Source organism: Mirounga angustirostris, unplaced genomic scaffold (genome assembly GCF_029215605.1).
Source record: "Mirounga angustirostris isolate CCGP_5_RB_7025 unplaced genomic scaffold, mMirAng1.0.hap1 SCAF_3, whole genome shotgun sequence".
NCBI classification, from domain to species: domain Eukaryota; kingdom Metazoa; phylum Chordata; class Mammalia; order Carnivora; family Phocidae; genus Mirounga; species Mirounga angustirostris.
The window spans coordinates 8,798,087-8,870,175 of NW_026991711.1; the positions used below are offsets into that span (position 1 = coordinate 8,798,087).

The 72,089-nt window shown below is 39.9% G+C and overlaps 1 protein-coding gene across 1 annotated transcript; it reads left to right on the top strand.

Annotated features, from left to right (window-relative positions):
* The first annotated feature begins 25,748 nt into the window (after nt 1–25,748).
* Nucleotides 25,749–43,663, top strand: SLC10A2 (solute carrier family 10 member 2). Its single transcript, XM_045867855.1, has 6 exons — nt 25,749–26,125; nt 32,489–32,607; nt 36,601–36,689; nt 38,002–38,177; nt 40,705–40,862; nt 43,536–43,663. The coding sequence occupies exons 1-6, from the start codon at nt 25,749–25,751 to the stop codon at nt 43,661–43,663; spliced, it is 1,047 nt and encodes a 348-aa protein (XP_045723811.1).
* Nucleotides 43,664–72,089: the final 28,426 nt, after the last annotated feature.

Below are 72,089 nucleotides of genomic sequence, written 5' to 3' on the forward strand. Positions count from 1 at the left end.
TGAAAAATAATCAGTTAACCTTTTAACTGATCAATTAATTGTTGATCACAGCTAGAACTTTAGATGGATTATTAATAGTATTATTATTATTTAAAATGAATATTTTACATGCAAGCAAGGTAAGCCTTGTGAGTAGACATTCACTAAAAATGTTTCTGTCTTATTAAGTTCCTATGTATAGCCGACTTAATTATTTGTGATGATAGGTAATAACATAACTGAAATTAATGATCTAATAACTCCATCCTATTTTCCAAAACCCTTTCATTTTCTCTTTACCACAGTATCTACCACACTTAAATAACTTAAGTTTGATCCCTTTCTATTTCTACTACCCATGTTTATAGATGAAATGCTAATAAACAATCATCAAAATAGGTCAACTAGAAGAAGAAAAGAGATTAGTGTACCCAAAAATGAATATTCATTCCCTCAATAAATAAGAATGAACTGCACTTCCTGTTATAACAAAGAAAACAGGGAGACCTGCCACAGTGATAATGATAAGTGACATGCCATCAGATCAAGAAACAATGTTGTTCACTAAGCCAATCATTTTCAGCTCATGTCTCAACTGCAACCTAAGGTACATGATGCTACAGCATTGCACTGGAAAGGTTTCCAGAACCAAGGATATGCATGGAGGCAGGGGGGTGGCACATCTTACTCTGTCTAGGCTTTTGAGAACAGCCTTATTCATAAGAAATTGATTAAACCATTTCATATCCATCATGCTCACTTCATTTATATAAGCCTCACCTTTGGGTCAACCATACCTTCCATTTCTGGGATGTAGGTTAGTGTTTAACATTCACTTCCTGCACCCCACCTCCACTAAGCCAACTGCCCCTGTGGATTCTTTTTTTTTTTTGAGACAGAGAGAACGAGAGAGAGAGCACATGAGAGGGGGGAGGGTCAGAGGGAGAAGCAGGTTCCTTGCTGAGCAGGGAGCCCGATGCGGGACTCGATCCAGGGACTCCAGGATCATGACCTGAGCCGAAGGCAGTCGCTTAACCAACTGAGCCACCCAGGCGCCCACCCCCTGTGGATTCTTCATGAATGTCATTCACTCCCGAAGGAGGATGGCAGCAGTGAGAGAAGTTACATGGGAAGTTCCAGTGGGAGAAGGAAGTAGAGAAGAAAAGACAGCCATGCTCCATGAGAACAGTCAGAGATTACCACAGCTTTGGAAGGGACTTGTAATTCTTAAGGGGAAAGAAATAATGCAAGTTTGATGTCCCTGGAAATTTGCCTGGTAATTCACTGTCTTAAGGATGGTCCCAGCTTGCCTTAAGGGTCTCTACTCACGTGCTAGAGAAGAGGGCAAACGGGCTTCCACAGCCGCCTTAGAGCCAGGCTCCACCTGTCAGTTCTGGAAGACATTTCTTTATACAAAGCAGTAGCTTTTCTATAAAAGGTCAACGTTAAATGAGCAGGCATTCAACAAGCATGTTTACCCAGTGCCTAGTTTATGAAGGAACACTGTAGATGTATCATCATCATGTACAGTTATCTCTACCAGATGACACTCTGGCATCTACCAGATGACACTCCTGGGCCCTTTGGAGGTTAGCGCAAAGTACCAGTCTGGTTTATCAGGGAGAGAGTCCAACTCTTTCAAAGAACCAGGAAACTACCGCAGTTACTTCTCTCAGACACGAGGATCCCTTTATAGTCACAGAGGAGCAGTTTCCCTCCCCTGGCTCAGCACCCCTCCCAAAGCCCAGTTATGCCCCAGCTGTCTTTGGCACCTGTTTCTTTAATGAGCGCTTCGCCCTTGTAGAGCTGACTCAGACAGATGCACAAGGGCCCCGTGCTTGATGTGCCTTACATCCTGAATGTCCTTCCAAACAAATGCCCAGTAGCCAAGAGCCCATTTTTTGAAGAGACAAATGTATTTGTTCCTGTTACAGAGCTGCAGGCAAAGTCTAGCTGTCTGGAAACAGGAAGAGGAAAAAAATATCTTTATACTGTTATGGCCTAAGCATGACTTCAATCAAAGTAGCAAGGCCAACAAAATCACAGGGTCAAACCCATTTACACGAAAAACCCCCTACACCAATTTTAACATGCTCATGCATCTAGTTTGATTAAAAGAAAATCTGTTTCCAAGACTGAATCTTAATCTTGCAAATTCCTAAGTAACTACTCATTTATGATAATACAATGGGTCCTTGATGAGATCCATGTGCAATTTTCACCTGCATTTCTATGACTTTAATATTGAAATGTTGGCTTTGTTATTTTTTTTTTTTAAGATTTTATTTATTTATTTGAGAGAGAGAGCATGAGAGGGAGGAGGGTCAGAGGGAGAAGCAGACTCCCCGCCGAGCAGGGAGCCCGATGCGGGACTTGATCCCGGGACTCCAGGATCATGACCTGAGCCGAAGGCAGTCGCTTAACCAACTGAGCCACCCAGGCACCCCGGCTTTGTTATTTTTTAAACTTCCTAGACTACTTACCTACATAATTGCCTTTTTTCCTATAGAGTTCTTCTTTGTAAGCTGAATTCCAACTTGACCACTTCCAGGCTATGACCTTGAGCAAGTTACTTCACCTCCTTCTGCCTCAATCTCTTCACCTATGGAGTGAGGATATAATAGGAGGACTGAAGGAACTTAAGTGTCGATACATTGAAAAGCACAGAGAACCGAGGCAGGCATAGACCCATGCCATTTTCAGGTTGAAGACGGCCTCAGAGAGAGAGAAAAATTCAGGTTACAATATGTGAGACTTCAATATTGCATAGTGAATATTAAATAAGTCTCAGTTATTATTATTAGCCAAAGGTCCAGCACCCAGTAGGACCATGTACCAGGTGTCCTGATGCTGGACATTCTTTTTTTTTTTTTGGTGGTTAATTTTATTTATTATGTTATGTTAATCACCATACACTACATCATTAGGTTTTGATGTAGTGTTCCATGATTCATTGTGTATAACACCCATTGCTCCATGCAATTCCTTCCCCACTTTAATACCCATCACCAGACTAGATCCTGGACATTCTTATCTCATTACATCATGTTTCATCAGTATCGTCCCCACCATTAGCTGACTCCTGACTTTTTAGACACTTTCCATCTTCTCTGGTACCCAGGCGTGATGACAAGTTTGACTTCCATGGTCCCACTTCTCAAACTCTCCGTAGATATGGTTTTGTACTTATCCTCTGGCTCAGATCTCTTCTAACTGTCTTGAGTAACTTCATGCGATACCCGTCCTCCAATGCCTCCCTGATAACACCTTTCCCAAAGTCAACTAAACAAAGATGCTCAGGTACCTGAGCATGGGAGGTACCTACTCCAGTGCATCCTGGGAGGGCATCCTGGCCAGGCACGAGGCAAATCAGCACAGATACATCTTTGGAGCCTGTTTGAACTCAGTCTTTCTTCCATCACTTTGCAGTTTAAAGAATGACAAATAATATTTTTGAATGTTGCGGTCATGACATTCAAGTAGAAAGAAAATTTGCCACCAACTAGATGTGCCACCAACTAGAGCAGCCTTGGTATGTGCTCTACTCCTGTTCCACTTTCTTGCTTCCCAGAAAGCCCAGAACAGAGAAGGCATTTGGAAGAGAAATGATCATACCCCTAAATCAGAAGCAGCGATGAGTTGACTGGCTGAGTCTAGCCAGGCTTCCTTGAAAGCCAGCAGCAGGCTCCCACACGGCGAACGCTCTTGGCTCTCCATGGCTACTACCACCAGCCTCCTTTTGGAAAGCCTTCAGAGATTAGCCTCAACCTACCTTTCTGGCCTGATCTCCTTTGATGACCCACGCACATAACACACTCCAGCAAGGTTGGAGTATTTGATGTTCCCCAGGGATCTTTCTCAATGACTTGTGATCTTATTTCCACCAGAAAGTTCTTTCCCAATCTCTCCCCTAGCCTTGTTCCTTTTCCATATCAGATTATACTTCCTCCCTCAGCACAACTGCTGTGTCCTCCAACTCTTGCAACAAGATGTAATCTCTCTCCACCTAACGTCTCCTAGCACTGTGGGTGTACCTGTCCTTGGGCCCTTATTCCATTCTGCTCTATATTATAATCATTCACATATTGAATTGTTTCATTTGCCACCATCAAGCTGTATTCATCTTGAGGGTAGAGACTGTGTCATTGTATCCCCTGCCAGGCCTAAAACAGAGCTTGGCATGCCGAATGCACTGAGTAAATATTTTTCATGTTGAATTGAAGATTATATTGTGGATAAATACCCTTTGATTTACTTTATATTTATTTAAATTTATTTTGTTTTATTTTGCAAATATTACTGACTGTATCAACTTAATATTTCCTTTCCCCTGGTTTTGTTCCTGTTACTGGCAATGAACAGTATTCTCAATACACTATGTATGTGCCGAAAGCCAAAAAAGCAGAAAGAGCAACAAAAAATGGAGAACCAGGCCTTGTATTTAATCTTCATGTTTTTTACATTTTCAGGGGAACGTCCAAAAGCATTTCATGTTCTCAGATAACCTGCATACTGCACGAGGCTATGGCTCCATAAGAATAAAATGAAATATTAAAAGCCAGGTTATATTATTAGACTTTGAGACCATAATTCTCAATTATCCTTTGGTTTATCTCTAGTCTTTCATCCCCACAAAATTCAGCGTTCTCTCCCTTTTTTCACTGTAAACAATTCACTTCACGAATGTAGAATAATAAAATTAGGCTTCATACGAAGAAGTTCTGGATGCTTATAGAAAATAAATCCTATCTCTTTGTCCTCCCTGAGCCTGGCTTCTCAGTCTCTGTGGTTTCTTCTCTCTGGATCTGTGCCTCTTAAATGCCTTAAGGTCAAAAAGCAGGAAGGTGGATAGGCACCTGGCTCAGTTGATTTAGCATCTGACTCTTGATTTCTGCTCAGGTCATGATCTCAGGGTTGTGGTATGGAGCTCAGCCTTCGGCTCAGCGGGTCATCTGCTGGAATCCTCTCTCTCCCTCTCCCCCTACCCTCACCCTGCTTGTGCATGCATGCGCTCTCTCTCTCCCTTTCTCTCTCAAATAAATAATCTTTTTTAAAAAGTGGGAAGGTGAAAAGATGAGAAGAATGACTTTAATGAGGCCATTGGGTACCGTGACTTTGTAGTCACTTTGTAAAGTACAAAGCAAAGGAATGTTCATTTGAGACCCATCTCAAAGGTGTCATCTTGTTTCTCAACAGGAGCACCCAGAAGGATGTGCTATTTTTATTTAAATGGATTTTTATAAGGTTCATCAGAGCCCAGCATATTATAATAAACAGATGATAACATAGTGTGATAAAGACAAAAACTGTCAATATTTTTTGTTTCCTGATTCTTGAAAAGACATTGAATCACTGAACTAGTTGGAAAGAAAGAAAAAAAGAAAGGATAAAGGCAAGAAGAGAGGGTAGGAGGGAGGGAGGGAGAAATGCTGACCTTGGGAGAGTGAGCTCAAGCTGTCTCCTATAATAAGTAAATTGAAAAAGCAAAGGGAAGACTTCCATCTGACTTACACAGCACCTGTCAAAATCCAGAGTTGAGTCTATCTAAAGAAAACAATATGGTCGGTTTCTACATTAAAGAGCTCCAATAAAGCCATCTGAAATGTCTAAATGGATGTTTATTGTAACTTACTTATTTCCTGAACTCATAGCCATGTACCTATCTGTGATACAGTCGGTGACATTTAAGGTATCCTTCCAGGTTCAATGACCAAAGAGCTAAGTGTCTTAGAAACCCTTTGTCCTTTACCTTATATAGCACTTCCATGCTGGCGGAGGGGGTGTGTGGAGGGGCGTGCATGGAGAACAAGGTTAGGTGAAGGGTGTTCAGAAATTGGAATATACATTTTTAAAGAAAATCAGCAAGGAAAAGGGACTATTTTAGACACCGTCCTCTATCACAATTCCCCATTCAGATATTCCTACTCGAAGACTCAAATTTTCTTTTTTTTTTTTTTAAAGCATGGCATTTCTGTTTGATTTCTTTTTTTTTTTTTAAAGATTTTATTTATTTATTTGAGAGAGAGAATGAGAGAGCACATGAGAGGGGGGAGGGTCAGAGGGAGAAGCAGGCTCCCCGCCGAGCAGGGAGCCCGATGCGGGACTCGATCCCGGGACTCCAGGACCATGACCTGAGCCGAAGGCAGTCGCTTAACCAACTGAGCCACCCAGGCGCCCTCAAATTTTCTTAAAAGCAAAATGCCTCCCTCTTTTTCTCTTGCCATTTCCTTAACTTAAAATTCCTTCTATTCTCTATTCCTCTTACTAGGATTGCCAGATTTTGCAAATAAAAATACAGGGCATCCAGTTCAGTTTGAATTTCAGATAAATAACAGTTTTTTTTAGTAATAAGTATATTCCATGCAACATTGGGAAATATGTACTAAAAAAGACTCATTGTTTATCTGAAATTCAAATTTAAACAATAAATCATTTTTCAGTATAAGTACATCCCAAATATTGCATGGGACATACTTACACTTGAAATGTTATCTGTGGTTTATCTGAAGTTCAAACTGAACTGGACCTGCTGTATTTTATCTGGCAGCTCTGCTCTTAGGTAAATTCTCCTATCATTCAAGCCCAGATTAAATCCCATTTCTTCAGTGAATGCTATCCTATCCATCTTATTTTGAAAGGATTCATGCATTTATTCATTACTCCCCAATCAAATATGTATTGAACACCTATTTTTCCTCCAGGAACTGTGTTAGGTACTGGAGATAAAACAAAACAAACCAAACAAACAAACAAGGTCCATAGCTCACAGGCAGAGGACGACCTTGAAGGCAGGTAATAATGACCCAAGGAATAAGTGTCATGAGAGAGAGATGCACAGGGTGCCACGGAAAATCCATAAATAAGCCTCCTTGTAGGACTGCAGGCTATCTGTCCCTTTCATCTCCTATCTCACTCTATCTTATATTAATCAACATTTGGAACTATATCTAGTACTTCTCAGCCTCTGCCTGGTGTCAGACTTTGCTTATAGTAGGTACTTTTATTTGTTTTGTGTAATGAAGCCCTTTTATTTTCCATTCACTTGCTCTTCATTGGAGTTTTTAGAAAGATAACCACAAGACTGAGTTTGGTTTGTTTCACTTTAACCACAGTGAGAAATCATGCATTTTCCAGTGTGCTACATGTGTCAGTCGTCATTTTGTGTGCCTTACATAGTCACTGAATCCTCCTCACACCGTCTCAGTGAGCTACGTGCTCTTTATATCCCATTTTATGGAAGAGGAAACAAAGACACAAAACATTAACTTTCCCTAAACCACACAAATAATAAAGGTGAAGCTGAGATTCAGACCCCGCTGACCAGCTTCAGAATGCTGTGGTGCCACTATGATGGAGGTGATTTTAAAAGTTAAAGTTAAATAAGCTCCTGGAATTTTCTGTGGACACTTTATTTGTTCTTTTTTTTTATTTTTATTTTTAAAAAGAGTAATCCTGTTTATGTTTCTAAAGAGCCACAAATGAACCACTTAGCCTCGAATACAATTCAAGAGAAGAAATTTCAAGAAAGAAGCTAAAACAGTGCCAATTCACATCATGAAAGCATAAGGTAGTTCATGACCTTTCCTGTCATCATTATCTACCCCAATCCTGGTCTGTGCTACATTATCTACATCCCCAGTTACTACTGGACAACAGCAGGTCTGATTGATGTAAGAAAGCAGAGTCATGAAAGCCTGTTCAAGGAACTGTTTAACTGAAGGTTAGTTACCATGTGGTTAGAAAAAGTAAAATCATTCTTCAACAGGTGGTAGAATATTTAGAGAAAATCAAACATGGTGCCAAGAGATGTACTTAGGATGGAGTATTGTAACCTTATTACCTGACTTGTAAAAATACAAACCTTATTACCTGACTTGTAAAAATACAAACTTAAGTGTACTGAATGTTCTAAATCTTATGACTTCCAAAATGTGACCTGGAGAAGTCCACTTGATGAATGTTAAAAATATATTTTTTTCTGTTTGCATAAAATGAGGATACTTAAAACATGAGATTAATTTGGAAGCGCACAAACCCCACTCTCTAAAAAGGAGACTGTCCTTTACCTCTTCTTGATGACTGGGACTTCTAGCAAATATGTCCTGCTTTAAATTTCAGCTACATGCGATACAAAGAGATTTCAGTCTTCAGGAAATCACCTCCCTCTACAAATAACAGAGGCTGTTGTGACCTGGTCTTGGTGTTTATGTCCCACTTAGTATGGTGCAGTACATCAGGGGAAGGATAGCTCCGTGTAATTGTTGCTAATAAATTATGGTGTTAAAATAAGTAAAATTATTGAGAAGAGCTGTTTGTCCCTACATGGCATTCTGATGCCAAAGCTGAGACTTCATTAATATTTTTTTAAGGCTGTGAACTAAAATATCGTCTATGGCCTCTTTCACTTTCTGAGTCAGTAGTGCAGAAATGGGAAGTTATCATAGTAAATTATATTTAATACTTCATATAAATCCAAAAATTCAAAATCTCAAAAATATATGAAATTCTCTTACTTTGGGCAAATTTTCCACCATATAAATTAATGGGAGCTTCATATATAATTGATAATAGTGTGACATTTGGAAAAATATAAAATGTCAGACAGAGACATCTTGAGTAAACATGTCACAAAAGTCTGTGTTTATAACAATAAAAGATAAATCGGTTTGGGGGAATAATAGAATCTCAGAGGTTGAAAGAACTTTAAAGGTTATTGAGTTTACTACCCCAAGTTTTAATATACTCTTCAGCATCTTCTCCCACATCTAGGCAGTGCTGGCCCAAGTACAGGAGACTATATAATTATCACCCCGGAGTTTGTACCTACATTTCCATCAAAAACCATCACTGAGATTGTCTTACTGACAACAAGAGAACAGGGCCAAGATTGGGCAGGGACTTTGAAAGGGACCTGTTTCCACCTGTCCCACAACAAACAACCCTTTTCATCTTTCTGTTAACTTCCAGCCATTTTGTCCTCCAAGCGTTGGACAGAATTTGGGCCACCGAGGAAGCCCATGTGGGTGAACTGAGAACCACAAGCAGGAACACTGGTATGAAAGGAGAGCAAGGTCAACAACAAGTGTGTGTGAGGGTCAGTGGCAACCATGCAGAGTTCTCAAGAGTAGCAGGTGTCTTCACCACCATCTGGAGCTGAGAAAACGCCATGTGATCAGAGACTTCTTTTTTTTTCAGTCATGGTAAAAAACACACGACGTGATATTTACCATCTTTTCCAGCTTTTAAATGAACAGTGCATTCGTGTTAACTACAGATCTCTAGAAGCTTTTCATTTTGCAAAACTGAAACCCTACACTCATTGAACATCAACTCCCCTCTTCCTTTTTCCTGAGCCTCTGGCAATCCCCATTCAATTTTCCCTTTACAAGGGTTGACTACTTCAGATACCTCGTGTAAGGGGAATCATCATGCATGGCTTATCTCACTTACCCAAATGTCCTCAAGCCTCCTCCATGTTGTAGCATGTGACAGAATTTCTTCCTTTTTTGAGGCTGAGTAATATTGCATTGTACGCATATGTCATCATTTCTCTATCTGTTCATTCACTGATGGACATTTAGCTTGATTTCACTTCTCAGCTATTGAGAATAATGCTGTAATGAGCATGAGGGTGCAAATATCTTTTTGAGATCCCGTTTTCAATTCTTGTGGATATATGCGCAGAAGTGGGATTGCTGAATTATACGTGGCTCTTCTTTGAATTTTTTGGAAATCTCAAGGCTTCCCTTTTTTAACCATTTGCTCTGTGTTCTTGTCAATTGCCAGTTCTTCCAACTCTGGCTCCTGGGAAGACACTCGGGACACTATGCCGGGACATCTGGAGACAAACTTCTTCTGACTCTGCCTACTCAGATTAGTGCCAATACTGAGAGCAAGCCTTTCTGCACGGCTCTACACAGTCCTCCAAAGGTAAAACCCAGCCCGGTTATTCTTTACTTACTCCTTCAGGATGGGGAATATGCAGATTCCTCTAATAATTGTTTCCCAGGTTTATTGCAAGAAAGCCTATCAGGGACACAAACACAATATCTATTTCAAAGTAATGATCTCTTTCCCCTCTTCTTTAGAGAAAGTAACTTAGATATTTTTAGTGAAAAAAAAGTATTCTTTGGGAATATTTGATATGAAATGTGTATAAATATGTTATTTATGTAGTATAGTAATTTATGAATGTAACTTATAGAATTAGGTAAAGCCCACCTAAAATCTCAAATTCAGGTATCCCCTGTGAATTACATTACTGAATAAACACATCAGGGAAAAAGCAAGTTTTGGTGTTTCTAGGTACAACTCTGAAAAACCAGGGCCTACCAGCCCAATAAAGACTTGATTTGTGTATTAGTCAGGATGTTCCAGAAAAACAAAATCAGGACAGAGAGAAGTTATAAGGAATTAGCTCATGTGATTACAAAGACCAAAAAGTCCCAAGATCTGCCATCCACAAGCGGGAGACCCGGGAAAGCCAGTGGTGTAATTCAGTCTGAGTCCAAAGACCTGAGAACCAAGGAAGCCAATGGTACTAATCCCAGTTTAAGAGGAGGAGAAAATGAGATGAGATGGACCCAGCTTAATTGCGGGAGGCAGAGAAAAAAAGGATGAATTCCTGCTTCATCTGCCTTTTGTTCTATTCAGGCCCTCAAACAATTAGGGGATGCCCTCCCACACTGGGTGTCAATAGTCCATCTATTCAAATATGAATCCCATCCAGAAACACCTCCACAGATACAGCCGAGACAACACTTAATCTGGGTATCCAAGTCCCACTCAAACTGACACATAAAATTAACCATCACAACTGGGTGTCAAGAAAATTTTGCTTAATTGACGTAATCGTTATTCTGCAGGAGAACTGTGAACATCAAGGAGCCAAAGAAGAACAAGTGCAAAGCAGAGAAATTTTCCAGTGTTTGTCGAGAATGATTCAGAAAAAAAGCAATACTGAACCCGAGGTAGAGACATGCTGCTCTTTCTAGAGCTGGAAAATCTGAAAAGCAGGGAGGGCTCCCTGGATTTTCCAGAGCCTGGAAAAAACAGCCCTCAAGGTGATCTCTTTCTCTCTGTTCAATATCAACTAGCAGAATTCTGAGTACCCTTAAGGTACCCTGATAGTGCAAAGGAGGCATCAGACTGAGGTCCCTGGAAATAAATTTTCTCCATTGTCAATAACGGTTTGTCATTATGGTCATACATCACCCTCTTGTGAGTTGGTTTAAGGTGTCAGTCTCTGGAACGTTGATAAACTCCAGCCACTCTGCACCAGCAAACCAGAAGACAAGACCCACTTGCAGGGGCCTCTCCAAAATTCTCCCCTAAAGGCATATTCCATGAGCAGCTGAGAGCTAGCATAGGTTTATCTTCGATTCCTAACTTCCATGCGGAGGCAAAGGATAGCTACCTATCTGTCTATCTGTCTGTCTAACTATCTATCCAACCACTATAAAGAAAGAAGCTGAGTGGGAAGATCTACTACGGGCTGTAAAGATGAAATTTGTCTCAGTCTGAGATAAAGGATAGAAACCAGAACGGTACAGAATAAAAGCTTAAGTTGGGAAATGAGCACAATAATTAAACCCAGGACACCCAATAAAAATGAAGAAATAATTTCAACAGTCCCAAGCCCCGACAGACAGGGCTGGACAGCACCAATCAGGACAGACATGACTTTGACACCCTTCAGCCCTCCCCATTTGGGGAAAGAATCCTGTCTACCATCCCCATCCATTATTCCTGAATGAGAATCTCTCTTCCTCTCCCTTTTTAGGGGCAACTCTCAGGAATATATACAAAATCAGTCATTTACACCTTAACATGAATTTAATTCTGCTTAGGGGTTCCCAGAGTGACTCGTAACTTAAGCCTCAACTTCTTTTTTTTTTTTTAGGATTTTATTTATTTGACAGAGAGAGAGAGAGAGACAGCGAGAGAGGGAACACAAGCAGGGGGAGTGGGAGCGGGAGAAGCAGGCTTCCTGTGGAGCAGAGAGCCCGATGTGGGGCTCGATCCCAGGACCCTGGGATCATGACCTGAGCCAAAGGCGGACGCTTAACAACTGAGCCACCCAGGCACCCCTTAAACCTCAACTTCTTATTAGGCACCAAGGTAAATTGAGCCTACGGTAGAGGTGTTGGAGTGACCAACTGGCAAGGAAACAGATGAGGTATCAGTAGGTATGCTCAACCAAGGTAGGCTAGGTAAAGTTCAGAATCAAAAACCCAGGCATGTCAGAAGCTCAGATTATAAATAGTTCTGACCTCTCTGGCTGGATTTTGTAACAGACATCTGTCACTGACTCCAGCTTTTATTTCATTTTCTGGGGTTTTGTTAGTTTGCAAATTTTTGTTTGTCCAGTATCTCAGTGGTCACTGATGGGGAGGGGCAGAGGAAGAGGGTGTGGTATTCACTCTCTGAGATGAACATAGATAGGAAGGACCAGGATTCTAAATTCTAGTTTTGACCAGGTATCAAGAACATCTACAAGCAACTCCGAAAAGGCCGGAGGGACTCATACACACACAAAACACAAGGACACACAAAATTACCTTGTATTTCTTTAACATTTTGGCCCATAACCCTTAATCTAAACAACTCAGCCCCATTCTGATTTGCACCTGATCTAACCTTTGCCCTCTTGTTTCTTCAAAAAACCACAGAAGGATGAGCCCAAGGGAAAAGCAAGCCAAAAGAAAGAAACAGTATAGTCCAAACACCTGCTTTGAGAAAATGAAGTAAAAGGCAAGATCCATAAACAAAAATTGGCCCACAGTTTGTTTCTCAGAGTTCATAGTCTCTCATGGTTTTAGAGGGGAGGGGGGTGGGGGGATGGGTTAGCCCGGTGATGGGTATTAAGGAGGGCACGTATTGAATGGAGCACTGGGTGTTATACGCAAATAATGAATCATGGAACACTACATCAAAAACTAATGGTGTAATGTATGATGACTAACATAATAAAATAAAATTTAAAAAATAATAAATTAATTTAAAAAAAAAATTGGCCCAGGCCATTTATTTTACCTTTCTCTTGCCGTGGCTCTCACCCTTGTTTTTACTTAGCATTGCAAGTTCTCTACCACTTCCTGACATATAGAAACCCAAAAAAGTGACCAACTGCTTGGAACAAAGATGGAATTCTTACAGCAAAAAGTAATATCTCAAAAATTATCCTGCTACACATGCAATAAGAATTCAAAATGCTCTCCTCAATAATTATCAAATGTTGAGATAATCCTCAGTGAAACAGATGGAATAAATTATAGTCAAATATTTAAACATGTGTTGTTGCTGCAACAACTTTCCAGACAGTCCAAAATTCCAGAGAAATATTCTTCAAGATGTGGCACAGATTTCTGGAGTCCTTACCACATGTGAGAAGCTCTGCTCTTTCTGTTAGGTCCTCAGGAACGGGGAAGGGCATTCTGATGGACGACTTCCAAATCGATGAGATTTTCTGCTTGTGGAAACAAGATATGCCGCAGGAAAATCAAGCCCATGTGTGAGTAAACTGTGGTGCCTCCACAACTCTTTATGGGAATTGACATCCATTGATTTTTGAAAGTATACATTTTACCAAAACTCAACAATGTTTTTTAACAAGGCCTTCTTATACCGTATCATCAGCTTCAGTCACTCTGTAATTAGATTGAATTAACATGTCCCAAATGCCAGAGGGGTAGCAACAGTGACAACACTGAGTACAGTTAATGCATAAAAATTAAAATGTTTGCTCTCCATAGCATTCAATTACATATTATATTCCTCTTTGCTTCTCTAATGTTTCTCTGTAGGAACCTTGAGAATTATGGTTTCTCGCGGTGGGTCATTCATACCAACATATTTTATAGATGAGTTTACTGGTGGATTACATAGTAAGAAGACAAGACAGTCAACTCCTAATAAAAGTGAGAAGTTTCCAGTCCCAACCTCTCTTTCCTGTCAATTGCAGGGCTGAAAATAGGCTTCCTGTATGAGCTCATTTTTGAGGATGAGAGAGGGTAGTTTGAAAAGATAAAATGTAATCTTCCTCAAGATATGCACTAGCCACCTCCAATTCTGTCAAATAAGGAGGATATGATAAAATAAAATCTAAATACAGTCATGCCTGTAATATTTAGTGACTACATGAGCATGAAGCAAAATACAGTGATAAGATTGGAAGACAGCTGACAGCGATAACGATAAATCATAGGTCTGAGGTGGGACTTACTAGTACAACAGAATGCCACAGTATTTTTTTCTAAAGATTTTATTTATTTATTTGACAGAGAGAGACACAGCAAGAGAGGGAACACAAGCAGGGGGAGTGGGAGAGGGAGAAGCAGGCTTCCTGCGGAGCAGGGAGCCCGATGCAGGGCTCGATCCCAGGACCCTGGGACCATGACCTGAGCCGAAGGCAGACGCTTAACGACTGAGCCACCCAGACACCCCCAGACTGCCACAGTATTTTAAAAACAAGGTTTGCACATGAATTCCAATTCCAGATTGACGAATTCATTGACAGAAATAAATTCACATATAAATATCAACCAATAAAAAAGAACAAAAAGGAAGACTAAAGCATTATTTACTAATTTATCAACATAAAAGTACCACAGTTACCACAGAGTAAGCAACTTCAACCAACATTCCAGTGAGATTAAAATAGGTGTAAACACCTTTTTAAAAACTGCTTAATAATATAAAAGCTAATTAGAGAGGAAATATAGAGGTAAAAGAGGTTAAGCAAGTGTGGGGGGGGGCGGACAATTTTACCCAAGGTCCTTACAATTCTGGAGGAGAGTCAAAGGGATTAGCTGCACGATTAACAGCTTTTGAGGGAGGGAACACAGACTGGAGTCCGGCACGTACTAAAAACCAAGAACTCAAGGATGCAGGACAACTAAATGAAATCCAGTAGGAGGGGGGAGAAAAGGCAACAGAATCAGATCCATGGTGGCTCCAGGTATTAGAGAGTCTATATTTAAAAAAAAAAAAAAAAAAGTACTACTACTGTTTTCAATAAGATGCAAACAAAATTGATAGTTATCATCAGAAAACTAGACAATCTCAAAATAATGAAAATTCCAGAAATAAAAGGTATGATGACTGAAATTAGAAAGATATGAATGAGTTTAGCCGAATTAAGACAACTAAATGTAAAGAGTATTGGTGAACTGGTAGATAGGCCAGAAGAAAAGATCCAAAATAGAAGATAAAGAAAATATTATGGAAAAAAACATGAGAGAGTGAGCAAGTCAGAAGTCACAGTGAGAAGCCTACAGTACATGTAATTTGTGTCTGAGGAAAAAGATGGGACAGAAGTAATAGTCACCAAAACCATGGCTGATAGTTTGCCAAAATTGAAGAAAGATATGGAACGTATTTAAAAGTACTATGCAATACTTCTAAATGAATCTTGTTCTCAAAGAAGAAATTAAAGCAAAAATTAGAAAAAATGTTTAACTCATTGATATTAGAAATGCAACATATCAGAACTTGTGGAATGGAACTAAAGATGTAAAAATGTGTATGTTAGAAGAGAAGGGTTATATATCCATCTCAAGAGATGAGGAAAAAGCACAGAAGTTAAATGGAGAACCTGACAAAAAATTTACAAAATAAGAAAAGCACAGCCACTTTCATTCTTGCCTCATAAAATGTATTTGGAGAGCATTTCTGTAAGTATTTAAAATAATTCATCAGTGAAACCATTTGGGACTGGAGTTTTCTCTGTGAGAAGATTTTAATTACAAATGCAAATTCTTTAGTAGCTATGGAACTATTAGTATTTTCTATTTTTTCCTGAGTTAGTTTTGGTAAGTAGTGTCGTTTAAGGAATGTGTCCACTTCATCTAAGTTGTCTAATTTATTGGCATGAAATTTTTCATATTTGCTTATTATTATCACTGTAATGTCCATAGTATTAGTAGTAATATTGTATCTTTCATTCCTGATCTTTATCATCAAGTTTTTTTCTAACTTGATCAGACATTCTAGCCATTTATCAACTTTACTGATCTTTTCAAAACACTAATTTAGCTTTCCCTAACGTTTTATTCTCTTTCATAAATATCTTGTTAGTACTTATAGCATTTTGCTTTTTCATCTTCTTAAGATTAAAATTTGGATCATTAATCTTAAACTTTTCCTCTTTATTGCAAACATTTGAAGCTAGTAATGCCACTGTTATGTGGAGTTTGATATTGTGTGTTTTCAACTGCATACATTTCAAAATGCTTTAAATATTTCCTCTAGTTTCTTCTTTGACCCATGGATAATTTAGAATTTTTTTTAACTTCTAAATTTTTGAAATGTTTCCAGTTCTCTTATTGGTAGTTACTTATAATTAATATCCTGTGGTTAGATCACATACTACAGAAGGTTTGATCTTCTTACATTTATCAACACATTTTTTTTGTCCTGTTACCTGATCTATCTTGTGACTGTTCCGTGTGTACTAGGAAATAAAAACGTGTATTCTATCGTTATTGGGTACAGGGTTTTTAAAATGCCAAGTAGGTGAATGTGGTTGATAGCATTATTCAAATCTTCTACAACCTTACTTAATTTTTGGCTACATGTACTATCAATTAATTACTGAGAGAGATGTTAAAAATCACCAAGTTTTTATGGATTTCTTCCTTTAGTTCCATATTTATTTCATACATTCTGAAGTTCTTTTAGGAGGTGTATACACATTCAGGATTGTTACATCTCCAGAATAAATAGAATCTTTATGATTATGAAATAGTTCCTTTATTGATAATATTGCTCCTTTTGAGTTGTTTAAATGATATTAATAGAGCCAATGAGCTTTCTTACACTAGGTAGTCTGATACATCTTCCATCCTTCTACTTTCACCAATCTATGCCTTTGTATTATCATGGACTGAAAGTTTTTGTCCCCCCAAAATTCATGTGTTGATGCCCTAACCCCCAGTGCGATGGTATTTGGAGGGGGTCCTTTGGGAGGTAAGTAAGTGTAGATGAGTTCCTAGGGGGAGGGTGGGCTCTCATAACAGAATTAGTACACATTCCACCACAATTCAGTGGTGAACATTCATAAACTACTGTTCAGGTTAAGAAATACAATATCACCAGCACCCAGGCGCCTGTTTGTGGACCCTCCCAACCACTACTCCCTACCTCTCTGCAAAGCAGAACTTCACTTTCAAGGTAATCACATCCTTGTTTCTCTTTAATCTTTTGCCACCCAAGCAAACCTCCCTAAAGACTATAGTATGGTTTGTTTTTGTTTTTAAATAAATGGACTCACAGACTACTGTTTCTGGTAATGACACAGGGGCTTATGGTGAATTCATCCTCTTACAGATATCAATTATAAATTCTGGCAAAAATATTAAAAAGAACTACTTGAAGGTAATGAATAGCCACCAAAGGCAGAACAAAACTGGAAGGTATTTGATCCTTGATAAAAGAGAACAGCTCTGAGTGAGATCTATAATTACAAAGCTCTTCCCCTCAAGGCAGCCATCAGTCCATGCAGTGTGGTGTGGTAGAATTAAAGCAGAAAGCCACACAAGCTTGAGATGTCAGAGAAAAAAGCCTGCAATTGCCAGAGAATCTAAAAATCAAGGGAGAAATCCCAGGAAGAAGGAAGATATGAGGACATTCCCCAATTTTGCATCTAATTTTCCCTAAATCCTTGGCTGACCCCTGAGCAGCTTGTGTACAAGGGAGACTCCAAAGAGTAAAGCAGAAAGAAAGAGCTGAGATCTGAAAGAGTTGATCATAGATTTCAGCTCCCGCCTACCAGAGAAGACACAACATTGGACGTGTATTCCTATAAATTAGAGACGTATTGTAAACACCTCAGGCTTTTCATGAAAGAAGGGCCATGCCTCGAGAATAAAATCTATGTCTCAAGGCTAAGAATCTAACCATAAGACTAGACTAAGTGCAAAACCAAAAGGCTCATCCTTACAGAGTGAAAAACCCATACAAGTTCAATGTAATAAGCCGGTAATTTAACCGCCCACTGAGTCAGCTGCCATTTGGGTCAACTGCATGAACTACCACTCTTCAGAGGAAAATTCCTTAATTAGGGTCTCTGCAACACACCGTGTACAATGTCTGGCATATACCAAAGAAAACAAAACCTAGACACATAGAGAAGCAAGACAATGTGATCCATACTCAAGGGGAAAAGTAATGATGCCTAGGAGTAGACCTCAAAATGCCCCATTTTGCCTCAAAAAATAGTAATGTCCAGCTCTCCCCCATGGAAAAAAAAATATATCATCTGGAAGCAAAGAAGTGGAGATACATAACCCAAAGCTAAGATTTCAACATGTAGGACCCAAGGTAAGGAAAAAAGACTCTAGATTCTGTTGCAGCAGGGCTCCTAAAACTGTTTCCCAACAGCGATCCATTCTCTGGTAATGAGGAGGCAATATCCTAAAACTGGTCACTAATATCCCAACATATGGAACCAAGCAAGCTGAAGTTGATAGCCTTACATTTTTTACCTTCGGATTTTTTTTAAAGATTTTATTTATTTGAGAGATTGAGAGTGAGCAGGAGTGGGAAAGGAGCAGAGGGAGAGGGAGAAGCAGACTCCACGCTGAGCAGGGAGCCCGACACGGGGCTCAATCCTAGGACCACAGGATCATGACCTGAGCAGAAGGCAGACGCTTAACGACTGAGACACCCAGGTGCCCCCTTTTTAAGATTTTTAATTTATTCATTTGAGAGCACAAGTAGGGGGAGAGGCAGAGGGAGAGGGAGAAGCAGACTCCCCACTGAGCTGGGAGCCCAACAAGGGGCTCAATCCTAGGACCACAGGATCATGACCTGAGCAGAAGGCAGACGCTTAACTGACTGAGCCACCCAGGTGCCCCCAGACTTTTTTAATCAAGAGAAAGAAGTGAATATGAGGATGTGAACCACTTGGGGCTGTGTCAGTATGTGCATTTTAGTATATATACTCTAAATATGCTGGAGAACAATCCACAGTTCAAGGGTAGAATACACTTTCCTCAGTAGGTGGAATAAATTCTGGCAAAGATATTTAGCAAAATCTGAAAAGTAAACAGAATTTATTGCACATGAAAATGTTAAGAGTGTTGATGAGAGGAAGAAAGAAGACCAGAAAGTATAGGAGAAAAGGAAAAGAAAAGAAGAGAAAGGAGAAGAACAGTGCATGCAAGACATACATAAAGAATCTAATCTGGAAGAAAATCTAACTCAAAGAACAGAAGAACGTTCAGTGTGAGCACTTCCCACTTTAGAATAACTAAAAATAAATTCAATGAAATAAAATTTAACAGATTAAACGTTAAAAATGCAGACCATGATGACAATGGACCTTCCAGAACTAAGTAAACAATTTAAGGACAAGTATATCATTTCCATGGTAAAAAGTAATTTGGAAATGACAAGGAATCAAACAGATATATAAAAGACTGGAGATAATCACCATAAAGGAAAAGAAACAAGGAAAATATTTTTAAAAATTAGAGGATAACAGAAAGGGAGGATCAACATAGTTATTCCAAATTAAATAATTGATATTTCCTTAAATATAAAAGCTAACATATGAAACAGAGAAAGTATCCAGAGATAAAATATAAGAAAACTTCCTAATCAAAAAGGAGTATTTGAATCTAAACACACAGAGTATATAGTGTTCTAAGACATGTCAATATAGTATGACCAACCCAGAGTCACATTCTGATTGGATTCCTGAACTTCAAAGTCAAAGAATAGATTCTTCAAGTATTCAGGCAGGGGGAAAAAAAAAAAAAAAACTGAAGAAAAAAATAATCTAGTCTGACACTTCCCTATGGCAATGTTCAGTACCAGAAGACAATATAGTAATGTCCATAAAGATCTAAGAAGTAATGTTAAATAAGAATATTTACCTTCCAAAAGGAAGGCAAAAACAAAAAAACAAAAAACAAAAAACCCACATTCATAAATAAGAAAGCACAGGAATGCAAACTCCTAAAGTCTTTCTAGATAAAACTAGTCAGTAGAATACACAGAATCAAAAATTAAAGTTAAGAAAAAAACATAAGAGAACTCAAAAAAATAGAGAAGTCACCTGTGGTGAATTAAAACTGGCTACAACTTTTTTTTTCATTTTCTGCAAAGAAAGTTGGGAGTTTTTTTCCTTCCACCTGGAATCTTCAGTGGAAATGGTACTGTGCCAGATCTAGGCTCAGCCTTTAAGGCCTGGCAATCTTCAGGATGATCTGGAAGGGAGCTGTGAGAAGCCTTAGCCACCTGGAGAGAGGCAACATGTAATTGTTCCAGTGGCCGGCCCCAGCTGAGCTTCCGGCCACCAGCCAACATGGACTGCCAGCTCGTGAGTGAGCCATCTGAGAAGGTCTGGTCAGCCCAGAGAACCATGGGAAATAATATCACAGTTGTTTTAAATCACTAAACTCTGGGGTATTTCATTACACAGCATTAGAAAACTGAAACACTAACATAGCAGGATTGATATTTAAGCACTAAATTCATTCTAAAAGACTAAACATCTTTGAAGATTATAGTTACAAAGCAGAACGTAAATATTATAATGATTGCAATGAGAAAAAGAACACTAACTAATAGTGGCTCCCATTTCACTTTGGGTATCAGCCAACCTCCCCCTAACGGCCTATAGGGGATCTATGTGATCAGGCCTTCCATCCTGTATACTTTCTTTCCTCTAATGCCATTGCTCTGCTCTTCATCAACTCCATTCCAACCCCAGCCTCCTGGCATTCCTTAGGGATTCCTGCCAGGCATTCCTTAGGGATTCACTCTAGCTTTCCTCTACCTAGAATGGTTACCCCAGACACCTGACTGCCTCCACTTACCCTCTCCCACCTTGCCTTTCTAATGAATGACTGGACTCCAACTTTCTTCTCTCATTCCGGCATGTGATACACTTGGTCTTTCCCACCCTTGTTTTTCTATTTCTGCTTACTTTGTATTCCCTAAATTATTATCATATTTGCCTTCATTATTTATTTCCTGTCTCCCCCTGACTACACTGTAAGTTCCACAAAAGCAAGTATCTGTCCATTTTATTCACAGATGTATCCCAAACACCTAAAACAGTTTCTGGCTCAGAGTAGGTGCTCAACATCTATGAAATCATACAATTTGGAAACTGGAAGGCAGGCAGGAAAGAAATGTGAGAATGTCCATTTTCCTCCCTTAAATGCTAAGGAGTTAACATTGCAAAAAATTCAACATATGTTTTTAAATGCATTCAACATCTTATGCTTTCCATAATACCCTCTCAATATTTATCTGAAGCTATATCATTCCTTTATTTGATATTTTTCTGCTAAATTCATATACAATAATTTTAATACATCTAATTTTTACCAGAGCATGCAGACGTGATGCCAATGTCATCAGCTTGTCTCCTTATGCTGACAGAAAGACCTTTTCATTCCCTTCATTTATCTGCAAAGGGACACATTTGGACTGACGCTCACTTAATATTAACAAAATGTCCAATCATCTGGACTTTTTACTTCTGTCTTCGAACCTCTTTGCATTAAGTAAAATTTTTGTAATAAATATTTATCAGTTGTAAAAATTATAAAGTGAAATTTACAAGATAAATTACTTACTTCCTTAATGAGTTAGCTCTACCCCAAATGTCCCAAAAGTAGCTCATATTCAACATGTACCAAAATAAGAAAAGAAAAGAAAGGACTGGCCTTAATCCTTTTTACCCCAACTTGATATTTAAATTTATCTTTGACTCCTGTCTTAATAAGGCATCTAGTTATCAAGCTTTCTCTGTTTTTAATTTTAATTAGCATCTCAAATCCAATTCTGCTCCTCAATTCCATTGCCATGCTCAAATACCCTATGCAGGAGGAAATCCAAATTCCTCCACACATCACTCAAATTATCTTGAGAATCTGCCCTTGATCACCTTTCCTACCTCAGTCGCCATCTCTCCCCAGCCTCGGCACTGGGCTTGCATTCTCAAAAGTCCAGACAACTTGCTCATTAGAGGCTCTCCTGCCTTTTGTTAATTTTTTTTCTGCTCTCTTTGTCTTTACTAAAGTTCCCTTTGAAAAGCTCAACCTGTCTCAGAAGTGTGGAGGAAAACAAGGAAAGGTTGTCTGTCCGTTTTTGTTTGTTTGTTTTAGTTTTCCCTCGAGCTGGAAGTTTGAAAGGAGGTACAGTACACAGAGATGGTGAAGAGGCTGTGAAGGTATGGTCCTCGAAGGGGAACCAAAGGGATAAAATCTGAGCAAGGAAACACGACCAAAGGGCATATCCCACTGTTGCTTCATCTGCTTAATCAGCCGTCCTGCCACTTGGAGAGATCTCTTACCAGAATCCCACTGTTGCTGTTGGGGACGACATAGGTTTTATTAAAGAGATTATTACCCTGAACTTTGTTTTACAAAGTGCCATTGAACACGAGCCTTCTGACATGATTGACGTACAACAGGTGCACAGTGGTGGAGCCCTTGATCCCACTCGATGAATGAACAGCTAGTCTGGTCCTGGTCTATTCTCGCCAGGGTATTTTTGCCTCCAAGACGGTCAGTGGAGACTCCACTGTTCAGCGTTCAAGAAGGAACGGGAGAGAGGAGTGAGGGAGTTCATCTCAGCCAGAGGGAACTGTTCAACAGAATCACTCAAATCCCAAATGACTGTTGATCGGAATAGAGCCACAATAGGAAACAGAAAGCTTGCCTTTCACATGTGATCTTCAGGGCAAACACTTTGTTTGGAAAGCTATTAAACCTTTACTACTCCAATGTGATCCACAGACACCAAATGGAAGCCCGAGCAGTCGAATGGACCCATGACGTGCTGTGTCTCCACCCAGGAGGCCAGAAGCAAGAATCGGCTGCTGGTTTCTTAAAGATGGTCTGTACCTGAGCTCAGGGCATGGAAAAAATGAGCAGAAAAGATTGAGGAGGATGACAGTGGAAATCAAGCCCCAGCCTCTGACAGTGCACTCAGGTGTGCATCTGTTCCCTGATTCTGTATTGTAATTAAAAAGAATGATTTTTACATATTTAGATATTTTCCATTTGTCCTGGTCTGATGCCTGAATTTGAATGCAGCTGAAGTTAAGGGTACTAATTAATTGTGAATCACTCCAATACTCGAATATGAGGCCTCTTTGAGCCTAATGTGCAAATTTATGTAAAAACAATGTGAAAATTAGAAATGCATTGGCACATTTTTTTTAACCAGAACTGTAGCGTTCTGTCTAGTCAAACAGACTGCTCATTTGTAAGTTGTCTATATGCAAAGCGTTCTGCCCCTGGGAGCCTCAAATCTCCTTAGCAAGTCGTCTGAAATTTGAGAACAGCTTTGTTCTGAACCCACTTTCTAGTCTCTTCACTTTCTCTCCTCTGCTTCCAGCAGTGTGGACAAAAGGCTAAGTACAGATTTCACCTGGCAGCCAGCAGCAAGCGGGGCCCGGAACAGGAAGCCCACCCTGGGACCAAGCCAAATCACCGGCCAGCCCGAAAGCCTCAAGTTTCCCCTTGCAGATCAGACCCAGTGAAGTGAAAGAGGCTGTTTGTGGGTAGGTCCTAGGCCAGCTCTCCGACTTTCTTGGGTCATGGCTGAGGTTAAAGCAGGGCAGGTGCTTTGAAACTCCATCACCACTGCAGTTGCAGGCGGCCTCGCCCAGGCTTCGCGGAAAGAGCCCGAGCTGACAAGTGCCACGGTGCAGCGGAGGCGGGGGGGGGGGGGGGGCGTTCAGCTCCTCTGCCCTCAGCTGCCTGGCACCACAGCCAAGAAGTGGGCCAGAGGTCAGTCCCAGAAGATGCTTGCAGGGGGCAGGCAGGGCAGGGCAAAGTCATTCCATGTGTGGGAGTGGCAGGGGAGCCCTTATGGGAATTACTTAGCTAATCATTTAGTGGTGGGAGCAGAAAGGGTAGTGACAGAGACGGGAGGATTTCCCAGGAACTGGCATGCAGCCAGGCAGAGCTAATGGCAACCCACCCATGCCAGCAAAGGCAGCCATGAAGCATGACCCCAAAGAGGGGCACTTCTTGGATAGGAGCTGCACCAACAATGAGGGTGAATCCCTGTCACCCCTTAGGGACATTGCACCATGTTTACCCAGCAGCACAATCCCAGATTAAAGGGACAGCATTGCTAGGCCCCCAGTGGCGGGGGGGGGGGGGGAACATCTGACATAATTGACTCCTCTACTTGGTGCTCACAGCCCATGTTTACTCAAGGTACGGAAAAGGTAATTCCCCATATTGAATTGCTCTGTAAATGCTGTTCTCGGTTGTAACCAGGAAGTTCAATTTCCACCAGCTTCGGTGCCATGGTCGTCACCCTGACATTGGTATTCTCTGGCCTTGATACTCACAGTGTGGTCCCCTGGATCGGCACCGTCACTCTGAGCTTGTCAGAAATGCAAACATCCTGGGGCCCACCCTAGACTTCCAGAATTAGAATCTGCACTATAACAGGATCCCTGGAGGATTCGTGTGTTTTGAGAAGTTTGTTCTAAGGTACTTCTAATTTTCACTAAGCCAGACTGAGTTTTGCAGGGTCCAGTTATCAGCTGTATAACTTTGACTAAAGCACTTCATTTCCTTGACCCTCAAGTCCTCATCTGTAAAATGGGCATGCTCATCCTACTTAATTTAACATGATTAAAGTAAACAACAAATTAGAATTTATCCTATAAACTGAGAATCCTGATCGAAATACTCAATTTTATTCTTATGCCGCATCTTAACTCAATAATTGGATTATAAACTCCTGAGAACAGGAACAATCTCTCCTCTACCTTTTTTTTTTTATCTTCCTTACACACTGAGTACAGTTTTCCACCTATAATGAGGTTGACTATCTGACATTTACAAAAATCAACCTCCCTTGGAACCTCCAACCACCACCCCCACCAAAAAAAAAAAAAAATCCGATTTCAATTCCTGATTCCAAGCACAAAGTGCTCCTGTCACTCTGACCTAATTCTCTGAGGTTCATCCCTCTAAATAACTGTATTGTCTCTATCTAAAACAGCACTTTGTTACCATGGTGACACACACATAATCGCTTGTGTAATTGAGGGTGGCTCTGCTAGTCAGCCCCCTTCCCACCAGACAACATAGAAAACATTCTACCCTCCTGCATGTTACTCTCCCATAGGTTTGCAACGAGGCCCTACATGTTTCTCAAACTTACATATACTTTATGAACACTATAGACCAATAGGAGCAGACCGATCGTTATGGCAGGAAGATGATTTGGGGGAGGAAATTGGAGGTCTGGGTCCCAGTTCAGAGCCTGACACTATTTTGCAATTTAACTTGGCATAGGACACTTGACTTTTCAGGACCCAAGCCCTCCCTATTTAAAGAGAGGTGAGGGAACAACGTGCTGGCTTAACCCTCCAATGTTCTGTCATTTTCTGAGTTGTTTCTAAGTGTCACTTAACTGACATTAGTTAAAAAACCTTCCCAGCATTAAACATTAACACAGGTCTTTTTCTATGGTGGGGTTCATTATCATGCCAATAAATGATTAATTATAATTCTCTGACCGGACCAATAATTTGGCAGGACTCGTATGATTCATAACTTGTGCTCTGTTGTAATGTTACCTCTGAAAACTGACTTACTAGCATTTATTGTTTTTTATTGCCTCTCCCAGGTGGCTTTTGAAAGAGAAGACCAAGTGACACATGTTTAAGAAGGGTTTAAAAGTTGGCCGTGGTTGGATTAGGCATTATTAATCTAGAGAGGAGCAGAAGACTGGTACTTCTGTGGACTTCTGTGGCCATCTGAGCAGCAAATCCAGCAATGAATAACTCAACGGGCTGTTCGGCTAATGCAACAGTCTGTGATGGTTCATCCTGTGTGGTAACTAAGAAAAATTTCAATGAGATTCTCAGTGTGGTACTGAGCACTGTCCTGACCATCCTCTTGGCTATGGTGATGTTCTCCATGGGATGCAATGTGGAAATCAAGAAATTCCTAGGACACATAAAGCGGCCATGGGGCATATGTGTCGGCTTCCTCTGTCAGTTTGGAATCATGCCCCTCACAGGATTCATCCTGTCGGTGGTCTTTGACATCCTCCCCATCCAAGGAGTGGTGGTACTCATCATGGGATGCTGTCCCGGAGGAACCGCCTCCAATATCTTGGCCTATTGGGTCGATGGCGACATGGACTTGAGGTAAGATATCTAAACCTCTGCATACTGTAATCACATTGAATTAATCTTTTTAGAAGCCTGTGTTACTGTGATGTCCATCTGATCTGCCACTGATCTAGGGTACAACTGAGGAATTAAACAGAAGATTCAGAAATGGATTCACTCGCCTTCCTGTACAACTGCTTAGCTACTGGAATTTGGGGGTTACACTTTTATTTGCGCTTTTTAATCTCGCTCAGCTAACAGGGAGTTGGATAATTGCTATTTATCTTTGGGAAAAGATTCAAAGTTTTTCAAAAAAGAAATTCTTTCCGAGCCACAAGTGTACCTGAGAAAGTTTTCCTTGTTGGTACCAGAAAAAAAAAGAACAAAACAAACCAACCTCTCTCTGTATGATGAGAAGCTCTGAGTGCAATCATGAAATCAAATTGTTCATTAAACAGTAGAATCTGTGCTGAGACAATGGTCAACTCCACAACTATAGCCAGTTCTTTGAACAAGCTTTTTCCCGAACAAGCCTAAAGAAGAATTTGTACATTTGCTTCACTTCTACTGGCATCAAAAGGAAAAGAAAAAAAACCTACAGCAGCTTTTTTTAATTATGCTTACCTTACTATAAACAGAAAATGGTTTCTCTGCTTCCCACAGAGTAATCTAAATTGCAATGTTTGCGCAATTCATCCCGTGCCAGTCTGAACTAGCACTGAGGGAAAAAAAATTAATGGAAATAAGACGAAGCATTAATGTGATGAGACTGAGAATTTTAATGCTTTAAGTTGAATAGAAAAATGTCTTTTTCCTTACCTGACAATTCCTCATTTCCTGGGAAAGGTATGCATTTCTGCAAAGCCTCCAGGTGTTAATGTAACGAGTGCTTATTAAATACTATACAGGAGGCAATCAGCTCTGTTAATCACCAGCTACTATACTCAGAAGAGAGAAGCTTAAGGTATAGAGATGTAACCACTGCAAAATGTAAAACTGTATTCCATGTTGATCCGGTGCCTACCGAGCAACTGGGAGCCTGCCATCTCATCTCAGCTGGTGCTGATCCTCCCAAAGCTTTAGAAAAGCCATACAAACTATGTGTCTGCACTTCACATATTTTTCACTTAAGGAAATACCATATCCTCCTTGTAAGGGATTTTTTCCCTAAGGAAGTCCTATAATGAACAAAGGATGGCAAGCATTGTTCAGGTTTAGTTAATCTGTGAACCACCACATAGCAATAAGGTCCTTTTAGACTTCAACTTAGTTTGATCCAGACATAAGCACTCAGAGGTGACAATTCTCAAAGCCAGCACCCACTACACCAAGGGGAGTGACCTGAATTGAATATGGGACTTTGACATCTGCTGAACAACTTTTATATAATATTTGTAACTTTCCAGCAAAATGGAAGAGTCTTCTACCTCAAGATAATGCCACATGTGTAATCATTTTGTAAGATGGGAAAAGTATGCGTGATGCTTATTTGGCCGTTGAAACAGATTTCTTTCTGCAGGCTAAAACTGTAGGGCCTTAATCTAAAAGCTGCAACTTACACTTTTCTGTGGCCTTAAGGAAATCTTATTTGTCTTGAAACAGATGACTATGTAATCCTATCTACCTCATACAACAATTCCTGTAAAAAATAAAAATATTAAAAAATAAGAACCAAAGTAGAATTTGAAACCTTGGTAGAAAACATCCAGCTGAATCAGTATATATGAATCGTTCAGCAAGTCAGAATTATCCCCGAATGGGATATATGGCATTGAAATTTTTAATTTTCGTTCCAGAAAGTGTGTACTCCACAGATCCCCCTTGTCTTGTAATAACAAAATAACACCAACGGCTCTCCGGTCCAGCAGTCACCTTGTTAGCAATTCCACCTATCCAGAATTCAAGCAAGACCCAGTAAAAGACTCTACACAGCACAAATAAATCCTGCTTGATCTCATAAATGTTCCTTACATGGACCTTCTTGATCTCCTAAGCCTAGAGCTCTGTTGGGCTATTTCCCAGCACCAAGAATGACAATAAGAAGTGGGGGCAGGGAACGAGGCACCAGAGGGGCAGGCCTGTGTCTTACAGCAGCACATGGCCCAGAAAGCCTGGCCTCAAGAGAGAAGACCCAAAATGCCTACAAAACAAAGAAGGCAACTCACCGGACCAGCAGCCTCTGCATCACTTAGTCTAGAGCCCAACAGCTCTGTAAACACAACCACCCAGAGGACATTGCTGTATTGTAGCGAGGAATAACCCCTATCACAATGGCTCATAATCATTGAAAGGAGTTAAATTAGGCCACTATGTAAGATGATGACATTACGCATCACATATGTTAAAGGAAAACTGTTCGAGTTATTTCTTTAAAGCAAATTAAGAGATTATCACCTCAGCTATTGGGAAACAGTTTTCCAACCCTTTCTATTCTTCTGGAGTCAATTCTGTCCTCTAAGAACTTAACCTTCTCCACTTCCACTGGAACTCCAGAAATGGCAGCCAAGATATGATTGTTTATACCAACAAGTATCTGTACTGCTTACTAGTTGCTCGAACACATACCACACAATGCCAGCAGAACTACTCCATCTACATCAACTTTCCTGGATGTGGTTTCTGGGACAAGAAACTAAATCATCCTCCCCCCGCGCCAGGGCCCCCGTCCCCTCCCTCAGCCCAGTGTCTCCCCACACACCTTTGTCTCCCCCTCTCCCCCTCATCACCCTACCATTTCTTCTAAACCTGGGAAGCCATTGCATTTTTCAATCTCTAGTGAAAAACAACAAAGCAGAGAGTTTTCCTTAACAAAATTATAGACCTTGCTCATTGAAATATAGCAGGTGATATTTGAGCTCCTTCTCAGATCACTCCAGCCTAGAAAATTGTTGCAGGAATCTGATTAGTGTGCAGGTATTTTCACCTGGTCTAGCTGTGCTGTGGGTATCCTATGCACAAAATGTTTCTGGGAGAAATGAAGGTGACAACTGTGGCAGGACCCATAGTTCGGGGACACAGAGAGGTCTGCCTCCTTTGTGTCTGCTGTATTCCCAGAGATCCCCCGTTTTCAAACCTCCTTTCTTAGCAAAGACCTGAGCCATACCATGCAAGGACGTTTCCTTCTCACTTTCCTTTCTTTGACTTCTTCTTTGGGGAATACTTGTTTGTGCATCCTTCCTTCCACTTCCCCCATTTCCTTCACTACCATCTATTAGCTACATTCCCCTTAACTATTTTCTAGTGTTAATAGTTTCTGGATTTTCCTTCCACATCCTTTGTTCTCTGGCTAAACATTGTTGCATTTTTCATCTTCCAGGTCCATTTTCATGGTTATTTCAGTTGTTTAAGATCCCCAAACCTCTGTCTTATCACAAATTTGAAGCAATCTCTCCCATTTAAATCACATAAATGCCCAGTTCCTCTCTACTCTAAGAACTAACCTAACAGTATTTTTGTTTTTCCCCCCTAAGTAACCAAGTTCTGTTTCTCTCATGTAACATTTATTTTTATTTTACTAGGTAGTATTGACTAGGCACTATTAGGAGTCATACACAGTACCAGTATTCCACATACATTGGTATTTAACCCTCAAGATAATCCTCTTAAGGTCAGTACTATTATTTTCTGCCTTTGACAGATGATAAAATTAAGGCTCATAACCTTCACCAAAGTCACAAAGGCAGTATATGTCAAAATCAGAATTCAGACCCAGACCTATCCACTTATCCCTATCCAGACTCTTAATCTCTGTTCAACATTGTTTCTATCACTTACCACACCCCCAATTTCTAGCACCAGCTGTATACACTTTGTCCTGATCTTTGAAATTTGGTGTTTCACTTCTAATATGATAGTCTTTGCATTCCTCATCACTGATGTCACCAAATTCCTCAACATTTACTGAATTCTCGTTTATTGTTTTTATTTCTAAAAAGAAAAAAAAAAAACAGTTATCCCTGGTGGTTAATAGAGCTAAAGCCAAAAATTGCAGACAAGAGAACTTTTTGCTTTTCTTACGTTTTTCCTCATTCCAATATAAACTCATGGTAGTATTTCTATTGTTGACATCTATGCTTCTTATAAAATTCCAGATTTCATTCATTTAAAATGATTTTTTTTATTTTGCTAACCTATTCCCCTACACTGCTCCCTAAAATTATTACCTGTGAATTGTTTTTCATCTCATTTTGAGTGGTTTGATATTATTCTCATATTAGTTCAAATGGCATCAACTTCCAGGCCATCTAGTCTCTTGTACTTCTGCAAAGCCTCACAGTCAAGGTGGCCCACTAAAGCTAGACCATTCCCTTCCCCAACTGCTGACTTGTCCTTCCTCATGGTCTTCAAGAAACTACTCTTGCCAAACTCAAACCATGACACAACTTCATAAATTGCCTTAGCAATAATTCAAAATTGAAGCTTTCCTAATGAAATTTGAAAGAAAAAACAAAGAGATAAGTAGACTTCTTCTAAACGTTGTTCTCATAGTTTAAAACGAAAAACTCTTGGTCTTCTCTTTGCTAAACGATCCAGGTAGTGAACACTGCTCCCTTCGTGCACCCCCCTCCTGTCCTCTCCACTCTGGAAAGTACATCAGACATACTGAAATAAAAGTGATTTCATTATGGCAATTACCTTAAATCCATTCTATTTTTTAAATAAAAAAAGAGAATATCAAAGGAAGGGAGAGAGTTTACAAACTCCAGTATTTTAATTGTAAGTAGGACTATTTATGAAAAGTATTATTCTGGTTTTGGATTCTGCCTTAGCATCCCTTTTTTGTATCTAAATTAAGTTAACCTGTCACCATAATAGATGGTACTTCTTGGAAATGTTTTACATACATCTCTAGCATTGGTTGGTGTTATACTATTTTAGCTCCACTAAGTATTTTTTTCCTAAAATCTTTAAACACATTTTAAGTGAAGTCATCCCCAGTTTAAAAAAAAAAAAAAAAAAGGTTACTAGGGAAGTTAAGCCCCCTGATAAACATTACTGCCCTGACCCTTTTTTTTTCCTGCCAAAACTGCACTTAGATATATTAAAACGAAATTCTCACCTCTAGCTGTTTTCCTTAGCACTGTATAGTGTGGGTTGTTCATGTTTGTGGGGGGCAGCTGGAGGAAGGTGGGGCCACAGGTGATATAAATAATTTCACATTTTCTTTCAAGTCCACATATAATACCTTTAAGAAATTACTACTCTGATAGTCTCCAATGCTACTTTTGGAGGAAGACCTTTCAGAAAAATTTCTCCGGTTTCCTGATTCTGTATTATGCCAGAACACACACACACACACACACACACACACACAATGGCTGGATGGCTAATACAGCAACTGACTTTTAATAAGATCTTTGCATTATTCTAAGTACTGGACTCACTGGGTCATTAGTCCTCACAGCCTATGAGGTCGCAACAATTTTATCTTCATTTCACAGATAAGGAAACTGGCAAAAGGAAGTCAAGTAAATTACCCAAAGAACGTAGTACTTATGTAATAAGTGGCCACACTTGCTTCCAACCCAGGCAGTGTCTGACTTAAATGTCTGGCCCAAAGATTTAACAGCTCAGTTCCCCAGGAGCAGAATGTGCCTCTGTACACATGTTCCTTTAACGGGACCACGAATACCCACTACCCAAAAACCTCTCTTCCGTCCACTGTCACACTGTTAAAAGTAACACCATTCTGTATAATTTCTTCCACGTCAAAACCCAAAGTCCACTTACCCAGCCAGGTCTGCTCACTAAAACACAGATGCTCTCAGGAGGAACAGTACCAAACCCTGGTTCTTCTGAACACACATTTGGTAAATTTCTTAGCCGAAATAGAATCCAGGCCCCCCTGCCTGCTTGAATATTTTCATTCATTTTTTAAGTCAGCTTCCTCTTTCTCAAGCCACAGGCATTGGGGCAATAATCTGTCTGCCTTCAAAAAAGACACTGAGGTCCCCTCCCTTGGACATGTGCTCTCCCCCAAGGGCCCAGGGAGGCCCATCTCAGTACAGACAGACACGGCATAGCCCCTAAAGTTTTGGCTGGTATAGATGTGTTTGCTCTTCTCTGATTGGAGGTCCACAGGGTGGCGTGTCCAAGCACCTTGTACCTTTTTAAATAATGAATTGAAACAGGCATTAACTATCTTCTCTGATCCTTGAGAACCCATGGGGAGGGAGGAACGACCCAAGACAAAGTAGAAAAACAAACCCAATCTCAGCATTTTGCCCAAGGCCAGGACCTGCACAAAGATGGGCACGTGTCTGTGTCCTTCCATCAGCCTAGATGCTGCTGCCGCCGGAACGTCTTTTGCAGGACTTCCTAATCACGAATTGCACCATGAAGCAAGCTCTCCCCCTGGAAAGCCCAGGTGGATGAATCAACCTGCCCATTTCCTTTCAGCATCAGCATGACGACATGCTCCACGCTGCTTGCCCTGGGAATGATGCCGCTGTGCCTCTTTATCTATACCAAAATGTGGGTCGACTCTGGGACGATCATCATTCCCTTTGATAACATAGGTAAGTAAGTCATCCCTCCGCTAGAGTTCTGAATATCCCCCTCCTATTCTCTGTTTATCTTCAGGCCAGGCTCAGACCCAGCTCATATTTACCTCTTGCATATTTATCTCATTACAAGTCACACCTGCGTTTCAATGCAGGTTGGCAGAATCTAAATGCCAAACCTTGACCCCAAGGGAAAACTTGCTTTTCTTCCATTGAAATCAGCAGAAGAGGGGCTGACTTAAAGGAAGCCAAGATTGCTGAGGCACAAGAGACTCTGTCCTTTCCTCAACCCACAGTACTATTAGTTCATGGGAACGTGAGTTTGCTCCCAGACCCTCAGATCGAAGTAATATTAAAAAAAATTCCACTAATGATTTAAAATTAGGGCACCTAGTAAGCAATCGTGAGTGTTGCACTGGGAAACTACCAGAGGAAACATATTGTAGATAACACTCGATTGTGAGCCCCATCTTGATTCAGAAGGTGATTTACTTCCACAGTCTCTATACCATGCCCTAGGAGTCAAGTCTGCGAGTCAGGACTCTATCTCCACTCATTTTGCTCCCAGATGTTCACCCCCACCCCCAAAGGGGCTGTTTTTCTGTTTCTGGGACAACAGATGACAGCGGGAAATTAAGTCGTTTGTGTTACATGGGATCAAGGGTAAGATGAGACAGTTCCTGGCCTTCCCAAACCAGGCATTTCCCACAGAGCTGTAGTCATAAAAGATGAGATACAGGTGAGATAGTACATATTACCAGGTACATGGCACACTGCATAGTCATTATTCAGCTGACAGGCTGCCTCAGGAGGTGTGGGTGTCCACTGAAGGGAGCTTAGTGTAAATGAAGCTAAGCGATGACTCAGAAGGATATTTGTAAAGGAATTCCTGTTAGCATGGGAAGCTGCATCTAAAAATCCTTCCCATTTCTACAAAAGATTCTTTCTGTGATAAAAACGGGATTGGGGTCTACACAACTAAATTAGAGCAAACTTTAAAAACACTAATCGGGGACGACTTGTATCGACACAAATACTCAATATGGGATTTCTCTGCACAAGGCCCTTCTAGTGATCTGGGGAACTCCTTCATACCAGATATAAATCTCCTACAAACAGGTTTTAGGGTGACCCTGCAGAATTAATCACCTGCTATGCCTCAGGCTCCTTAACTCTCAGTCTGCTCCCTGGGAGAGCATCTTCAAGTCAAACAATGTAGACTGCTTGCGTGGTGTGCATTGTAGGTCTCTCAAAGAACCTGTTGAGTAAGGAGTTTAATTCTGTATTACTTATTGTTTTAAAAAATAATTTAAGCTTTTAAAATATTCTCCTCTAGAAATTCATTCCTGTCTGGAAAACATTCCATGGCGATATCGAATAATTCGAACTATAGTATGAATGACTTATGGCACATCCTTTAATGTGAATAAATTTTGAAAGGAAAAGAACATGAGAAAGAGTAATTAGCACCTCAGTGGAGGTAAAGGTCAGAAAAAAAGGTCAGGGCAAAAAAGAAAGAAAATAGAAAAAAAAGGGGGGAAGATTAAAAACTTTTTAATGAGTTTGAAAAACAAAGATTTAACTCTGCTTATTCACCATTTTGCCCAGTCTTATTTTCCAACCTAACCTTCTTGCTGTTGGTTTGTCCAGCCCTTTAAGAAAACAAACAACCTAATTACTTCACACGTTGTTCTCACTACTTTTTAGATGGGGAAGTTAAGGCCCAAGGTAACGGTTTAATCTGTCCCAGCTGAGCCGTGAGCTGGACGTGTCCCCACCCCCCCACCCCCAGGCTGCTCATGCTCTCTGTGGACAGGACTGCCAAGCCCAGGCTCCACACGATGCCCACCTAGCTCTGAAGGGGCAACACTCTCGCTGAGCCCTTCCCATGGGGGCGTCTGGGTGGAGGAGGGCGGCCGCAGAGCTGGCACCGCTGAACACAGCTGCAGCAGGTGGCCGTCCCTGCCCCACCTCCGCTGTCTCTTGGAGGGTGTCTAGCACCATGAACTATGCACCTGCCTTATCACCTAATTCCCATGGCAGCAGCGTGAGCTAGATGTAATCTACCCACTTCACAAATGGGGAAACCAGAGTGCAGAGGGGCTGGACAGTTTGCATCATCCCCACAGTCTGTAAGGTTCCACTCTGAGTCGATCTGGCTCCACGACCACCCCGTGACTGCCCGCCTCTCGCTTTTATCCACCTTTCCTTCCTCCCATACGTGCTCTGTGAACTCGATTAAGGCCCAGTTATGGTTCACATGGTGTAACCACAAGCAGATGCTTTCCGGTCTAATTGGACAGGCATTTGAGAGGGGGCGGGGGGAGGGGAGGTACAGGCACTTAAGGAAGAGGGAAAACAGCCCTGAGAAGGAAAGAGAATCTTTACCCCACTAGGGAGTCAAGAGACACACCAACCCACCTCTCCAGATGGGAGCCACAAACTCTGAGCAGGAGGGAGGGCAAAGAGTGTCTTTTCCGGTCAAGTTCTAGTCCTGGAAAAACTGTCCCTGGCCTCATCTGGTCAGGAGAGGAAACACAATTTGGGCAGGTGGTCCTGCTTGCATGCTTATCCTGTAGCCTTGGGCCGCTTGGAGGAGATAAAGACTCTTAGCATGAGGGGCCCGACCATGGTTGGGGGCGGGGGCAGGGAGGTCACTCCTTTCACAGAGCCAACACATTTAAAATATCTAGTACCCAAGCCTAACCACACTGCCATTCCAAGCGCAGTATTTGCACTGACTTAAGCTACCATACTACAATCAATGCGTATCAAGATGGTTTTAATTTAAGGCCTAGAAACTTCACAAAATTTAGGGAATACTCTGGACACCCTGGGGAGGAAGTCTCCTCCCAAAGTAGCAGGATGTAAGGATACTCAAAGGGGATTTTTCTAGGGGCTCTCACCAGCACATCTATCAACGACTCTTCCATATCCTGTGTTCCACCATTTTCTCCCCATCCTGTCCTCCCATCTTTCTTTTTTTCCTGCTGTAGATATTCCTGTCCATGACTTAATCCCTTTGAGTAATTTCTGGGAAAAAGTAACTGCTGACCTTTATATCGCCAGGAGGACCAGAAGAAATTATGTTTTCATCACTGTTGTGTTCATTTTAAATTCATATTTACAGCCCTGAAATCTAGAATCCATTTTCCAGTCTTCATTGAATCTAGTCCAATGCTAAGCAAAAACCACTCTCAAAATCTCATTATTCAATTCCACTTGCTCCTACTGCTTTAAAAGGATATTTGAAAAAGAACCAGCCCATCAGAAGTTCAAAGTTGTTGGCACTATGTTATATAAAAGCAGTGATTGGACCAATGAGTGTTAAGTAACATGGAGAAACAAACCACCTGTCATGGGAACAGCAGTAAATTTAACACAGGGAAATTGAAGTATGACTCTTTTATCTGTCTGGGTGAGCACGTTCTTGCAAAGAATTATAATTACTTGAGAAGTCGCCAAATATATTTATTATCTCACAGAAAATTTAAAGCATGCTTTTCAACCTCTTCTCTCACCTCTCTGCTCTAGATTTGAATAACCAAGCTTGGTCTGAGCCAGAAGTCATTAGCCCATGGAATGCCTGGAGAATTTTGAACTTTTTGTTTTATTTCTACTACTAGGAAGTAACAGGGAGATGGAAAATATCTGTGTGTACCCCCACAAACATAAACATACACACAGACTTTAAAAAGGTATTTTTCCTAGGATATAAAGATCCAAAGACCAAAGAAGCCAAGATTCTGACAAATTGAAACCAAAAAGTGTCAGTATAAAGAGCGCTAAAAAGGATTTATATCATCCATATTATCAATGCTCTGACAGTAATACGAAATTATTTACTGGAGTGGGTAAAGATGGAGAGTTTTGTTGTTTTGCTTGAGTCTGTTTTGTGTATTCGAGAAGGGAGACTGATCAAGCTTTTATCGAGCTGCTTACTCTTTTGTTTTCCTCTCTCCTGTGCTCTGTGTTCTGCTGATGAAATGCCTCTTCTGTCATATTTAGGTACATCTTTGGTCGCTCTTGTTGTTCCTATTTCCATTGGAATGTTTGTTCATCACAAATGGCCCCAAAAAGCCAAGATCATACTTAAGGTAAGTGTCCTTTGCCATAGGTTGCAAAGTCAAATGCTCCACAGTGTGAGTTCCAATAATAGGTCTATTCCAGCTACTAAACTGGTTTTCTCATTATATTATAAACCTCCATCTAGGGGGACTTGACATTGTTAGATATGCTGTCCACTCTTCTAGAACACGTGCCCCAGTCCCATCTACAGGGCAGAATTCTATGCCTACTTAGAGATACCCAACTCAAACACCGCCTCCTGCTTTTACCCTACCCTGTACTCCCACAGCACTTGGCTCTGATCTCTGTTCTGTGGGTCTGTATTATAAAATAGACCTAGAGAGCTGTTTTTGAAAATAGATCATATGTTTCTTATCTCTGAATCCATATGGCCAGTTCAGCACCTGGCATCTGGTAGATATTAGTACCCATTAGTAATTGGTAATCATTCATTCCCCTTTGCCAACTGTATTCTAGTGAGGTGAGATGGATATGGATAAAAGTGGGATAGAAAGACACAGAGGATATAAATCCAGACATTAATACAGATAAAGATATAGATAGATATAGATGTAGACATACATACATCCCACTGATCAGGACACAAAATAAGCTAGCTGGTGTTCTTTGTTCCTCTGGACCCCCCCCCCAAAAAAAGTTATAATCTCCATTTTTTTTAATGTGAAAAGGAGAAAACAGTAACAACAGTGGTTTTGTTTGCATATGCTTTTTTTTTTTTTAAAGATTTTATTTATTTATTTGAGAGAGAGAGAATGAGAGAGAGCACATGAGAGGGGGCAGGGTCAGAGGGAGAAGCAGACTCCCTGCAGAGCAGGGAGCCCGATGCGGGACTCGATCCAGGGACTCCAGGATCATGACCTGAGCCGAAGGCAGTCGCTTAACCAACTGAGCCACCCAGGCACCCTGCATATGCTTTTTTAACTTTTGTAGAGTTTTATATCCTTTTTCTCACTATCATCATCATGAAAGGTGTCTAGGGCAAGATTTTATCCTCAGTTATAGATGAAGAAAGCAGAACTAAGAGAAGTTGTGTGACTCACCGAAGGAAGGAGAGCAGGAAGAACTGGATCTGGAGGCCAGGTCTTCCAGTTCATGCTGATTGGGTTTTTTTCCTCTCCAACAAGGATAATTTGCAAGCTAGAACATCTTCTTCAGGCTAATGGAGCGTGGACATTAGAGGTCCTGCTATTTTCTTAAAAATGAGAACCTAGGACAAGCACCAGAGTTTCTGGTGGGCTGACCACAGTCATCGGGAGAGGAATACACAGCACGGTGACTTCACTATCACAACTGTTGGGTCTGCTTGTGTCTTCCTTCCAGATCGGATCCATCATGGGCATAATCCTTATCGTGCTCGTAGCTGTTGTTGGAGGAATCCTATACCAGAGTGCCTGGATCATCGCTCCCAAACTGTGGATCATAGGAACACTATTTCCTTTAGCCGGATACTCTCTAGGGTTTTTACTGGCCAGAATATCTGGTCAGCCCTGGCACAGGTATGGTGCTTTGGTAAATCAGACTGGGAATTTTCTTCCATAATAGCTGTAGTATGCACTTGTTAGGGCTGCTGTAGGGAAGTACCCCAAACAGGGCGGTTTAAGCAACAGAAATCTATTGTCTTACAGTTCTGGAAATTAGAAGTCCAAAAATCAGCATGCCAGCAGTATGGTTCCTTCTGAAGGATGTGAGGGGGACCCAGACCTCTCCTTGGTTTGAAGATGGCTGTTTTCACGTTGTCTTTTTTCCATGAGTGTCTCTGTGTCCAAATTTCCCCTTATGATAAGGACACCAGTCATATTGGATTAGGGCCTACTCTAATCACTTTACCTTAACTAAGTATATTTACGATGACCCTATTTCCAAATAAGGTCACATTCTGAGGTCCTGGGCATTAGGACTTTAGCATGTGCATTTGGGAGGACAAAATTTAACCCATAACAACTGTGAATACTGATAACAAATTCAAAATCTTTCACCTATAATAACATTCACCCCATTTCTGAATATGTCATTATATAGACTCATTCATTCCTAAATTATACAAGCCCCCCAGAAAGAAAATACTGACCACCTCTCTGTTGTTCAAATGCTTGGGGACCATTCCCCACACAATGCAGATTGAGCCCTTCCAATGTCTCCCATTCTCATTCTCTAAGCAGAATAACTTCAGCAAGAGCACTTAGGCTGGCCTTGTCCCACACAAAGGCTCCTCCAGCCAGCAGCAGGATGGACTCATCATTCCAAGGCACTGATAGTAGAACTGGGGTTAGCATGTGTGAGTCTAGTACCGAGTAGAAACTTTTCCTCTCCTACCAGCCCTTGTGAATCCATGGGCAGAAAGAAAAGAAGGTGTCAGCACTGGCGTGTGTATGAGGTTGGGAAAGAGATGAGCAGCACCGGGTAGTTGGGAGTTACATGTCCTCAGGCCGACCTAGAACTACCACTTACTGATCTTGGGACCTCAGGACAGGCGCTCACTCTTCCTCTGACTTTTCTCACCTGTAGAATGGGGGCAATAACACCTACATGGCAGATTTTTTATCAAGATTTAGTCAGAAAAACAAATCCAACTTAAAAATAAAGGAACTCTAACAAATACTCTATCTTGAGTGTTTTCTCAGCCCCTGCTCTGTGCTCTGCACTGTTACCAAGGGCATAATTGAAAAGAGTGAAATAAGCCCACTTTGAATTTATGGAACACTAACATAAATGATCCTGCTCTTTTCATATCTGCATTTTTTATTTATAAATATCTGCTTTAAATGTATATGTATTATTTAATATGTAATTTCATTTATATTGAATATATTACTTATTAATACAGATTATGACATAAATATTATCTTTATATATAAGGATATATACATACATATACACACATATATACATATATATACACATATATAAAGATATACATGAACATATAATATATATAGACACACCCATATAGAGCTATTCTACTGCTCAGGGGCCAAATAAGCTAGTCGGTGTTCTTTGTTTCTCTGGACAAAAACAAATGTTATAATCTCTAAATTTTTTTTTAAAGATTTTATTTATTTATTTGAGAGAGAGAGAATGTGAGACAGAGAGCACGAGAGGCAAGAGGCTCAGAGGGAGAAGCAGACCCCCCAGTGAGCAGGGAGCCTGATGTGAGACTCGATCCCGGGACTCCAGGATCATGACCTGAGTTGAAGGCAGTCGCTTAACCAACTGAGCCACCCAGGCGCCCTAAATTTTTTTTTAATGAGAAAACAGTAACAACAGTGGTTTTGTTTGCATATGCTTTTTAACTTTTGTAGAGGTTTATATCCCTTTTCTCATTATCATAACAATCATAAAAGGTGACTAGGGAGGGCGCCTGGGTGGCTTAGTCGGTTAAGCATCCCACTCTCGATTTTGGTTCAGGTCATGATCTCAGGGACCTGGGATCGAGCCCACATCGGGCTCCCTGCTCTACGGGGAGTCTGCTTGTCTCCGTCTCCCTCTGACCCTCTCCCACCAGCTCTCGCGCTCTCTGTCTCTCTAATGGAAGGATAAATCTTTAAAAAGAAGAAAAGGTAACTAGGGCAAGATTTTATCTATGTATATATAGAGAACACTTATGTAGTATATAATAATACATACTAAAGTTATATATCTATGTAGCTTAAGTAAAAGTACATGTTGAATAAATGTATACATTAAAAGCAGATATAAATATATACACATATATGTGCTTGCTCTCATTATATCTGCTTTTTTTTGAGAGAGAGAGCTCATGTGCACATGCATGAAGTGAGAAGAGGGGGAGGAGCAGAGGGAGAGGGAGAGAGAATCTTCAGCAGGCTCCACAACCAGCACGGAGCCCTATGGGGCTCGATCTCATTACCCTGAGATCATGACCTGAGCCAAAATCAAGAGTCAGACACTTAACCGACTGAGCCACCCAGGCGCTCCCACATTATATCTGCTTCCAATGTTATACAATAACAAAGCAAAAAATACTGACAATAAAAGCATAAATCCTCTCAACATGTCTCGTAGATGCCGGACAGTTGCTTTGGAAACGGGGATGCAGAACACTCAGCTGTGCTCCACCATCGTGCAGCTCTCCTTCACCCAGGAGGAGCTCAACCTCGTGTTTACCTTCCCACTCATCTACAGCATCTTTCAGCTTGCCTTTGCAGCAATATTCTTAGGAAGTAAGGAATAATGCTAATCACATGTCACTGATAATGTTCCTCTTTGAGAAATCCTCGAGTTGCTAAGATGGCATTTTTTGTGGTGGTGAATTATATAAGTTAAATTAAATTCCCTTTTTCGGGCAGTAAAATAAATGGGTGGATAAAGCCACCTATAATGTTATCATGACTTCCCAACTGCTGATGAGAAGATTGCAATTTTATCAGAAGTTTCTAGTAAAGATTATTTATTTTTATATATTTTATATATTTACATATATTTACATATATTTTATATTTATGTATTTTATATATTTGTTATTTTTAAATAAAAAGTAATAGAAGTCGATTCTCTCCACCAACTTTCTTTTTCTCAGTAATTAGGAAGGCATATTAACCTGTTAGGACCATTTTATTGTGTGTTTTTCTACATGCTTTCAGGAACCTCAAACTGGTCATTTTTTCCAGATCATCATCTTGTTATGCTTTGTAAATATAGGATATTTATCCAGAACAGTGGTATACAAGGGATATTTATCAGGCTAAGTTATACTGGAAGACAGACATATGTGCATGTGCATGTGTGCATATACTAAGTAACATCCATGTAATTGAAACAGTTAAAGCAAACACGTTCCTTATTTCAAGTCCTAGGGATAGCTAACCTGATTTTTAATTTTCCTCTACTGTAGCATCAGCTCTGATCCTCAGCCCCTGCCACCTGCTGGCCTTCACCTAGTTAAAGCTTTCCTTACATTTTGTTCTCCAAGGACTGATATGTTTAAACTCTATTTTTAAACTCTATTTTTTTTTTTTCTAAATAAAGACTGATGTCTTAAGCTCGTTGATTTTTAAGGGAGGTTATATAGTGAAGGTGAAAGACACAAATAATGGGAATGGTAAGTTATAAAATGCCTGGAGGTCCAGTGTTATTTGGGTTTGGTTTTCCTTTTGTACTTTGCACTTGCCTGTGGGCACTGATCCTTCTCTGCATTACTGTCTAGAACGCTATTGTCAAAACAAAGTTTTCCTTCTTGTATAAGACTCTTCCACTGATTTATCACTCACACAGGAGACAGGGGTCCATGGCCTAATTATCTTGTTGTCGTGTATGACAGACATACACCCAATTTGGTACACCTTGAGAGTTTTCCAAATAATTAGCTAGTGATGTCTACTAGAAAGCCAGAGAAAACAGACTGGTTGATAGAACGATTAAGTGAATTTACTAGTTGAATAACTAACTCAAAAGGGACTCATAGATAAGCTGAAGGAATGATGGGAAGGCAGGTACTGGTATTGGTCTTATGCTTTCCCACATTTTTATCAGCAAGAATACAGATGAGGAAGTCATCTTTATTAATTACATGCAATGCCTGGAAACATTTTGGTAAAGGGATTAGAAGTCTAAATATTTTTGGAACAAGGAAAGGAGGACTGGGAAGGGACAGAGGGAGGAAGAGAGGAAGGACAGAAGGAAGGAAGGAAGGGAGGTAGGGAGGGAGGAAGGGAAGGAGGGAAAGAAAAGAAAGAAGGAAAGAGGAGAATAAAAAATTTGATTAAATAAAATAGGTGGTGTGTGTTGAAGAAATCCCAGTTGAAAACAGTTTATAATAAAACTGTTGGGCTATTTTAATTAACCACAAGCTCCAGTCAATAGATTCAATAGCTCAGTGGCTTTGAAATTAGTATGTTGCTAAAGGGACCAACAAAGAGACATGGATCATGACATATCAAGATCTTTGGAGTCGGCCACTGTCTCTCAGCTGCGTATCATGAGAGCTAACATTTCCTGAGCAGTAACTACTTTCCCAGGGCCATACTAGGCACCTTACTATTTTACCTCATTTAATGTTCACAACTCCCCTCTGAGATAGACAATATGACTATACCTATTTTAAGTGTGAAGTTCCAATAAATAATACTTTCTCTCCCTCTATTGACTTTGGAACCAATTGAGAAGTAGAAGAAAAATCAGATATGTAGATAACAAAATAGCACTCATTACAGATAAAACTTACGTAGAAAGTATGGCTCAAAATTGCGACCCCATGGGCTGATTCATCCCTCTCCACTGCCCCATACATGTGCACATAACACGCATATACGTACATACACTGCTCATCTCCCCTTGCCAGAAAGTCTGCCCAGGTGGGCTGAGCTCACAAAGATGCTGAGAAATGGCTGCCCCCAGAGACTAGCAGCCTCTCGGAAGAGAGGAAGGCTGATCACACATCAGCCAGGGCTCCTGCTTTGTGGGAAGGAATGAAGTCAGGGAGAGACAAAGTGTTATTCCAGCCCAAGTCCTCCCCAACAGAGAGCACTAGACCAAGGTCCTTGACACTGTGCCTTGGCATGCATCGTATTTACTGAGGACTTCAATGACTGGGACACGGTGGGTACAGATTAGGGGCCCGCTACTACTCTTGGTGGGCACCCCCTGCGGGGCTGATGCCTGCTGCAGTCATGTGAGCAAGCACCCCTGCCGTTGTGTGCCCGGTCTTCCTGAAGCACAGCCATCCCTCTCACCGTGGCTGGCTGTGAACTAAAGAACGCCTTCTGCTTTCTCCAAGCAACCTGCAGCCTACAGAAAGTGCAAGCCGATTTTGAGCCGTGGATTGTAATCACTGTCCAAAGCAAGCTTGCAGCTAATTGTTATGAAAGTCCACTCACCTCCTGTGTATTGCTTTCTAGTGTATGTGGCATACAAGAAATGTTATGGAAAAAACAACGTGGAATTGCCAGAGAGCAAAGACAATGAAACGGTCTCTGAGTCATCGCTCCATAAGGTGAATGAAGGATTTCAACCAGATGAAAGGTAGACACCGAGTGGACAAAAGAGAAGAATTCTAAAGTACATGCTTCTGTGATAACAAGATTTGTTTGTTTTGATGGGATATTGGGCAGGAAAAAGTTAAAGTGAAAATTTAAATTCCAGTTGAATCCATACATTAGTTTTGGTACCAAGTGACTGGTGGTCCAAATCCTTAATGTGACAAATATTTATATATATATATATACTGTCTTTGTTATCCTGAACCGGATTCTTACCCAGAACCTCATAACCCAGAGACGAGCACCTGACTTTTTATATCTTAATATAGATGCAATGAATTATTATTATTATTATTATAAACTGATCGATTTTCTTCAGTATTTATGATTGTAAAAAGATTGAAATGAACATCTTCCACTGACATATTAATTATTACTTTGAAAATGTTGCAACTTATTTATTTATATAACTTTGTAGTGTAACATGGACAAATATCTGACTTCTTGTATTAAAAAAAAAAAAAAATCAGCCTTCTCCAGTGACAGTCCAAAAGCAAAAATAAGAGAAAAGAGTTACTAAATAGAATTCAATCACCAAATTAGAATCAGGCCCATAACCCATCAGTGACATTATACATTGGTAGCTTTGCCTCAGGAGTCCAATGACGCCACTAGATTTTTTGGGAAAAGCAGAATTCTTTCCTATGGCTTGAATTTGACAAAGAGCTCTTCAAGCCCTAGAGAGGGATTTTCTCAATGTTTGCCTGCAGGAGGCAGGTCTATTCAGCTCATGGGAAGGCCCTATGGTAGGCATCATGGAGCAGGGAGGTGGCAGGAGGCTCAGAGACTGCAGAAGTACTGGATAAAACATCCCTACTCTAGTGGGTGAATTCAGTTCCATGCGAGATGATGGGAAATGCAAGGAAAAGCAGCAGTAGTAAAGGCCTGCTTGAAATTCATGATAAGAGTCAGTTAGATGTCATCAAAAAAAGATTGAAGTCAGGGAGCCATGAGGGAAGTGAGTATTAAGCAGTATTTGAAGAAGAAGAGGACATGCCCAGGGCCCAGAAGTAGGAAGGGCACTGCCAAGTGAGTTCTCTGCCTGCTGTGAGTATGTGTCACAACAGGAAGCAGGGAGGATTTGATCAATGGCCGCAGGGTTTAATGTCAAGGGGGAAACGACTGGCCACGCGTTGGATCTAATTGAATTTCTTTTCCTTCATTCTGCGGCAATAACAGGGCACATTCTTAACTCAGATCATAGTGGTTTAGTTCTGTTTTCCATTTGGACATTTTCCCTGCCTCATAGATTTCCTTTCGAATGTTTGGGCTCCAAAGGGCCTTTTGCATTTGGATGATGTGAGTTCAGATCCTGCTGGTGTTCCTCAGCATTAAAAGAACATGAAGATCAACTCTTAGCTTTCAACAGAGGGTGAGGGAATCTGCTTTAAAAATTGTAACATTTATGCCTTTTTATATGAGGGTCACATTTACAATTGAATAAAGCTCCTATATTTTTTTTTCATCATTAGACAAATATATTAAAAGGGACTAAAGATTTTTATGAAGGCCAGTAGGGGAGAGGTAGTACAGATTTTCCATTAGGGAGTTTCAAAGAATACACTTCCAATGGTGCAAAAGGAAGACTCTGGGTCTGTCTGTTAGGTACCTTCTATGCTTTCCTCATCAAACAGAAAACAGGCAGGTGTACTAAATTCACACTGTGAATTCAGATCATCATTTCAGCATACCCAGAGTCAAGGGCCTGGATGCCAGCAGCTGAAGCAAGCAGGCTTTTCCTCCCTATGGGATCCAGATATGTGAGACAAAACTTGGCTTTCTTACATGGTATAGTACCTTGTGAGTTGTGGTTTTTTTTCTAATGTGCTAGAGGGAAGAAAAATAGCTGAGCTTCGTAAAATGACAGCTCTCTATTTTTAAATGAGTTTGAAAAGCCGATTAAATTATGTATTTTATTGCTTCTGCGAGTATCCTATTAAATGAATATTTTATTTTAAAGGCTTGAATAAATGAAAATAATTTTTGTAATGTTTGGTCTATTCGAGTTTTTGTGACAACTGTCAAGATTTCTTCACTGTTCAGTTGTAGAGATATAAATAAGGTGGAGTTTCTCTAATATTAAATTGTTCTCTGAAAAGTGCCTGAAAGAAACTCTTAATTAAATACTCCAATAATTAGGTCTCCCATGGATACAGATTGAGGTTGTCCCCAAGCAAATCATACTGGGGGAACATTAATCAAAGACTTAAAAACAGTGTCACAGTGACAACTGATTTAAAATAATAATAAAAGTATTACATGTACTTATAAATAAGACTACCATCACCTTTTATGAAAAATTTACATATCATAGAGTAACATATATAAATATGAAAATGAATATATATGAACATATATATATTCACTATGAAAAAAATATATACACACACATATATATTTAGAGAGACACAGAGAAAGGGACTTCAATTATGGTACCAGTGCATTAAAATCTCACCAACAGGTCTGAAGAAATTCTGGATATGAGAGCCCCATCTGACTCCTCAAAGACATCACTCCGTTGTCCCTCTAGGAAACTTGCCTCCATTCCAGCAGGAAACAATTTATCTTTCTTGGAGTATTTGACAACTCATTGCCTCTCAAGCATTTACCTCTTCAAAAACCACATTAGTTTAGCACAAGAGTCTTTGTACTATGTTATGGATACTCCTGGGAGTTCATGAAATTGTCCAAGGAGTATGCAGGCATGGATAGGGAATCAGTTTCCATTTCTTCAATTTCCATATGTGTACTTTCCCAAAACTCCCCTGCTTGAGATGCCCCAGGGCTCCACTCACCCTGGGTCGCCCCTCCCGCCTCCCCTTTCCTGGCAGGGCTCCCCCCTTGAAAAGGAAACCTACTCTAGCCACCCCTTCATCTACCCATGGTGGACAGGTCCAGAGGGAGAGACTTTTGAGCACCAACTAAAGGAATAATTCAGAATATTAGTGTCTGTGAATGGCTTCTTATCTTCTTAATTGATTACATACATATCTATTTAAGACTTTAGGACCAGGGTAATTTTTACCTGTGTTGGAATATTTTGAATATAGAAATACTATAGAGTGGGAGTGAAGACAAATTTCCATGAACATGCTAACACTTCCATCTCCAACTTCTTACACCCCACCCCCCCAAAAAAGCCTCACTCTTGAGGATAATCCAAATCCATATTGGAATATTTGTTAGTATTGAAAAATGAAGTCAGATTTTTTTTTTAAAGATTATTTATTTATTTATTTATTTGAGAGAGAGAATGAGATAGAGAGCATGAGAGGAGGGAGGTTCAGAGAGAGAAGCAGACTCCCTGCCGAGCAGGGAGCCGGATGTGGGACTCGATCCCGGGACTCCAGGATCATGACCTGAGCCGAAGGCAGTCGCTTAACCAACTGAGCCACCCAGGCGCCCAAGTCAGATTTTTTTTAAAGAAAGTCTGATTTGGCTGATTGGTGTAACAAGGGCCCCTGTTTTGTCCATTATGAAATATGTCCATATGAATGGACATATGAAAATATGTCCATTTTTCATAAATTAGATGAGCTAAATCTGCAGCTCCAAGGTTTTAAAGAATATATGTAAAACATGTGCTAATACAAAAAGCATATTTTAAAAATAACCTAGAATATATAAAGACTCTTATAACCCAATGATAGGTAAGTCAGTCAATTTTTCAAATGAGCAAAAAGATTTGAACAAATGAGCAAAGAATAGCCATAAAGCAAATAAGCATGTGGCTATGGCAAATGAATACAGGAAAAGATGCTCAGCATCATTAATAGTTAGATAAATACGATACCACAATATGGTACTACTTAAATACCCATAAAATAGCTAAAATGAAAAATTACTGATGATAGCAAGTTTTGATGCGAATATAAACAGTAACTCCTATAGATTGCAGGTGGCACGGTCACTTTCAAAACTAATTTGCAGTTTCTTATAACTAGCATCCACTAACCACGTAACAGCAATCTCACTCCTAGATATTTTGCCAGTTACTAGAAATAGAGCACAGTAAGAGAAAGCTCAGGGGCCAGGAACTTGCAGAGGGGCTTGACTACAAGAGGCACAAGGGAACATTTTGGGGGTGATGGAAATGTTCTACATCATGCCTTTGGTGGTGGTTACACAACAACTTCAAACACTTGTCAAAATGCATAGAACTGTACACTTTAAATTGGTGCATTTTATTCCATGTAAATTATACCATTAATAAAGCTGGTTAAAAATATTATTGTCCAAGATGTAGCAGGGAAATTCACTACATTTTTCCTGACCCTCTGAGAATATTGAGTTAAATTTGGAGTCTCTAAGAGCTGTCAGCCAAGTCTACTAAAGCCTTTTGTTCGTATACTCCCTAGAAATTAAAAGCTCAAGTTCCAGAAACATTTTGAAAAACAGGTACTTCCAATGCTTTTCTTGCAACAAAACCGAAAAAGGTTCTCAAGGAGTTGTCAACCCTTGCATTTAAAAAAAAAATGTTTTGAGGAGAGACCACTGTGATTTTTTTAGCATGTAACTTGGAGGAAGTTCAAATTTGAGGGGCTATAGATACCAAAAGTCCTTCCATTGTCATCTACCTCTTTATGTGAAACAAGGTTGATCAGCACTTAAACCTAGAAAGACAAAAGAGGGGAACAAAATAGACGATGAAACTTAGGCACAGAGAGTTAAAGAACTTTCTCCATATCACACAGCAGGTAAGTGCAAAACTTGGTTTGAACTTGAGAGATTTGGCTCCATATTGTACTGTTGACCACAGTGCTACAGTAGATAATATTCGTCCACATCCATGGAATTACAAATATTTCATAAATGTGTTACTTCAGAATAAAACTCTACAGTAGAAATGGAATTAAAATATAAATTCAAGTAGAAAGAAAAATAACGTGAAATTCCCAAATATGAAAGCAGAACTTGTCCATGTTTTTTTTTTTTAATTGGACAATGGGTATCATACCCATGAGGTATGCAACTTCCATTAGATACATTTAAAAGTATGTAACAATTTAAAATTTGCAGTATTTTTCAAGGGCACCTGGGTGGCTCAGTCATTAAGCATCTGCCTTCGGCTCAGGTCATGGTCCCAGGGTCCTGGGATCAAGCCCCGTGTCGGGCTCCCTGCTCCGTGGGAAACCTGCTTCTCCCTCTCCCACTCCCCCTGCTTGTGTTCCCTCTCTCACTGTGTCTCTGTCAAATATATTAATAAAATCTTTAAAAAATAATAAAATAAAATTTTCAGTATTTTCAAAATTGTATTTGTAACTATTGTCAGAGATTGAATTTGCATCTACTTAATCTTATTATGAGAAATGCTAAATGTCACCTAAAAATGTACAAGGTATACATAGGTTTTTTAAAAGTTATTTAGAGGGTATGCTATCTAGTTTCTTTTTTTTTTTTTTTTTTTTTTTTTAATTCCAGTGTTCTAGCCTTCTCTTAACTTCCTAAGGATTGCTTTTTAAAGTCTGGTCAGTGTTATAAAGATGGTAGGGGAAGCTAAGGAATGATTGTCCTTTCTGGAGATAAAATAGACATGCAAACACAACCATATGTCTCAACTATAAGCATTCCTAACTTATAGACCTGGTGATTACTATAACTGGAGATGCGTTGGGTAAAAGGTCCCCCACACAAACATCTGAGGAAGCAGTGATGGTGGGCAAGAGGAGGCTAATAGTTGTAGGGAACTGTCAAGACAGTTTCTTCATCTAAGTTTTGCTCGGGGCACAAGGTGGCAAGTTCCATAAAAGCAATGACTATAACATTCAATTTGCCATATCTCTATCACAAAAGCTGCTCAGTACATACTTGTGAAATTGAATACATTGGCCCTGTCAGATTATGAAAAATATTGCTCATTTTCAAGCCAAAAGAATCTTCCCCATAAACTTAAATCTGAAAGTAATAAATAGAAGTTGATATAGGGAATAGGGAATTTTTAAAAATCACTTCCAAATAGTTATTCCCAAGTTATGCATTATAATATTTCACTTTGTACCTGACAGGATCATGATTTTTATCAATTCTCCCTAGATTATTAAAAAATTTTCTTATCTTTTTTTATCTTTTTATATTTTTTTTAATTTTTTTTATTAACATATAGTATTATTTGTTCCAGGGATACCGGTCTGTGATTCATCAGTCTTACACAATTCACAGCACTCACTATGGTACATACCCTCCCCGATGTCCATCACCCAGCCACCGCATCCATCCCACACCCCTCCACTCTAGCAACCCTCAGTTTGTTTCCTGAGATTAAGAGTCTCTTATGGTTTGTCTCCTTCTCTGGTTTCATCTTTTTTCATTTTTCCTTCTCTTCCCCTATGATCCTCTGTCTTGTTTCTCAAATTCCTCGTATCAGTGAGATCATATGATACTTGTCTTTCTCTGATGGACTTACTTCACTTAGCATAATACCTTCTAGTTCCATCCACGTCATTGCAAATGGCAAGATTTCATTTTTTGATGGCTGCATAATAATTTCATTGTATATACACACCATATCTTCTTTACTCATTCATCTTTTAGATTATTAAAATTTTTAATGGATGATTACACTATTCACTATTTGCTGTAACAAAAACGAAATCCTGCCATCTAGCAATCAGGTAGAATTGGAAGGATAGAAAACAAAAATTTAAATTACATATTTCTAGCATGGAGTAGTCATTTTTAAAGCTTTCAGATACATACTTATTACATTGGGTTTCCAACTGCACATGGAGTCATCATTCAGACTATTCTTTGACTATTGAGTAAATCCATATTAGGTGTGATTTTAAGCACTCATTATTAATTCAGCCAACCAGAGCAAACCCATTAAGAGTATGTCTATCTCAAAATGAAATCTTGCCATTTGCAATGACGTGAGCTGAGGAGGTGAGAATAAAAGCACTTGTCCACCATGAATTGGCATCTCTAAGGGAATCATTTCATCTTACATAATACTCATCACATCAACTAAGATGGTGAAAATCATTTAATTTTCAGACTTGGTTATCTCCTTATTACTCTATACTCTCACAGTTCTTATGATCTGCACTATCATTTGACACTTCCCAAAGACTTGTTTGGTTAGTTTTCTTTCTCCTTCTCCAAGCCTCATGAAGAGTTAGGGTTTGAAGAATATTCATCAAATAATGGATATTTTAAAGTATTACAGATCTTCAAAAAGATTCAAAGTGACTTCCTCCTCTTTCCATACCACCTGGCCAAAGATTTCTTATTTCTGTGTTTCAAAAACCATTAGTCCTACAACATATTATTTCATGACTCACAAAATATACCCTGGCTCCACACATAGGTATCAGCAGCCCACTTACAGTTAAACCTTCTTGCTCAGTGTTTCCTGGCTAAACAAACAAGCATTTATCTACAGCTGATATCTCACACTTAACTGAATTACAAAATCCTTGGAAAGACCTACAAGAAATGACAGTAGCTACCAAAGGGCAAGCTGTGTGATTATGCATTTCATGTGTCTAATTAGTACAAACAGGATCCTGATATTTATGGGGAAGATGTCTTCCCTGAGAAACAATACTATCTTTGCAAGGCAAGATACATATTTGCAAAGGAGAGACCTTTTGATTATAACTTTAGTATGTGTTGTTGTCTTCTGAAGCTTGCCTCCCATTGTTTATTACATTCTGCTCTGACAATTCAGAAAAGGCCATGTCTTGTAGTTAATATCTAATCAGCAGCTTCCTTCCCAAGGTAATATGCCTTAAGTACCTAGTCCCTGCCCCACCTCTTCTACAACTCCCTTTTTCAAGGACTTCAGCATTTTATAGACTTGTAAAGAAATTGTATTATATCTAACAATGATGATGTACATCAGTCATAATCCTAAAGTTCTGCTCATTCCACACTCCATCTTATCTCTTTTTTATGACTCTATTTTATTGTCATTGGGATTACTGAATCATAAACCTAAGGGGGAAAAATGTTCTGTTTAAAAATATCTTTTATACTATTTGGGGGTTGCACCCATATTTTGAATCTTCATAACATATTGGATATCAGTTCTTTAAAATGTCTGTGATTGTATCGCATGGCATTAGAATATTCAACCTCCCTTTGACTCCTCCCATCAATACATACCCTCCATGAGGTCAGGGATGTTGAGTATTAACATCCCTGTTTGTAATATCAGGATCCTGTTTATACCTAAAATAGTGCCTAGCTCATAATAGGTCTTCAACAATGTTTGTTAAATAAAAGTTTATGAAAATCTGTTGTTGAAAATATTGACATGTGAAACTTTGCTTTTCCCATTTCCTCCAATTACTCTGCTCCTTGTGAGTCTTCTTTTCATCTTTCCCTGGTCCCCTATACCACCTATGGCCATCTCCAGTATGTATTTCTTGGCTCTATGATCTTCAACTACAGTAAATAAGTAATATGTCTCATTAAGTTAAATGTAATGGCTTTAACTTTACAGTGTTGATAATTCTAATGCCAATATTTCCAACCCCTAGTTCTAATTTGAGCTCCAGTCCTGTATCTCTAATAGCATGAAGGGCATGACCACTTTATGTGTCTATTTTAAAAATTAATTAATTAATTAATTAAAGTGATGTCTGTGTTCTTCCTACTAAAGTTGATCCACTTACCTAACCCCATTCTTTCTGTCATGGCATTCTCTAAGTCAGCCCCACTTGAAAATCTACTCTTCCCTTTCCTTTTTCCCCTATAGCCAACTAGTTACAATGACCAGTTCAGTATTAATGCAAAAAGCCTCCTAAATCCAGTCCCTCCTCTTCAGTTCTACCACCATACTTAAACACTGTCCTTTATTTTCTCATATCTGGACAACTACCTTAGCTTCTTGGTTTTCCTTCTTCCAGCTTCTTTTCCCTCCATAATTCTGTACACCCAACACTTGACAGCATGTCCAACAAATATTAAATGGAGTCAAGCACTATTTGTTCAATGAATGGATGAATGGATAGATAATGGATACATTCTCTATCATAAAATGTGCCTTAGATATTTAGTTCATTACAGTCACCCCTGTCCTAATACGTCTCAACTCAGACTTCAAATCTATCTACAGTCTGACTCCAACTTCTGTCTACTATGTCCAAACTACCGCACTGTCTCCAGTAGCTTTCCAGGACCAAGTTTCTCTAGCTCTGAAAGCACCCCTCCCTTTTTTCATACATGCAAAGTTTGCCCTATTACCTCCTGAATAGATGTCTAGAATGACTTGTGTCCCCCATTAGCCATCCATCTTCTCTGAATTCCTATAACATTCCCTATACAATAGTAATAAATTTCAGCATTCTAATCTGCATTGACACTTCACTATTTCTTGCACATTTGTCTTTTTCCCTCAGCTAGATTTACATAATCCTGGAAGATGGACACTATGTCTTAAGGTCTTTACTTGACTGACTACAATGATTTAAAGCACGAGGCATTTCTTTAACTCTCTACACACTTCATTTTACCTTTGTATAGTTCCTGTGAAGAATAAAAAGGAAACAAATTTTAAAGCAGAACAAAATCTACACATAACAGGCTCCTGAAAGGAGAGAAAACCGCACGTTCTACACCAATTGATTAACATGAAGCATATAACCCAAGAGGACCTTTATAAGTAGAGCTTCCTAAATGCTTACATTTATAGCCAGGAAATAGAGTGGAAAAGTAAAAAAATCAAAATTAGAAGCAGAATATTTTACTTTTTCATTATTACTTCCTGAAAGGCCAAAATTGACTTACTATTTATTAGCAGTCGGGTTGAAATGGGGAAAAATATATGTAAGCTTATTCCTGTTCTTGTATAATACATATGGAGAGAAGTTTATTTAATTTGATGGCTTTCTATGTAATTAAGAACAAAAAATCTGTGCAAACTGTTTTTTAAAAGCGTTCAGTAATAGTAATGTCAAAAGAAAGACAATAAACAGAGATAAAAATCAGGTATCAAAGAAAGCACCATATAATTTTATTAAGGATGCTTGTTCCTGCAACTCAAAAGTTGAAAATGCTCTTATCAGATAAGTTTCAAAGATAAGAAGAATGACTGAAGAATCAAGTTTATTTTTTGACCCTCCAAAGTCTAGCGGGCATTTAGTAAAGTATTAAAAATAATAACGGAAATAACTCACATTTTTTGGCCTCAGGAAATACCCTGTTGTTTATGGAACTAATTCCCCAATCTTTATCCCCTGTTTTTTCAGATAATTATTTCAGCATTCATTTGGCTTTGGTGCTTAACAATAAAATAAGAGTTTTTGAGGAAGGATCCCAACAAAAACATTCATACGTGGACAGAGCCACCCCCAGGCCATCCTGTGAGGTGAACTGTGTATCGCTTCTCCTTCCTCTGCATTCTGCTGCCCTCTTCCTGCCAGGTGCTCCCTGTGGTCATTACAAATTTCTAGTCTTATCTTCCATCACTTTCCCAGCAGAAAACTTATTCTCCAGAAAGATCAATCCACTCAACGTTTCACAGTCCCTCCTCATAGCTACTTGACTCCACACCTCCATGTGAACCATTTCTGTCACCTCCAATGTGTTCCTTTTGCCTCACTACCTATGCAGATCTCACCCATCCTTCAAGCCCCATTTCTTCTGGGGAGTCTCCACCCCCATCATACCAGAGTCCTCGGTAATGCTGCAGAGCTGTAGCATTCATGCAAATGCTTTGTCTTCTCTCAAACAGGTGTGTTTGTCCTGGTGGAACGATACCGTGTTTTGTATTTCCAAGGACAAGTGATTTGGGCCAAAAACATGGGCCCACCCTGTTAAAATGCCTCCCTATCCCTCCACGTCTCTCCTCCACTTTCCCATGTGGGGTCCTCCTGTTAAGTCTTCACATCTTGCTTACAGCCTTTCATTTTGGTTAGTTTGTGTACAGACATTTCTTATGTCCTTGACAATAGAACCAGCTTCTTAAGAGCAGGGCTGTGTCCTGTACTGTGTTACTCAGCCACAAAGATGAGCAATATTACACACATGCCGAGAAATAGGAGGGCACTCAGACATCTGCTTCATAAAGGGAACAGAGGGGTCAAGAGTTCAAGGACCTGGAATCAAATTATCATTGTGTTCCTGACTGGCAGCAGCAGGGGACACTGCCTTTGTCGTTTGCCCTCCCCCCACCTTAGTTGGTGCATGTGTTACATGCAGTATCATCAGCTGTTTTCGGGATTGTTTTTGGTATTGTTGGGGTTGTGGTGTCGCCAGCAGTCTCCTTTCATCCATAACCTGAAGAATGGCCATGTCTTTGATGAGAGACAACTCTTTATTTAAGAAATCTTGACTGTCCCATTAACCCCTCGGCAGAAATTCACTGACTCTTATCACTTTTTCTTAAGTTTTTCTTCCAAACTCATAAAAGGAAAGTACAGGAAGGCAATAAAAATAAAAGGAAGGAAACATTTATAATATATATGTTCACTCCTAAAAATCCAAACAAGTGATACTGCAAAAGTCTTTCCTGTCAAATATCACTTTGTAATCGTTGATGGGCATCCGACCTCAGTTATGAACAATATGCTGGGTTCTGGAGACGATTTTATGGTTCGTTGCAGTCTTGGTCAAAGTCTTTAACCCATGACACTTGCTTCAGTGAGGAGGGTCAAAACCACATTCTGTCATTTCAAACTTAACAACATTTGCTTGCTGTTGGAGGGTTTCTGCAGCATAAAGGTATACCCAAAAGGGATGTGGGCAGCCAAGTGGCAGTCCTCTGGGATGCTAATATTTGCATGCCTGAGTGACTCTCTGATTCTCACATGCCAAAACATTTAAAGAAGCAGGAGTGGGCTAAAAATTGTCAGAATTTTTTTCTTTCTAAGTCATCGCCCACAGTTCCTATGCATAATTTGTTTTCCATTATACAGACTTCAACATCTTGTTTACCACCACTCAGATGGAGTGTTTCTATTTGGAAAAGTTTCTGAGTTTCTATGAATTGATTAAGAGTGGGATTACAGAATATGAAGAGTAGTAATTATTCAGTGTGTGTGACAAACGCTCATGCCCAGGAGGTGAACTTACTCCGGAGCTCTCATTCATCTAAACATTACTTAGTTATTGAGTAAATGTGATATCCCAGGCAGTGTGCTAGGCATTGGGAGTAGCTCAGTTGCTCTGCTTCAGGATCCTCCATATTGTCTCTTACATTTGCAGTTCTTAATTAAGATGATCTGATTAACAAATCAAAGAGGAACAAACTGCCACTCATGAAAACCAATCTGAACTGAAGGAAAAGAGTTTAAAATCAACCTTGCAACAATGCAATATGGTCAAATGAACTTCCTGCCCATGGTTATCGAAGGTGTTCCATAAGCGCGCCTCTCCATCATTCTCTAACCCTCCCCAACTTCCAAGACATCAAGTATATTATCCTCGCTAAAGTCAGTCAATTCATAGCCTCTATACCATAAAGGCATACTTGATTTAGCCCTTTAAAACTTTTATTTCACTATTTTTTGCCATCCTCCCCTTCCTTGGAAATCATTCTCTCTACTCTGTCTCTGCCAAATTGGGAATGCTTTTCTCAAATTCAAGCAACAGATTCCTTTCTCCTATTAAATCCTTTTATACATAGTTTCAGTCACAATGTTCACTTGAATAAAGGACATTCCAATCAATCTCATGCAATAGCTAGATTATTCTAAAATATCAATGTAAATATGCATTTACTATGCACCTTACACAGAGCAGCTGTATAATTAATATCTGAAGAATGCATAAAATTTCCTTTCAATTTTCATCTCTCTACATGAAGATCTTTCCAGTACACTCTCATTCTCTATTAGTGTACATTTTGGCACACCAACAGTTTTGCTATGAAGAGAAACCAATTATACAAACTTATAAGACTTTCAGCAGTACTAGGGGCGCCTGGGTGGCTCAGTCGTTAAGCATCTGCCTTCGGCTCAGGTCATGATCCCAGGGTCCTGGGATCGAGCCCTGCATCGGGCTTCCTGCTCCACTGGAAGCCTGCTTCTCCCTCTCCCACTCCCCCTGCTTGTGTTCCCTCTCTCGCTGTGTCTCTCTCTGTCAAAAAAATAAATAAAATCTTTAAAAAAAAAAAAAGACTTTTAGCAGTACTAGAAATATTGTGTGGGCTATGTGGAAAGAGAAAATAAAGGTTTAGTCATTTAGCAGTGTGAGCCACTTCAAAGGGGTCTTTGATTTTTAGAAGTTAGTCCTGGAGAATATAGACTAAGACTAATATAACAGATGCTTAACAAAACTAGCCCCAGTTTCCTAAGGAAAACACACACACACACACACACAAAACAATGACTGGTCAAGTCATAAATTGGTGTCATCTGACTAGGAATTTCAGTAGTAGACAGATAGATCCAGGAAAGTCACACAGAGAAAAACAGCTTTCCAAGTTAGTCATCCAACAGACATGGATCAGCAGAGCAGTTACCATTCTAAACTGGCCTCCCAGAGGTCTCCTTGGCCAGAAATGGTGGAGACTAACAGAAACTTCTCAAATTGTCAGAATTCTGGGAGTGACCTGGAACAGAACCATAGGGAAGCTGGAACAGAAGCTGTTTGTTCATTTGCCAACATTTTCCTCAGCATGAAACTGCCAAATAAAAAGTGCCAACAAATTTTTAAGAGAATTACCCTTAGCTACACAACGTTCAGAAGGCTGAGCAAAGAGTCAAAGGCACATATTTATAGCGCCCTCTCCTGAGCATTGAATCTTGCCTAATGTCTGACAGTAAAAAATATCATTTCACCAGTTTTGTGTCATAATTCACCCCAGGATAAGATCTTAAATCAGACCAAGAAAAGCAGTTCGGACTTTTTCTCACATAGGCCCAGCAATGGTGAGAAACATAAATGTTAAAAGGGAAAAGAGCAATTTGCAGGACCTAACTCCAGAAAACAAAAGGGTAAATATATAACTTAACTTAGTAAGCTTTATGTTCCTTTCAACTGAATGTCTTGTTAAAATAATGGTAAAGTATAATGACTTGGTTATTGGCCCAAAAATACCATTTTCTATAAAAATTTATCTCAGTATGAGGTCACTTGGGATAGCAGCTCACAATTGGGTGCTTAAGGGATTTCAGTAAAGATGCCTTCTTTATTGCATTGCAATAAAAATTTACAAGTTAATCAAATGCCATGAAATTTTTCCTGATAATCTATGCAGCTAACAGCACATTGTCGAGTAGCTATTTAAATTTACAACTTCAAAGCAGAGGAAGTTTGCTGACAGGTATGACACAGAACATCTTGGTTGGAAAGCACCCTTGAAAGCATTTTTCTCATCATGTTCTCAACATCCTCATTCCCACCTATGTGTGCAGCCCCAGGAACTGCCAGCTCTTCAGCAATGACATACAATCTGTTAGCTTCGAGCGCTGAGGAAGCTGAACGGGAGCCATCTTTGGACTCCACTGCATTATCTGTCTACTGCAGGACTCTTAACACGTGCCTTCTGTGTCCCCTTTTAAGCACACCTGCTTCACTATATATCGGCAGTGAATCAGTGAGGCTGGGTTCAGGAATTCCCCCAAGTAGCTTCATTGTTGACCTTACCCAATACTATGCTACTCAGCTCTTAACTGTAAAGGAGACCAGGAAAAAAAAAAAAAAAAAAAAAGCAGCAGTATGTCCTTGGTAGTCTAATTACATTGTTATTTCAGCACATTCTGTTCTTTTCCATATTTGGCTTTTATCTTTCACTCTTATTAAACTTAATAATCTAACACCATATCTGATTTTTAAAATTCTATATATACACACCAAAAAAAGGAGTTGAGGGGGGAGGTCAGACACATAAAAGTGTGATATCACCAGCCAGAGCCAAATTCCTAAAGGGTTAGCCTATTTAATGGCCAAGCAAAATAAGACACAATCAGCGCTAACTTCATTTTCAAAAGTTCCCACGTGCAGGTTTATAAGTGCCCAGAGGGATGAGTTACCCTCAATTGTGTCTTGTTTAATTTGGCCATTGAAAGGACTAACCCTTTTCTAACTTGGCTCTGGTTGCAGATATCACACCTCTGCATGTCTGAACTTGATTCTTAACTTGGCTTTTTCAGTGCACATTAAATGTTTCTGATTTGGTATCACTCTAAAGGAATTTGTAAGTGGTTTCTTTGCACGAATGTCTGGACAGATTGGGGTCAGGTGTGATTGGTGGGCTTCCACTATTAAATTATTTCACACCCCCTCACCCCCACCTAATGGCTATAACCTCAGAGTTCATCTTCTGCGTGGGAGGCCAAAATATTCTGAGATCACGCACTGGAGAAGTTAGATCTACATGTTGCAATTATAGCAAAATAAAAATGATATATTGCTTTGTTGAATATATGTGTTGTCTTAGCCAAGAGCTTCTCATTAACACTTTTTACTTGGAAAAAAATAATGAGGGATTGCTTAATCCAGTAGATAGTATACAGAGATTAAGTCCTGTTTCTGTCCATTTCTTCATTTATTAAATAGGAAGACTACTATTCATCACAGAAATACCTAGTTTATGATTTAGTGGAAAGAATCTCAGTTGGAATTAACTCTGATATCTTTCATGGAAATTCATTTTTCCCCCTGAAAAAGAATAAAATTCAGCGTATAGAGATTCATAAACTCAACAAGATAACCTAAGTTAGAATGAGTGAGAAAGAAGAAAACTCAAGCAAAGATTCATAAAATGGAGTAAGGAATGAGTAGATAGACCATGAATCTTAAGAGTCACAAAACAGCATTGCATTCCTGACTTACTGGCTTTCTTACCAGTGGTAAGCCGTTTAACCTCACTGAGCCTCAATCTTCTTACATGTAAAATAGAAATTACAATAATTTCTACCTCCCTGAGTTTTTTAGAGAATCACATAAAACTATAGATATATAAGTACCTTGTACAGTATAAATCCCAATAAGATATTTCACTACTATTATAAAAGAATTAAAGACTGACTAAGTGCTAAATCATGGTGTGACTGTAAGAGTTCAGAGACAAAGGATATTGTATGAATTGTAGGAGATTAGAAAGTGTTCTTGGAGGAGGTGCAACTTGAGGTAGACCTTGGAGGATGTGTCCAATTTGAGAAAGTACAAAGGAAGTAGAAAGTCTTCTGGATGAGAGAAGTAGGAAAGGGTTGGGGAAGGGAGAGGGCTGAGGGGTCAACAGACACAGGAGCATACAGATAAAAGCACTGGGTGCTAGGAGTGAGGAAACTGGAGGTAAGGGTACACCTCAGGAGAAGCAGAAGTGAGGCTAAAGAGACTGAAGGAGCCCTACCAAGGACTAAATGTTGGCATCCTCCCAAAATTCATATGTTGAAGCCCTAATCCCAGTGTAATGGTATTTGGAGATGGAGTCTTTGGGAGGTAGTTAAGGTCAAATGAGGTCAAGATGGTGGGACTCTGGTCTGATATCATTAGTACCTTTATAAGAAGAGACACAGAGAGGGGCACCTGGGTGGCTCAGTTGGTTAAACAGCTGCCTTCATCTCAGGTCATGATCCCAGGGTCCTGGAATCGAGCCCCGCATCGGGGTCTGTAGTTTCCTGAGGGTAGTGGCAAAATGAAAGGGCTGTCTTTGGAATATTATCTTGGTAATGGTGTATAGGGTGGACAGAAAGGAATGAGGCTGAAAGCAGAGAGGAAAGCCAGGAAACTGTTTCTACAATCCATATATAGTGTGATAAAAACAATGACTGGAAACATAGCACTGAGAGGAAAAGAATGAATCCAACGGGCAATTTCTAAGACATGCACAAAAGTACCCAGTGATAGGGAGTAAAGGGGGGGAAGAGTCAGCTTGAATCCTAAATTTGGCTCTTGTTTTTGTATTTTTCTTTAATGGATAAGGGGCTTAGAATGAGCAGGTTGAATTGCTCAAAATAAGAAACTCAAGCATTTTTATGATAATCATCTTTTTCTTCATTATTATATAGAGCACTAAGTCTTTACTTATGGGCTGGCCAAAGATTAGGAAGCTAGGACTATGCTCAGTTTGGCTTAATTCCAAGTCCTATCTCTAACTTCAGAGTTACATGCTACATGCTCCTGTTTCCACATCTAGTAAAATAGGAATAGTGGAACACTCCTTTCTTTAGCTCATAAGTTTATTTGTAAATGAGTGAAACAGCATTTGTGAATATTTGGAGTCCTGCAAAAATATTATCACACAAACATAAAAATTAGTATGCTGAGACACAACCATTATGAATTAGTATTCGTGGTCAGCAGAGCAACTAACCTTTAAAAATTAAGCATTTTTGATCAGGAACCTTAGGAATGATAACTCAGAATTTCATTTTTGGGCTATACACTGGTTATTCAAAGAATAAACTTAAAATTAATATATTTAAATCTTAAAAGTTTCGTGCTTTCTGGGAGTTTGTGTTTTTGTTATAGTCATTCAAAATATATCTGAGATGTAAGCAGAAGAAAATGTTATATTCAACAGAGAAAAGAAATTATGTTATCATTTCTTCATTAGTAAAAACTTGGTGAACTATTTATTCTTATGTATGTATACACATATGCATACATATACACATATGCACGTACATTCATACACATAGTAGATATAGATATGCAAAATCTAACTCAAGACATTAGAACTAGAAATCATTTTACAGGTCATCTAGTGTAGTGTTTTTGTTTGACAGATGAAACCACTGAGATCTAAGCTTACATATTCACATTCCACCAAAGAAAAGAACTGAGATAAGAGAGTTAAAGGAATTTTGCAAGGCCATCTCTTGGGTAAGTGGCAGAGCTCAGACTAAAGCACAAGTCCAGGTTTCAGAACCTGTCCTTTCTAAAGCCTGAACCCATGATCTTTTCATCATGTCACGCTGTCTGCCAGATTTTCTTCCCAGCCTATAATTCTGGAGGCAACATTAGGAACCCAACGCCACCCCAGAAGAACTGGATAAGGCCACCCGGGGCCTAAAAATTCCCAAGAAGCTGCAAGCCAATCACCTGTCTCCTCTCTTGGGTTTCAAGTGTGACAACCTAATTGTTACAAAAACAGAATTTCCCCAAACTGTGTTTCTCTTAACAAACAAATAAAAAGCTTCTCAAGTTTGAGTAAATTTTGGAAATTTTGTTGACTATATTCCTTTCTTGGAGATTCACTGTACATATACTAAAGCCTTTGGGAAATTTACAGCTTTAAAAAAAAAGAAAGAGAAAGATGTGGAGAAGGAGGAGGAAGAGGAGGAGGAGGAGGAAGAGGAGAAGGAGAGAGTAAAGGAGGAGGAAGAAGAGGAGGAGGAGGGGAGAGTATAGGAGGAGGAGGAAGAGGAGAGGGTAGAGGAGGAGAAGGAAGACGAGGAGGGGATGGGTAAAAGGTGGAGGTAGGGGAGGAGGAGGAGGAGAAGCAAGGTAAAAAGAATTTGTTCCTATTTAACCCAGTGTTTGCAAAGCTTATCTGACCATAGACTACTTTGTTTACATATATTTCTCAGAGATAATAGTCTGTAAGATACAATTTAAAAAATTTTTGCATTAAGGTCTTTATGCCTGTTGGATTGGTGTGCTGTTTTTCTCTGCTAACATTTTGTAATTTAATTTGAACTTTCTAGAAATATAACTTAACCCAAGAAAACACTCCCTGGGGGAGAATCTTAGGCAACTGTCAGTCCCTTGAGGGAGCAGTGAATGGCAGAACCTTTCCAGCCCCAGAAAATGTCACCAGGAAATACAGCCAACCTCACACAGGTCTCCTGCAGCCCCTTCATGCCTGGTCCATGGTGAACACCTATCAGGGAGTCGGGGCTCATGGTGGCAGAGCCTTTTTTAAATCACATTTTTCCACATAAAAGCATATGGATATAAAATCCCTGAGGAGAAAATTGAAATGATACGGTTTATCACACAGTTTTCTTTCTGCAGCGTTTATTGGAAAAGGCATTATCACATGGAATCCTTTTGAATTGCATTTTGATTTTGTAATTTTATTTATTCATGGTTTTCTGATGTCAAAGTGTTGTGCGAGCTTAAAATTCTATTTCAGATCCACCTAATTGTGTTTGAAAAGATCTATGAAAACAATCCCTACCATGTGAATTATCTGTGTTGTCTGGGCTCTGGGTGACAGCCCGCACAGCTTCCTGCAGGACTCAGCCCCACAGACAGCCTTTTTTCTTACCACCACATCCTCTCCACAACTTGCTCAAACTGAGCTACATAAAGCCTGATCGACACACCTCAGGAGGACCTATTCCCCTTCATTTATGCTCAACTACCTATTTGGAAATGATACCGCTTCTGATGTTTTCTTTATAATCAATGCTGGAGGAAGCAAAGTCCATGCTAGTCCGTGCTCTGTTTCTCCTCCTCCAGTTTATTGTCTACAGTCCTAACCCATCAGTTACTCCATCTATTACTGCAACTACTCCTGCAGCTTCAGTGGTCGATGAGCTGGAGCATAAATAGAGGTGACTTTCCTTTAAAGGTGGCCTCGTTTGCAGCAGCAATGGGAGAGGAGAGTGACAGTGGCTTGCTGAAGCTTTGGACCAGCTTGTGATATCATCTATTTGCTTCTTTCTAAGTCACCTAACATCCATTCATTCATCAAAAAGAAAAATCAAGAGCTTGCTTGGCATATGATGAGGGCATATGACAAATCACAATAGTTATTTCTCACACAGACTTTTCAATGTAGTTGGGTACACAACCTTATCACAAACAAAATGTTAATAATGACACAGTTGAAAAACAACAATGCAAGCAATGTCTCAGGATGATATTTTATTCAATACATTCACTTTTTTAAAAAGCATTATTTAGCTCCTACTATGTACCAGACAATAAGCTTGGGGCTGGGGATGAATGAGCTGTCAAGGTGCTCACTGAGACGGGCGCCTGGGTGGCTATGTCGTTAAGCATCTGCCTTTGGCTCAGGTCATGATTCCGGGGTCCTGGAATAGAGCCCCACATCGAGCTCCCTGTTCCACAGGAAGCCTGCTTCTCCCTCTCCTACTCCCCCTGCTTGTGTTCCCTCTCTTGTTGTGTCTCTCCCTGTCAAACAAATAAATAAATAATCTTTAAAAAAAAAAAGTGCTCACTGAGAATCTAGGGAGAGAGAGAAAAAAATTAACCAGCACCCACAAGACAGTGGGGCAGGATGTGAGGGCGATCTGGCTGTGACACCTATCACCACATTGATCACCAGGGTTGATTCGGCTGATCTGGCTGGCTAGGCAGGTGTCCCCTTTCTCCCTCACAGCTCCATGTGCATCCCTCCCAAACCTGCATGCTTGGTCAAAGAGAACAAACTTCTCTGATAGAGGAGAACCATTCTTTGGTCAAGGGTATCTTGAGTAGCTGCACTCCCTTGCTAGAACCTCCAAACAAGCTCTCAAAGACCATTTGTAGGAGAATGTAGGGTAGTCAAGCTTCCAAGACTCCAGACACATCCAAATGATGCACCGTATGTGGCAGTCTGCCTTTCTTTAAAAAAAAAAAAAAAAAAAAAAAGGACAGTGGGGCAAATGCTTTGAAAGAAGTATTTCAAGAGTGTGGTAAGAAAATAGGAATTCTAGCCAACGAGAATCTAGAAAACAAGAAAGACACCATGGGGTGAGTTTTGAAGACAAGAGGAATTTGGCCAAGGGGGTAAAAGAGAGAAAAGCATTTAAGGCAGAGGGAGCAGGGGGGGGCGGAAAAAAGCCTCAGAAGTGAGGGGAAAAAATGCTGAGCCCAGGAAACTGGGTTCATTGGCCATGGACAGAGTCATTTGCTATACACTGGGTATCAGGTGACAATGACAAGAGAGCAGGCAGCAGTCCAACTACAGAGGGTCCAGAATCTGGACTTTGTCCCTAAAGTAGGGGAGGGTCAGAGTAACATTTCAGACAAAGAAATCATACCATTTAATCTGAATATTACAAATATTACTGCAGCAGCAATACAGGAGGAATTCGAGAAAGAGTTATTGTGAAAAAAGAGGTAGCCTGAACCAGGACAGAGCAGTGAGGAATGTAGGGTAATTTCCAAACTTGTGGCTTCAGAGAATGAGAAAGTTGATGGCTTCATTCACTAGAGAAGAATATGTTTGAGGAGAAATGAATTTGGTGATTGAGTCTGGAATGAATGAATTCAGGTTTCCCGGATATTCAAGTAGAAGTGTCCAGTGGGACACCAAGGTTCTAGAGATAGACTGAAGATAAATTTGAGTGTTTTCTGGATGTAGGTGGCAATGGAAGCCATGGGAACATAAGTTTGTCAAATGGTGCCAGATCATCCAAAGGAGACCATGGAGAAGGGAGCAGAAAGATGCAGGAGCAACTCTAGGCAACTCTGACATTGACTAGATGAGTAGAAGACAGGAAATGCAAAGTGGCTAAGGAATACAGTCCAGAAGGAGCTGGAGAACCAAGTTATAAAAAAAAAAAAAAGGTGTTAGGGAAGCAGCCCCCTCACACTGCTAGCCTAAGTGAAAGGGGGATTCCTCACACAATGCAGGCAGCAGGGACCTTCAAAGGACTGCATATATCCTTTGCTCCTTTTTTTTTTTTCCTAGCTTTGTAGTAAATCAATGTGAAAGCAATCTGATTCATCATCTTATCTACCTGCAAACAGGGAAACATTTCTGTGGTCTCTCTGACCCATTTAATTACCACTTTCATTTTACAGATAAGGGAAGGGAGGCTCAGAGGTTGAGACTTGGCTACAAGTACAGATAACAAGAGTTAGTGCCAGCCTTAAACCCTAAACTCTCACCTGCCTTCAAATCCAATCATTGTTCACTGGATCCTACTGGTTCTGAAGACATTTCCCCATTTGTTCTCTTTTTGTCCTTTCAAATTCTTTCTTCCAAATGAATCAAATTAAAACTGGAGACTCCTGGGGTGCCTGGGTGGCTCAGTTGGTTAGGCGACTGCCTTCAGCTCAGGTCATGATCCTGGAGTCCCGGGATCGAGTCCCGCATCGGGCTCCCTGCTCAGTGGGGAGTCTGCTTCTCCCTCTGACCCTCCTCCCTCTCATGCTCTCTGTCTCTCATTCTCTCCGTCTCAAATAAATAAATAAAATCTTTAAAAAAAAAAAAAAACTGGAGACTCCTTACAAAATTTGACCTTGCTGCCTGCGCATAAATGGGAATCTCATTGCACATTCTAAAAAATGGCTTATAAAAAACATAAATCAGTAAAGAGTTTTAGTTTTCCCCCTGTGTGAATGCTTATTGTTTCTATCCTGTTCCCCTTCTGCTATTTGGGAAAAGCAAAAAAAAAAAAAAAAAGAATGAATGAATGAAAACTTCAACAAATTTCAGTCAGGAAATAACTGCCTTAAGAATATCACCGATCACATTTTAACGTGAAAGGAACCTGAGGGAAAATAAAAATCAATCTAGGTGAACACATATAAATGGTCTGCAAATAATATGCTAATAGAATTTTCATGACTATGTAACATATCCAGCATATCCAGGAATGAGTCCCAGGAAAACTCTAAAAGACAACTGGTCTATGGTTTAATATTTTGTGAGTCAAGACCACAGTAATCTCAAGTAAAATATACTGAGAATGGGTTGCTGTGTAAGATTAGGTTGGATTAGGAAGGCTATCTTTGTTTAATCCAGGAGAATAACTTTTTTTAAAGGTTTCAGAATGTGTCTCCAGTGATTTAAATTGCTATGCTGCAATGAGGAAAGAAATTAGGTCAAAACCCATTATCAAGTGGCATTTCCACAAGCGGCAAGGGAATACACTGTTTCCTATCAGACATTACATCCAAAGTCTAGGTAGATTTCTTTCCTGAACCTGAGCCTAAAAGACTACTTCATTTCCTCACCTTTTCCCAGCATTTTTAGGTATGCAAGTTCCAAGAGTGACCGTGAATAGTAGACAAACTACTCCAATTCCCTGGGCTATAAAACTTTTTTGAAAAGCAACTTGTAAATTCAGCAACTTGCTTCAGTTTCTTCCTGCCAAACAATATTGGTCAACCATCCCCATTCTTATGGACAGAGAAAAACTATCACAGTCAAAAATAATTTTTTTTAATTTAGAATAAATCATTTTTGGCACAACTTTGCTTCCATTTCTTCCTCTCTGGAGGATTGTTATTATGGATTTTAGTACTCCAGACTTGAATTATCAGCTTTGGTTTTTGCTTTAGGGTCATAACTGTAAGTTACTGAGAGCATTAATTGTGGTGTTCTTTGTTCTACTGGCATCTTTCTTCTGAGAACTCCAAGCTATACTGTTCAGTATTTTATCTCTTGAATCCTCACAGAAGCCCTGGAAAATAGAAATACTACAATGGCTAATCTACTTTTTAAAAATATGTACATCATTCTACCCAACGATGTAAGATGCCTCCCTAATTTTTAACTTTATAATCAAATGAGAATCATAGTCTATTCCTGATATTTAAGGCTTTCCCAGAACAGACATTTTATATTGTTTATTGGATGGGTGGGTGGGTGGATGGATGGATGAATGGATGGATGATTAGTTCGATGGGTGGATGGATAATGTATGAATGGAAGAATGGATAGGGGAGAAGTGAATGGATAACATATCTTAGAAGAATTGAGATAAATTAGTTCCATTCTTACCAACAACAACAAAGTGAAGAAATAATCTAGGTGAAATGACCCATATTATTTATATGGCACTATATTTGCTACAACTTGATCTCCCCTACTCTCTCTTAACCTATATATCCTATTATCAATGAAGCAACCTAATTGATAACTTAGATGATAACTAATGAGCATATTATGTTTGTTAAAACTTGTTTTGTAAAGATATTTATCTCCTTCTATCCTTATATGACATTCTTAATGGCATCTGATCAAAATATTCCTTCTAGTGGACCCCAACAGTGCAGTCAAATCACTTTTTAAGACTGTGATATTCAAGATTGTAATTTTCAAAATGAATAATATGTTCCATAACTTCAAGAGAAAAAACAAGGTATATATCCTTCTTTACTGCTATTTTAGGATGATCTCTAAAAGGCCACTTTGAAATGACTACTGCAGAATCACGTGGTCATTCATTCCTTCAACAATTACTTTGAGTGCATGTTCTGTGCCAGGCATCATGATAGATAGCTCCTGCTTTCAAAAACTTTATAATCTACTAAGGAGACAGACCAACAAGTAATGAAAATGTGATGCGTGGGACCACAAGGGGGTGTGCAAGCATTGTGGAGACATAAAAGAAGGACACTCAGTCTGCTTCAGGGCGTTAGGAAGAGATTAATAGGAAGAAGCCATGCTTGAAGTAACACGTGAAGGATGAGGAGTTTGCCATTCTCATTAGCAGGGCAAGAGAGTGCTTGAGAAAATAGCATGTGCAAATGTGCAGAAGTGCAGAAACATGAGAGATCCTCATGTGTTCAGAGACTGCAGGAACTCAGGTATGGGAGGAGAGAAAAGCGCAAGTGACAGAAGATGAAAATAGGCACATGAGAGAAAGGCAGACAATGAAGATTTGTTTTCCTCGCAAAGAAATTTGGACTTGGTTCCGCAAACTAAGAATTGCGAGAAGAGGTGCACTGTTACTGCATCTGCTTGTGAGGAGTTGCTGCAAGGCCTAGCTCAGGCCCCTGACTGGAGAAAACTGCATCCAATCATCAGAGCCTACAGAATGTGTAGTTTTTCTCTATGGAGAGGCCAGCTCACCATTACTTCAGAAGCCATATTATCAGCATGGTCATCTTAACTACAAAGGCTTGTTGAAGACCCAAACAATCTGAGGGAAAATCCATCCCAATACTATTCTAATATTGTTAGCTTGGCCCCTTGTGGTATATGAAAACTTGCTCTTGTTTGAACAAATATTATGTGCTAAATAACCTAAGTTTGTCAAACTGGGATACACAGTTGTATATAAGTATGGAATATCTTCCTGGTATGGCAATTTTGCTCAAAACTGTGTGGCAAAATAAACATGTAGGTATTTCTCAAAATCAACATGATATTTAAGATTAAAAACCTGCCATTCAAATTCATCCCCAACCTCCACCCCCAACACCCACCCCAACCCCCACTCCCAGGGGACAAAATCATTCCTCGATACAGTGCTGGGCAACAATGTGAAAATCTGAAAATCCAGTGCTCCCTAAATTATTTATGGAAGAGGCTATGCCCCTTAGGAAGAAACATATTTGGTGGAAGGGGGGGCTCATACATATTTTATTCTTTGCTATGATTCAACATTAGTCTGTATATAAGTTCACACCAAACATTTAAAGACAGGAATAGTAGCATGTTGGATTTTCTCCTCAACTGTTTAGCCTCTTTCGACAGCCCTGCCTATTTCTCAAGGTTATTTTAAGGATTAAATGAGGAAATGAAAGCACTTTGTAAACTGTAAAGTGCTACCCTGATGTAATGTTTCATTAACAAATTAATTTACAAATGGCTAGGACAAGGTGCCTTCTGAATGATGGTTCTGTTCCCACATGAACTGGAAAAAACCGCTCTAGTGTGGTCTACCAAGCAAAATGAAGGGCTGCGGCATTCCCTGATGTCATGGCACAGATGTGCAGAATTCTGATTGTCTACATCAGACAGTAGCAATCAGGCCGCGTGTGGAAACCCATCTGGTTCTCATATTGTCTGAATGAGGTGGTGAAGTGGAAGATTTTTACTTAGCTGAATTTGAACAAATCCTCCTGAGCTTTTACCAAATGATTAAAGACAGTGCAAACTGTCCTCAACCTGGTCCCCATTCTTTGATGTACTCTGTCAGCAAACCCTAGGCTATCACATAAGACAAAAGCTGCAGTGGTGGATGTCAGAACAGTAATTCCAGAGTTCCTGAGTGATTTTACTGAATTGTCACTGGTTCATTCAACTCAGAAGTTATACGTGAGACATTGGAGGTGAACCAGACATAAACCAGACCTACCCAATTTTTAATGTTCTCAGCTGCGTATTTGTGGGAAATATATTTCTTGGAGGCTTGCCACTTCTTTGTTGAATGCCGTGGCTGGGGTTTCTGCTTAATGGTTGGGGGGGTGGGGTGCTGCTGGTGACAGAAAAGCTAAAGCCAAACACAGAAGCCTAGCTAAAGAAAACAAACTTTCTCTCAACAAGACGCACATTTAGCTCCATGTGTTAAAAGAAGGAAGTTATTAAATTATTTAGTCGGGCATCCAGATCAGATACAACATATTTTACTTTAACCCCTTCTAAGACCACAGTTTGTTCTTATTAACAGATTATTCTGTGGAAGTAAAAAGATGGGACACTGATGGCAAATGAAGAGACACACTGACATTTTAAAGGATTAATCCTGGTTCGTGGGTGTTTAGTAGTTTTCACCAGGGTTGTCCAAACCAAATCCAGAGATGTAAAAATAAATTCTTATGCAGACCCTGAAATCTACCTGATCACTAATACATATGTTGAGATCTAGTATACATAAAAAAGGAGTTTCCTTATTTATCCTATTTACCAAAAGGTGAGGCTGGCGAGTAGCTGAGGGAGCTAATATGGTCTTTCTAAACATGAAATATGGTTGGGGACATCTAATGACCTTGAAAATGTTTCTCATTTAAGTAAAGTAGGTCTCCTACATGAAGACTGATCTTTTGAACCCCAATTGTTGAAATGTCATATCCTCCAAGTTACCTAAACTTCAGACTGAGATCAACCACCTGAGGACTCATCCAAACCAGGCAGAGATCCCCTTATCTTGGAATTATATACACTTGACAGCAGTTCTGGAATTTGGTTTCACACAGCAGTTTATCTTGACGTTAATTTGGACATACCAACTCCTACACTGGAGATCTTTCTTAATTCATATATCTGATTTGTACTGGTTTTTGTGTGCATAAATGATCCTGATCAAGATGAATACCTGTGGTTATACTACACCTGCCTTAAAAGCCCGCTCTTGCACTCACTACACACAATCAGTATGACATCTATATTAAACTGAGGTTTGCACAAGCCTGACAAGTGAAGGAGATTAACATCTAAAGAAATGGATGTTGGTGTTTATGTTTGGTCTAAACAAAATAGCAGCCTAAGAGGACACTTCCATTCCTCAACAAGACTAGGTCTATCTCAAAGACTCTCTTGATCAGGTTTTATCAGTATTATTATTGAGAATAAGAATAGCTAACTCTTTAGAAGAGATTCTATTTTACAAAGCACTGAAAGCACTGTACATGTATATTTATTGCTTTAAAAATCTTGTAAAGTGGACATTATTAAAATCTTCATTTCAGGGCGCCTGGGTGGCTCAGTTGGTTAAGCGACTGCCTTCGGCTCAGGTCATGATCCTGGAGTCCTAGGATCGAGTCCCACATCGGGCTCCCTGCTCGGCGGGGAGCCTGCTTCTCCCTCTGACCCTCCCCCCTCTCATGTGCTCTCTGTCTCTTTCATTCTCTCTGTCTCAAATAAATAAATAAATAAATAATCTTTAAAAAAAAAATCTTCATTTCACAGAGAAGAAAACTCGGTGCACATGAGGTGATGTGACTTGCCCAAGAACATACAGTCAGCAAGTGACAAAAGAGAGATTGACACTCAGATTTTTATTCCCAATCGCAGGGGTTTTTCCACCATGCCCATCTTTCTCTTTTTATGTAACCATGTGTCATTCTTCTATAGGTTACGGAGTAAAGGAATACAGGAATGGCCTTTTAAACTCTGAGACTTCAATGAAGAGCTTCAGCTGCATGAAGTGTTTTCTTGCTGTAAAGCAGTTGCTGACCCTGGTCTTTCTCATCAGTCAGCTCACTTCTAGTTTGGCTATTTTCCACTGACAAGATCATCCTTCCCTTTCTTATCACTCTCAAGAGACCCTAGCAGAGGGGCAGCAGGAGGCAAAGAGGTGAGTGTTGTGGTTTCTGGTCCCTAGATTTTGACCCCATCACTTACATTGCTTCCCACACATTTCATCCCATAGGCACTTAATATTATATATTCCTCCTTAGGAACGAACACTAGTTGATTAAATTTGCTCACATGATCATACATGTGAAACAGGAAGTCCAAATTGAACAATTAAGTTGCCTGCTTATCGGGAAGTCAACATCTTTCGACTAAAGAGCACTGGACAACATGACTCATACACTGAGAATCCCCTTGGCCTCCCATTTCATAAGGAAAGGTGAAGAAACCAGATGCTGCCTGACATTCTACGGGCTTATCTCTAAGAATAGAGATAAGTAAGGAGGTATAAGGAGAATGGGAATCCATTCCCAAATTCTTCACCCAGCTCTGCCCCCTCAAGATTGTCTGCAGGTTGGGAACTTCACAGTGGTCTTCAACCAGCATTAGCAGGGGAATAAATAATGAACCTTGCCAGATTGGATGCCTTGAAAACCCAGATCTTCTGAGACCTGTCTACAATGGCCAGAAAGGCCAAGTAAATGTCCCTCATGCAATCGGGTGCTTCTATGGCCCATAAGAGCTACTAATGACCCTCATCCTCTTTATATCCAGTATCTATGACTCCAAGTCCTTATGAAGAGACT

Excerpts from the sequence above, each read along its gene's own strand:
- SLC10A2 (XM_045867855.1), top strand. The coding sequence starts at position 25,749 with ATGAATAACTCAACGGGCTGTTCGGCTAATGCAACAGTCTGTGATGGT. Across the intron at positions 26,126-32,488 it reads GATGGCGACATGGACTTGAG|CATCAGCATGACGACATGCT; the intron begins GTAAGATATCTA and ends ATTTCCTTTCAG. Across the intron at positions 32,608-36,600 it reads CATTCCCTTTGATAACATAG|GTACATCTTTGGTCGCTCTT; the intron begins GTAAGTAAGTCA and ends TGTCATATTTAG.